Source organism: Aquila chrysaetos, chromosome 11 (genome assembly GCF_900496995.4).
Source record: "Aquila chrysaetos chrysaetos chromosome 11, bAquChr1.4, whole genome shotgun sequence".
NCBI classification, from domain to species: Eukaryota; Metazoa; Chordata; class Aves; order Accipitriformes; family Accipitridae; genus Aquila; species Aquila chrysaetos.
Genome location: NC_044014.1, coordinates 43477861 through 43541716, shown reverse-complemented (window position 1 = coordinate 43541716; position 63856 = coordinate 43477861). Strand labels below are relative to the sequence as shown.

Sequence of the window (63856 nt, the reverse complement as noted above, 5' to 3'; positions counted from 1 at the left end):
GGGTGCCCTGGGGGTCCCGGCTCCTTCCCTCCTGGTTTGGGATGCGGGATGGGATCCTGCTGGGGCGATTTGGGGGGTTCGGTGGGTCCAGCACCCCAGAAGCAGGGTCCCCGCTCCCTGGCGGAGCCAGGTGGGATGCAGTGGTTTCCTTGGATCATCTCTGGTGGTCCCCGGGCACCCGCTCCTCCGGCCTCATCCTGGAATGGCCAGTTTGGGTCCGTCCCTGTCCCAGTCCCTGTCCCTGAGGGGGTGAGGGGCACAGAGGGAACCCCAAGGTGCCCCTGGATGGGATGGGATGGGATTGGGAAGGAGATGGGATGGAGAAAGATGGGGACAAGGAAGCGCTGGGGATGGGGAGAGGGATGGAGACGGAATGGGGACAGGGAGGGGGATGGGAAAAGGATGAGGATGGAGGTGGAACAGATATGGGAATGAGGATGGAGACGGGATTGGGAAGGAGATAGGACGGAGAAAGATGGGATGATGAAGAGATGGGGATGAGGACTAAGATGATGGAGATAGAGATGGGATGGGAATGGGGACAGGGATGGGATGGGAAAAATATGGGGATGGAGATGGGGATGGGAAGGGAAAAGGTTGGGGATGAGGATGGAGATGGGATTGCGAAGGAGATGGGATGGGGACAGATAGGGATGAGGAAGAGATGGGGATGGTATGGGGATGGGGATGGAGATGAGGATGAGGATGGGGATGAGGATGGGGATGAGGATGAGGATGGGATGGCCACAGAGACAGGATGGAGACAGAGAGCAGGAAGAGCTGGAGTCTGGGAAGGAGACAGGGACGAGGACAGTGACCAGCACTGGGGCATCCCCGTGCCCAGGACCACCGCCGGCATCCCCCCGCGCAGAGGGACCCCCAGCCCGGTGCCGCCGTGCCGTGCCATACCATGCCGCACTGTACCATACTATACCATACCGTGCCATACTATACCATACCGTGCCATACCGTGCCGTGCCGCATCGGCCGGCGTGCCCGGCCGACCCCGGGGGCGGCAAGAAGGGGCGTCCCTCTGCTATTCCTGGCAGCCGGCACGCACGGCTCGCCTGCCGGCGCGGGATTTCCTCCCGACCGGGATCTGATCCGGGAGCCGGAGACAAACGTGAATCACTTTTAATGGCCGCAGGTGACTCATCCCCCTCGAAAAAGATTACGGCACATCATAAACGCCGGAGGGGCTGCGATGGGCGGCGCGCGGCACCGCCGCCATCGCCACGACTCGCCGGCGGCGCGAGGTTGGCATCGATTTGATTATTATTATATTTTTTTTCTGAAAAGGAAAGGAATTAAAGCAGGAGGAATTAATTAGGGCGAGGGCTGCAAGAACCCGGGAAAAGCCTCTGGGAGCCGGCGGCGGCCGGCCAGATCCTGGTACTGCCGTGGCGAGCCGGGCTCTGGCCGTCCGCCTCTACCCCAGTGAAATCCCGGCTTGGGATTTCACATTTGTTTTGTTTAATTACACTAATTGCTCCAGGAAGGGAGAAACCCGTGAGCGAGGGTTGAGCCAGTTCCTCCCGGTTGAACCACACCAGTGCCGGCAGTGGGATGGGGATGCCGGGATAAGGGGGTGGGGGTTGCCTGTCTGCCGGGTCTCACCGATGGGGGCTTGATGGGATGCCGCGGCGGGGGGGTCCGGCATCCCGACCCCCAGATTTGGGGGGGGCCCCGGCAGCCCTGGTTTCACCGGGGGGATGCCAGCCCTACCCACGCCCCATCACCCTCCCCAGCCGCTCGCCGCCCGACAGCCGTCTGGTCGGTGGGGGGGGAAACTCCGTCGGGAAAGGAGGAAGAGGAGGAGGAGGGAGGAAATAAAAACCCTGAGTCCTGACCATCTGCTGAGCCTCCTGCGCATAAATTAACTCCCCTAACGAAGCCGGAGGTGCCGCTGCGCCCTCGGCTCTGCCGGAAGGACGCGGCACCCGGCACATGCTGCCGTCGCGGCACAACCACCCGTCGGCGCATTCCCAAGTTGTTTTCCCCAAAAAACTTCCCGACCAGAACGGGCAGAGCCAGTGCCAGATGGACCCCGAGGGGGCGGTTGAGGTTTTCCCCCCCCCTGGTTTGGGGGTGCTGCATCCATCCCCCCACATCGAGCATCTCCCGATCCGGCACATCTCCCAAGTACCGGCATGGCGGCTGGATCCTGGCAGTTCCCAGCCCCGGTGTTGGGATGGGGACCCCCTCCACCGGCACCCGAGGGTCCCGCCGGTGGCCGTGCCATGGCCGGCTCTGCTCACCCCCCCGCCGGGAGCGGGTTCGCCCCGGCAGAGGTGGCCGCGCAAGGGGGTCACCCCGAAACCGCGGCTGCTGGGATGGGGTGCCCTCGGTCAGGTCTTGGGGGGGGGTCCCTGGACACCCCCAAACCCTGCCGGAACCAGCACCCATGGGGTGCCCATGGGCAGGGGGGTCAGAGCCGGGAGCCATGGCTGTGCTGGTGCCGGTGACCCCGTCACCGTCACCGATGCCTGGCGGGGGACCCCTGGGAAGGGTCTGACCAGGCCAGGGGTCCCGAGGGATGCGACCCCCCCCGTGTTGCTGCCGCCCCCCGCTCCCACGGCAGCCCGCAGGCCGGATCCATCCCCGGCACCGGCATGGCCACCGGCTCCCTCCCACCGCCATGGTACCGGCATGAGGATGATGCCGGGGGGGTCCCGCCTTCGGTCCCGGTACCGGGATGATACTGGGGGGGTCCGGGGGGGGGGGGGTCCCCACCGCTGTCACCTACCGCTTGCCGGTGCCGGGGGTCCCGTGGAGGGAAGATGGCCAGGACATGCGGGATTTCCGCAGCCCCGGTCGGTCCCCGGTGTCGACGGCGTCCGCCCGTTCCATGGGCCGGGACCGGTGCCGGTCGGTGTCGGAGAAGCCGCGGTGACGGATGCGGATGGGGGTGCGGGGCTGGCGCCAGAGGTGCTGGGGGGGCTTCAGGGTGCTGGGGCCCTCCCGGGGCACCGGTAACGAGAGCGAGAGGCTTTTTCTGGAGCCCGGCACCGGTTCCATCATCCACGGTACCGGCGGGAACCGGGGATCCTGAGATGCTCCCGGTGCCGGTAAAGGAGCCGGTACCGGTGCCCAGCCTGGTGCCCGCTCCCGGTGTCGGTGCCGGAGCGTTTCCCGGTGCTCGACCCCGCTCCCGGTGCCGGTACCGGAGCCCTTCCCGGTGCTCGACCCCGCTCCCGGTGCCGGTACCGGAGCTCCTCCCGGCCCCGGAGCCGCTCCCGCTGCCGGTCCCGGAGCCGCTCCCGCTGCCGGTGCCCGTCCCGGTGCCGGTGCCGGTGCCGGTGCCGGTGCCGGTCCCTAGCGATGCGCGGCGGCGGGAGCGGCGGCGGCGGCGGCTCTTCCCGGCCCCGGGCTCCGCATGGCCCCGTGCAACCGGTTGGGACGACCCCGGGGGAGGCGCCTGCCGCCGCCGCTGCCGCCGCCGCTGCCGGTACCGCTGCCGGTACCGCTGCCGGTACCGCTGCCGGGGCCGCCTCTGCGCGCCCGGCTCGGCGCCTCCCCCCGCCCCGGGACCTGCCCCCCCCCCCCCCCCTCCTTCTCCTCCTCCTCCCCGGGGGCGGCTCCGCCCCGGGACCCCGTGGACCCCCCCACGCAGGTACAAGGCGGCGCGGACCCCCCCCCCCCCCGGATATTTCCCACGACGGGGATCCCCCCCCCCGGGGATCCCCCTCCTCATGGGGACCCCCCTATGGGGGTATCCCCCCGCCTGTGGCCCCCCCCATCCAGGGATCCCCCCCCCCCCAGCGGGATTCCACTCCCCCCCCCCCCCCGGAGAAATCAGCAGCGCAGAGATCCTGCCCCCCCCCCAGCACCCAGCACCCACGCATGGGGGGCGGGGCAGAGCAGACACAGCAGGGAGCCCCCCCAGAGCAATACCGGCCCCCCCCTCCCCAGGGCAGGCACAGCACAGACCCCACTGCAGATTTGGGGTGGGGGGGCCCCCACTGCACAGTGCTGCAGAGAACCCCCCGGCTGCAATAGGGGTCCCCCCCCACGCACGGCACTGCAGGTACGCCCCCAGGGTCAGGGTGGGTGTCCCCCCCCATGTACGGCGCTGCAGGGACCCCCCCCCCCAGGGTCAGGGGCACTGCACAGGCCCCCTCAAAGGCTGGGGTGGGGGTCCCCACTTGTGCACAGCACTGCACAGCCCCCCCCCCCCAGGGCTGAGCTGGGGGTCCCCCCAAATGCCCGGTGCTCCACAGACCCCCCCAGGACAGTGATGGGGGGTTCCCCCCTCCTGTTCGGCGCTGCACAGCCCCCCAGGACCAGGGTGGGGGTCCCCGGCGAGCACCCCACCCTACCGAGGGGACACCAGGGGGTCCCCACACCTGCCCGGTGCCCCCCGACACCCCCCAACCCCGAACCGCTGAGCTGGTCCCCCTGTCCCCATCACTGGGAGCATCCCCCCACCCCAGCTCCAGCCCTGGCACAAAACAGGGGGGGTCCGATGTGACCCCCCAACTTCCAGCTGCCGGCAGCTCTGGTTTTACCGTGGAACCCGTCGGCATCGGGGGGGGGGGCTGCAGGCAGGCGTGAAGGCAGCTGCCTTCATCCCGCTGAGACCGAACAGATTCCCCCCCCCCCCCCCCGAAATGTCCCCCATTAATGTCACCCACCCAAGAGAGCGGCCAGGGCATGGGGCACTCCAATATCTGGCCCCGCCCCGGGAAAACCGCCGGCAGCCAGGAATTTTGGGGATGCGGGATGGGAAATGGGGAGCCGGGCAGGAACACACCCTGGAAAATTCGGCGGATGATTCATCGCAGCGAGGGAGGGCTGGTGGCACGCCGCAGGCTGCCGGCACCGCCGCCGTACCGGGGACGGATCCGGCCCCCCGGCCAGGTCACCGCGCTCCCACCGCCTCGCCGTGGTCGCCGGCACCGGTTGGCGCTTCACCGCGCTGGGGCCTGGCACCGGAGCTGGCTGGCACGGTGGGATCCGGCAGGCGCAATTAAAGGGTGGGTGGAATTAGAGGGGGGGCTGGTGGCCTTTTTTGGGGGGCTGCTGCTCCCCCCCGCCCCTCCCTGGAGCCCGCGGTGGGGACGCGGTGGCAGCCAGCGGAGCGGGGACGCAGGATCCGGCCACTCTTCACGGCACCGTGTCGGCCAGGGGGTTGGTGCCACAGCTGTGCCGGGCCAGCGCCCGTGTCACCCCCGTGGGCACCGTCCCCATCCCGGACACCGGCCTGGTCCCCAGCAACGTCCCCATCGAGGACAATGTCCCCATCCCGGGCCACGTCCCCATCCCTGGCATCGTCCCCATCCCAGGCCACATCCCCATCCGGGGCACCGGCACCATCCCGGACACTGTCCCTCTCCTGGGCGTTGTCCTGGTCCCAGACAACGTCCCCATCGTGGACAATGTCCCCATCCTGGACACCGTCCCCATCCAAGGCGCCGTCCCAGTCCTGGTCACCGTCCCTGTCCCAGGGAATGTCCCCATCCCAGACACTGTTCCCATCCCGGGCACCGTCCCCATCCCAGACACCGTCCCCATCCCGGACCATGTCCCCATCCCGAACAGTGGCCCCATCCCAGACACCGTCCCTGTCCCAGGCACCGTCCTCATCCCAGAGTGTCCCCATCCCAGGACACAGCCCCATCCCTGCCATCGTCCCCATCCCGGACACTGGCCTGATCCCAGGCCACGTCCCCACCGCGTCCCCGTCCCCACCCCGGGCAGCCCAGCAGGACACCCTGCCCGGGGAGACGTCCCGGCTCTGGCCGGGGGTCCCCGGCATCACCCCCCAGCCGAGGCCAGCACATCCCCCCGGATTAGTGCCCGGAGAGGCGGGGGGGTCCCCAATGCCACCAAGAGCCCCGACGCCGCGGTGACGGGCTCAGCCTCGCGCCACGTGTCGTTCCCCCCCAACCCCGTCCCTACCTGGGGGGCTCGGGGTGGGTGATGGCGATGCGCGGCGGGATGCGGAGGGGTAGCGTGGTGGGGCGCGGGAGGCCGGCGGGCTCCGGCGAGCGCGGCCGCTCCGGGGGCTTCCAGGGGGGCACCTGGAGGCTGGCGGAGAGACGGCGGCGCCCGCGGCGCAGGTCGGCACCCAGCATCCCTGGGGAGGGGGGGGAGCGGCTGCAGCACCCGGGGTCCAGCGTCTCCGGCGGGGGCTGCGAGGAAGGGACGGGGGCGGGTCAGACAGGGTGGTGTGGCACGGCACGGTACGGCATGGCACGGCACGGCATGGCATGGCACAACGTGGCGAGTGAGCCTCACACCGCACGGCATGGCACGGCATGGCACAGCACGGCACGGCACCACACGGCGTTGCATTGTATGGCCAGCCTCACGCACCGCGGCTTGGCACAGCGCTGCATGGCACGGCATGGATTGGCACTGCACGGCACGGCACGGCACCACACGGTGTGGCACGGCACGGCCAGGGAGCTTCATACCACACGGCACGGCACAGCATGGCATGGTATGGATTGGCACAGCACAGAACGTCACAGCATGGCACGGCACGGCATGGCACAGCACGGCATGGTATGGTATGGCACAACACAGCATGGCACGGCACGGCATGGCCGGGGAGCCTCATACCACATGGCACGGCACAGCACGGCATAGCATGGATTGGCACAGCACAGCACGGCACGGCATGGTATGGCGTCAATTAGCACAGCATAGAACATCACAGCATGGCGTGATATGGTATGGTATGGCACAGCCCAGCGTGGCACGGCACGGCACGGCACGGCACGGCCGGGGAGCCTCGCACCACATGGCACGGCACGGATCGGCACAGCACACCACGGCGTGGTATGGCACAGCACAGTACGGCACAGCACGGCGCAGCGTGGCACGGCACCCAAGCGGGAGCCCCTCACCCTCTGCCGCGGGTCCCCGGGGCTGGGCTACGGAGGGGCCCCCCCCTGCCCCCCCATATATGCTCCCGTGGGGACCCCATCCCCGCCCCGGTGCTCCTGGTGCCCCCCCCCCGGTGCCGCCTCACCTGCTCCTCGGACCCGGCCAGGTCGCTCCGGTTCTTCCTCATGTGCCCGCCCGGCGCCGGGGCTCAAGGTGCGGGGGCCATGCGGGGGGACCGGGGGGCCCCCACCACGTCCCGGGGGGCTGCGGCGCCTGTGGGGGAGAGCCGAGGGTGAGGGGGGAGCGAGGAGACCCCCGGCCCCCCCGCCGGGACCCCTCCGGCATCGCAGCCCGTGCCGGAACCGGGGATCCCTGGGGAGCCAGGCTGAGCCCTGACACACTCGTTGCAGCCCCGGCACAACCGGAGCCCACCCCCCCTCCCCGGGTTGGAACGGATCCCCCCGCGCCCCCACGCACCGGTGCCGGGGGGATTCAGGGGGGCTCTGTGCCGGCGGTGGGTGAGCTGCTTCGTGGCAGCTCCCGGCAGCCCCGGCTCCCACCCCGGGGACCCCCGGCTCCTCCTGGCAAAGGTTGCCAAGGAAACCCCGGCATCGCGGCCCGCGGCATCCCATCCTACGGCATCGTTGGCCGCGGCATCGTTGGCCATGGCATCGCCATCGCTTCCCCACGGCATCGCCATCGCTTCCCCCCCCGGCATCGCTTCCCTTGGCACCAACATCCCTTCCCACGGCACCGGCATCGCTCCCGGCACCGGCATCAATTCCCACGGCACCGACATCGCTGCCGGTACCAGCATCATTTCCCACGGCACCGACGTCGCTCCTGGCACCGGCGTCCTTCGGCATCGCCTCCCCCAACACCGGCATCCCTTCCCGCAGTACCGGCATCGCTCCCGGCACCAGCCCTTTCCCCAGCACCGGCATCCCTTCCCGGCACCGGCATCGCTCCTGGCCTCTCCCCGCGTGGGGCAGCCGTGGGGAGCGGGACCCCTAGGGCTGGCCGGGCTGGGCGGGGGGGTGCCGGCAGTGCCAGGCTGCCCGGTGTCCCCCCCGGCAGTGCCAGGCCTAGCGGGGTGCCGGCAGTGCCGGGCTGCCCGTTGCCCCCCCCCAGTCCGGCAGTGCCAGGCCTGGGGGGGGGGGGGGTCCGGGTGGTTAATGCGGGTGGCCAAGGGGGGGGGGGGGGCTGGGGGTCCCCCATTCCCGTGCCGCCGGGCGGTGGGATCCGGGGAATCCCTGGGGACCCCCCCAGTGCCGAGCACCCCGCTGTGGGGTTTTGGGGAACTCCCCCCCTCCCTCGTCCTCCTCAGGGCGGTTGTGGGGGTGGCAGGACCCCCCCTTCCCCCCCCCCCCCCCGCAGCCTGCACCAGATTTGGGAGTTATTTTCTGAATTAATTAATTACTCAGCATCACCGGGAGGGGGGGGGCTGGGACCCCCTTGGGGGGGGCCACAACCTCGTGTCCCACCCCCTAGCGCCCACCGGGGACCCCGCCACCCCGTCCCTGCTGCCGGACCCCCCCTCGCCAGTGGGGGAACGAGAAACCGCGGAGCGTGGGGGGGGGGGTCCCACCGGACCCGGGCGTCCCGTGGGATTCGGGGGTCGGCCTGGGGACCCCCACCCCGGGGGGGGGGGGGGAAGGGGCTTTTGTGGGGTGCTGGGGGGGGGCCACCCATGGGTGCTCGCTGCCGGCTAAACCCGATGGCAGGGCCTTTGCCTCATCCCGGTGGGACCGGGGGAGGGGGGATTTGGGGGGGGGGGTCCGGTGCTACCGGGGGATGCAGCAGCTTCGGGGGGGGGGGGGGTCCTGCCTACCGGGGGTCCGGTGCCGTTACCGGTCCCGCAGCCCCCCCCCCACCTCCCCCCAGCGCTCGCTGCACCCCGACCCGGTGGTGCCCGGTCCCGCAGCCCCCCCCCCCCCCAAAATCCGGTCCCGCAGCCCCCCCCCACACCCCCCCCAAAATCCGGTCCCGCAGCCCCCCCCCCCCCCCCCCCGCGTTGTCCCCGTCCCCCGCCGCTGCAACCGCTGCCCCGCACCGGTCCCGGCGCTGCCCCGGGGGGATGCTCGAGGACCGGGGCAGTACCGGGGGGGGGACACACAACGGGGGGAAGGGGCCGGTGCCGGTGCCGGTGCCGTACCTGGCCGGCTCCCGGTGCCGCGGTGCTCCCCGGCATCCACCCGCCTTTGTTGGCGGCGGCGGCGGCGGCGGCGGGGGGGGGTAACGGAGGGGGGGGGGGGGGGGGGGGAGGCGGCCCCGGGACCGGCCCCGGTGCCGCCGCCGAGAGCGCCCGGTGACAGCGGCGGCGGAAACGCAGCGGGAGCGGCTCCCCCCCCGGCACCGGCCCCACGCGTGTCCCCGTGTGTCGGCACCGGGTACCCCCCCCCGGGGCTCCCACGCACCCCCTGGCCATGTGCCGGTGTCCCCCCCCATGGCCCTGGGTCCCCAAGGCGCCATGTCCCTCCCTGTCCCTGTGCCACTCTGTCCCCCTGTCCCCAAGGCACCATGTCCCCCCGTGTCCCTGTGTCCCCATGTCCCTGTGCCACCACCTCCCTGTCCCCCCAAGGCGCCATGTCCCTCCATGTCCCCCCCCACATCCCTCTGTCCCCATGTCCACCGTGTCCCCGTGTCCCTCTGTCCCCATGTCCCTGTGCCACCACCTCCCTGTCCCCCCAAGGCGCCATGTCCCTCCATGTCCCCCCCCACATCCCTCTGTCCCCATGTCCACCATGTCCCCGTGTCCCTCTGTCCCCATGTCCCTCTGTCCCCATGTCCCTCTGTCCCCATGTCCCTGTGCCACCACCTCCCTGTCCCCCCAAGGCGCCATGTCCCTCCATGTCCACCGTGTCCCTGTGTCACCATGTCCTGGTGTCTCCGTGTCCCTCTGTCCCCAAGGCACCATGTCCCCCCGTGTCCCTCTGTCCCCATGTCCCCATTTCCCCATGTCCCTCTGTCCCCATGTCCCTGTGCCACCATGTCCTGGTGTCCTCACGTCCCTGTGCCACCGTGTCCCTCTGTCCCCAAGGCACCATGTCCCTCTGTCCCCATTTCACTCTGCCACCATGTCCCTGTGCCACCATGTCCCTCTGTCCCCATGGCCCTGAGCCCCCTTAGTCACTGTGTCCCCATGTCCCTGTGCCACCATCTCCCCATCCCCCCAAGGTGCCATGTCCCCCCCCCCCATCCCTCTGTCCCCATGTCCTGGTGTCCCCATGTCCCTGTGCCACCACATCCCTCTGTCCCCAAGGCGCCATGTCCCTCCCTGTCCCTCTGCCTCCACGTCCCCCATGTCCCTGTGCCACCATCTCCCTGTCCCCCCAAGGCGCCATGTCCCTCCATGTCCCCCATGTCCCTGTGCCACCACGTCCCTCTGTCCCCAAGGCGCCATGTCCCTCCCTGTCCCTCTGTCCCCATTCCACTCTGCCACCATGTCCCTGTGCCACCATGTCGCTCTGTCCCCGAGTCCCTACGCCATCGCATCCCTCTGTCCCCAAGGCGCCATGTCCCCCCCCCCGTGTCCCCCAGACACCCCATCCCTCCCTGCCCACCCTCCCCGGCGGCGGGGGCCGGGCAGACCCCAGCGGGAGAAGGGGAGAGGACGGCTCCCCCAGCCCCCCTCAGGCCTTGGGGCGTCGAGCGGGGTGGGGGGGGGTGCCCCCCACCCTCACCCCCTCTTTTTTCGCCGTCCGTGTCTCTTTAAAACCGGCGCCATCTTTAACTTGTGCGCGGAGGGAAGGCGTGGGGGGGGGGGGTAAGGGCGCAACCGGAAGTGCGCCACACGGCGCGTCCGGAAGTGGCGAACGTCGCGGGCGGAAGTAGGCGGGGCGACCGCTGGAGGGTTCCAGAAGCGGCCGGAGGCGGCGGCGGGCCCGGGCCCGGGGGGGGGTGGCGGCGGTCGCGTTATGGTGGACTACAGCGTGTGGGACCACATCGAGGTCTCGGACGATGAGGACGAGACTCATCCCAACATCGACACGGCCAGCCTTTTCCGATGGCGGCACCAGGTGCGGCCCGCGGCCGTAGCTTCCCCCCCCCCCCCCCCGCCGCCAACCTCCGCCCTGGGCCCGGCTCCCCTGGGAACTCCCGTTCTCATGGCGACCGGCCCCGGCATCCCCATGGGGAGGGGGAAAGTGGGGGGGGGGCCTCTCTTGTTGCCATGGGAACCAGCTGCAGGGACCCCCATGGGGGGGGGGGGGTGTCGCCCCGTTCTCATAGTGACCGGCTCTGGGACACCCATGGGCGGGGGGGGGGGGGCTCCCCCTATTGCCATGGCGACCGGCCCCGGGGCCCCCCCTCCATGGGGAGGCCGGGAGGTGCTCCCCTGTTCCCGTGGCGACCAGCTGCAGGCACCCCCATGGTGGGGGGGGACCTCCCACATCCCTCTAGTGCGTTGTTCCCTGTGACACACCCCCCTTCCCCTGGGCCCCCCTGTTTCCATGGCAACCAGCCCCCCCCCCCCGGGTTCCTGCTCCTTCCCCCCCATCCCCACCACGTCCAGGGTCTCCCTGTTCCCTTGGGGAGCAGGCTGGGGGGGCACAGTCCCTCTCCCTCTGCCCCAGGCAGCCCCCTCAGGGGCTGCTGTCAGATGCCGGGGGGGTCCTCGGCCTTTCTGGGGGTTGGGGCAGCTGAGGCCCCCCCCATACCCTCCCCATGTTCCCTCCGGCCTGGGGAGGTGACACCTTCGGGGCTTTGGTCACCCCGGGACCATCCCCTGCCTGGGGCTGGAGGCGGGGGTGTTAGGCTTCAATAACACCCCCCCCCACACACCTTCTCACAGGGGGGGTTTTCCCAGCTCGGAGAATGGGCAGTAAACTGGGCAGGGGGGGGGCTGTGCAGCCCCACGTTCTCTGGGAGCCGGAGCGGACCAAATCCTCGGGGACTCGGAAGCTGTGGTATTCCGGAGCCGGCCCTGATTTGGCAGGGAGAGGGAATGAAGCTGCTGCTCGAGCTGTTCCCTTCCAATTCCAACAGAATACTCCAGAGCTGCATGGAGGGACTTGAGTTTTTCTCTAAACTGGGGTGTTTTGGAGGGGGTTGGTCTCCCCTCATAGCAGCTCCTTGTGCTTCACCCTATTCCACAGGGATAACAGATCCGGGAGAGCGTGTGGGGCTTCCCAGAGCGTGGCTAATGAGGCCGGGAAGGGCCGTGGGAGAGATTTAACGATGCCCCCAACATCTCTCCTGACGTGGTTTCCATCCTGTCGCCTTCAGGCTCGAGTGGAGAGGATGGAGCAATTCCAGAAGGAAAAAGAAGAGCTGGATAAAGGATGCAGGGAATGCAAACGGAAACTCGCCGAGTGCCAGAAGAAAATGAAGGAGTTGGAGGTGACGGATCCGGAGAGCGGGAAGGGGGAGCTGGAGAAGCTCCAGGCTGAAGCCCAGCAGCTGAAGAACGAAGAGAAAAGCTGGGAGAATAAATTGGAGGAGCTGAAGAAGAAGGAGAAGAACATGCCGTGGAACGTCGACACTCTCAGCAAAGACGGCTTCAGCAAGGTGGGTTTGGGGGAGCTCCCCCTCCCCGTGTGTCCATGCCCCCCCCCCCCCCCCGCAAAGTTGCTGGGCCGGCGGCTCACGTCCTTCTGCTCTCCAGAGCGTCTTCAACGTCAAACCGGAGGAGAAGGAGGAAACGGAGGAACAGAAAGAGAAGAAACACAAAACCTTCGTGGAGAGATACGAGAAGCAGATCAAACACTTTGGTGAGTGCCAGGGAGGGTTTCGGGGGGGGCCTGGTACCCCCTTCCTGGGTGGGGGGGTCCCTGCAGCCATTGAGCCAGGGAACCCCCCTGTCCCCCCCTCCCTGCTGCTGGGAGCAGCTGGGAAGTCATTCGTTCTGGTGAACAGTTGACGATTTGACGTGTTTTTCACAAGATTTTTTTTTTTTTTTTTTCTTTTTGCCCGCTTGCCCAGCTGAGGCAAAGCTTCGTGCGCTGCCTTCGTTAATCGCGATTTGGGGGGGGTTTAATTTAAACTTGGGATGAGTCATCTCTCCCCCTGCCCCCCCCCTCCACCTTTTTGCTGATGAGGTTTAGAGGCTGTTCTTTTTTTAACGAGCGAAAAAACCTTCCTCTGCTAACTGGGGCTGCCCTGCTTTGAAGGGATGCTGCGGCGCTGGGACGACAGCCAGAAATATCTCTCCGATAACCCTCACCTCGTTTGCGAGGAGACGGCTAATTACTTAGTCATCTGGTGCATCGATCTGGAGGTGGAAGAGGTGAGAAAGCGGGATGAAACCCATTCCTCCTGCCAGCTTTGTGCCGGGATTGCGTCGTCCCCGCCTCGCTGGCCTTTCTGCCGCGAGCTGATTTGCTTTTCCTGCCAGAAATCGGGGAATCAGGGAATCGTAGAGATGCTGAGGTTGGAAAAGACCTTTAAAATCATCGAGTGCCATCGTTACCCTGGCACTGCCAACTCCACCACTAACCGTGTCCCCAAGCGCCACGTCTACGCGTCTTTTAAATTCCTCTGGGGATGGTGACTCAACCCCTTCCCTGGGCAGCCTGTTCCAGTGTTCGACAACCCTTTGGGTGAAGGAATTGTTCCCAATATCCCATCTAAACCTCCCCAGGCGCAACTTGAGGCCGTTTCCTCTCGTCCTGCCGCTTGGGAGAAGAGCCCGACCCCCACCTCGCCACAACCTCCTTTCAGGTAGCTGTAGAGAGCGAGGAGGTCTCCCCTCGGCCTCCTTTTCTCCAGGCTAAAGCACCCCGGTTCCCTCAGCCCCTTCTCTTGTCCTCCAGACCCTTCACCAGCTTCGTTGCTCTTCTTTGGACGCGCAGTCCCACCTCAGACCCTGCAGAGCCCGTTAGAGCCGGGGCAGGAGATCGTGGAATCCCGGGACGGTTTGGGTGGGAAGGGACGCTTGGAGCTCAGCCCGTCCAACCCCCCCTGCCACGAGCGGGGCCGTCTTCACCGAGGTCAGGGTGCTCAGAGCCCCGGCCAGCCCGGCCCCGAAGGGTCCCAGGGACGGACGGGGCATCGACCCCCTCCCTGGGCAGCCTCTGCCAGGGCCTCACCCCCCTCGGCGGGAAGAATTTCCTCCCTAGAGCCGGGCCGAATCGCCCCTCTTTTAGCCGAAAACCCTTCCCCCTTGTCCCGGCGCTGCCGGCCCGCCGAAAGAGTCTGTCCCCGTCTTTCTGGGCAGCGCCGCGAGGTGCAAGAAGGTCTTCCTGGAGCCTTCTCCCCTCCGGGCTGAACACCCACAACTCTTCCAGCCCTCGGATCAGCTCCGTGGGCTCCTCCGGACCCACTCCCGCAGGTCCCTCTCCTTCCTCTGCTGAGCACCCCAGAGCTGGGAGCAGAATTACGGAATAATTTAGGTTGGAAAAGACTTTTAAGATCATCGAGTCCGACCGTCAACCCAACGCTGCTGAATCCAAACGCAGGACTGCCGGGGGGGGTCTCGCTGGACTCGAGGGGCAGAATCCCCTCCCTCTCCCCCAAGCTGATAGCGTTTTGTGGGGGTTGGGATGACCCAAGTGCAGGATCCTTGTTGATTGTCATCCCGTTGAATCTCAACCCATCGATCCGGCCTGTCCAGATCCCTCCGCAGGGATCTACCGTCGAGCCGATCCACGCTCCCGCCCAGCTGGGCGTCATCTACAAACTTAGGGTGCACTCGATCCCTTCATCCACATCGTTTGCCCATCGGCATCTTCTTTTCCCAAAAAGGGGTTGGGGATCAGCCCCCCCGACCTCCCTGATGTGGGGAATGTGGAGATGGGTGAATTTGTGCGGTCCTCACGTCCGTTTTCTCCCTCCCACCAGAAACACGCCCTGATGGAGCAGGTTGCCCACCAGACTATCGTCATGCAGTTCATCCTGGAGCTGGCCAAGAGCCTGAAGGTCGATCCCAGGGCTTGTTTCAGGCAGTTTTTCACCAAAATTAAGGTGAGAATCACCCCCCCCAGCCCCCCCACCTCCCCAAAGCAGATAATTTTCCAGCTTCCCGGCCCCGCTGCGTGCCGCGATGGCTTTCGGCAGCTTGAGGGTGAAGAGATGCAGCCGGGTGGGACCCCGGGATGGATTGGGGGGGTAGAAACGAGGGTCCAGGAGGACGCAAACACCCCCCTGCCCCCCCCCCCTTACCTCCCCTCTCCTTGCAGACAGCTGACCAGCAGTACATGGAGGGTTTCAACGACGAGCTGGAAGCCTTCAAAGAACGGGTGCGAGGCCGAGCCAAGGTTCGTATCGAGAAGGCGATGAAGGAATACGAGGAAGAGGAGCGACAGAAACGCCTGGGCCCCGGCGGGCTCGACCCCGTGGAGGTGTACGAATCCTTGCCGCCTGTGAGTATCGCCCTGTGCTTTTTTTTGCGGGGGGGGCGGGGGGTAAAACGGCAAAATTTAGTTGCAGTTTAATGCCTGGGGGGTTTCCTCATGTGTCGTTGTGTCCTCCCCCTTCTTGCAGGAGCTGCAGAAATGCTTTGACGTAAAAGACGTCCAGATGTTGCAGGACACAATCAGCAAAATGGATCCCACCGTGAGTATTTTTTTCCTTTCTCCACCCCGGGGGCTTCCAGGGGGGGTCCCTAGTCTGGCAGGGCAGCCAGAACAGGCAGCGGGTACCCCCCCTGAGCCCCCCCCCTCCCTCCATTTACTTTCCAGGAGGCCAAATACCACATGCAGCGCTGCATCGACTCGGGGCTCTGGGTCCCCAACGCCAAGACAGGGGAGGGAGCTGAGAAAGGAGGCGGCGAAAGCGTTTACGAAGAAATTAAGAAGGAAAACGGCGATGAGGAGAAAGGAAGTGTGTGAGCTAGGGGGGGCGGGGGGGTAAAGCATAAAAAAAAAGGCGTAAAGCATAAAAAAAGGCGTAAAGCATAAAAAAGTGTAAAGCATAAAAAAAAAAAGGCGTCAAGGGATTTCTCCCTCCCCCCGTCCCCCTCCCTCTCTTGCCCCCCCTCGCTTTAAAACGCCGTAGAGACTTTTGGTGAACGTCTGTTGAGCTGTTTGTGCCCCCATTTCCCCCCCCCCCCCCTTCCCCAGCCCCGGGGGGGGGGACGTGGGAGGTTTTGGGGGGAGTGGGGGGAGAGATGAAATGGCGGCGGTTAGCGCTGGGCGGGGGGGGCGGTGGCGACGGCGTGTGCCAGCGAGGCTGTTGCGGTGAATAAAGAGATTGAAGAAGCCGGGTGTGGAGTGGGGGGGGGACATGGGGGGGGGGGTTGGGGGACAGTTTGGGGATGGAGGGTGGTGATGGTGATGAGCCGGAGCCCTGGCGGGGGGGAGTAGGGGGCTGCGGGGCCCCCCCCCCGCCAGCTCCTGGCGGTGGAGGGGGGGAGAGTTCAGACACACCCCCCCCCTGCCCAATTTGGGTCTCTATCCACATGTGGCCCCCTCCCTCATCTGGCTTAGATCCAGCTGTGAGCCCTTACAGCTGTGCCCCCCCTCCTGGTTTGGATCCAGCTGTGCCCAGGACTGTCCAGCTGTTCGCTGCATTGGGCTTTGCCCCAATCCAGCCCCGCCCCTGGGTTTGGATCCAGCTGTGTCCCTAAACCAGATGTGCCCCCTGCAGCTCCACCCTGCTGGGTTTGGATCCAGCTGTGCCAGCCCCGCTGCTGGGTTTGGATCCAGCTGTGCTCCCTCCAGCACTGCCCCCGGGTTCTATCTAGCTGTGTCCCTAATCCAGCTGTGCCCAACCCCTGGGTTTGGATCCAGCTGTGCCCCAGATCCAGCTGTGCCTGGCCTAGCCCCGCCCCCTGTTTTGGATCCAGCTGTGCCCGGCCCCGCCCCCGTTTTAATTCCAGCTGCGCCCGCCCCAGCCCCGCCCCCTCTGGTTTGCATCCAGCTGTGGCCCCTACCGCGCTCAGGCTCCGCCCTCTCCCCGCTCCTCAGCCAATAGCCGCTGCCGCCGAGCCTTCGCGGGGCGGGGCAGCGCTCGGCGCCCCGCCCATGGGGCGAAGGCGTGTGGGCGTGGCGGCGTGGCGGCGGAGGGCCAATGGCAGCGCGCGTCTCTCGGGCCCAATGGGAGGCGGCGGCTCTGCGGGGCGGAGGGAGCCGGAGCGGCGGCCGGGCCGGCGGGGAGCGGGGCCCGGTACGAGCCGGGGGGGGCCGGGCCGGACCGGGGGGGGCCGGGAGGGGCGAGGGGCAGGATCTGGGGTGTGTGGGGGGGTCGGGGGCCTGTGGGAGGTGGCCGGGCCTGTGGGGTCAGGGGGCTGTGGGGCGGGCTGGGGGGTGTCAGGCCTGTGCTGTCAGGGGGCGGGGGGGGGGTCCGGGCCTGTGGTGTCAGGGGGCTGGGGGGTGTCAGGCCTGTGCTGTCAGGGGGCTGGGGGGATCAGGATGTGGTGTCAGGGGGCTGGGGGGGTCCGGGTCTGTGGGGTCAGGGGGCTGGGGGGATCAGGATGTGGTGTCAGGGGGCGGGGGGGGGTCCGGGTCTGTGGGGTCAGGGGGCTGGGGGGATCAGGATGTGGTGTCAGGGGGCTGGGGGGGGTCCGGGTCTGTGGGGTCAGGGGGCTGGGGGGATCAGGATGTGGTGTCAGGGGGCTGGGGGGGTCCGGGTCTGTGGGGTCAGGGGGCTGGGGGGATCAGGATGTGGTGTCAGGGGGCTGGGGGGTGTCAGGCCTGTGCTGTCAGGGGGCTGGGGGGATCAGGATGTGGTGTCAGGGGGCTGGGGGGGGTCCGGGGGCTGGGGGTAGGGGTCCGAGCCTGTGGTGTCAGGGGGCTGAGGGGGGTCTGGGGTCTGGGGGGGGTCCAGGCCTGTGGTGTCAGGGGGCTGGGGGGGGGGGGGGCTGTGGTGTCAGGTGGCTGGGGGGGGTCAGGATGTGGTGTCAGTGGGCTGGGGGGGTCAGGATGAGCAGGGTTAAGAGGCTCTGGGGTGGGGGTGTCGGGATATGTGGGGCTAGGAGGCTTAGGGTTGGGGGTTAGGATGTGTGGGACTGGGGGGGGTCAAGATATGTGGGGCTAGGAGGTCAGGATATGTGGCACTAGGAGGCTCAGGGTTGGGGGTCAGGGTGTGTGGGGCTTGGGGGGGGTCAGGGTGTGTGGGGTTAAGAGAGTCTGGGGTGGGGGTCTCGGGATGTGTGGGGCTAGGAGGGTTTAGGCTGAGGGTGTCAGGATATGTGGAGTGGGGGGTCGGAGTTTGTGAGCCTGGGGGGGATGTCAGGGGATGTGGGGTTGGGGGATATGGGGGCTCGGGGGATTTCAGGCTGGGGGCCCCGGCGGTATGGGGCACGTGGGTGTCAGGGCGTGCGTGGCTGTGAGATGGGGGGAAGCTCTGGATACATGGGGCTTGGGGGCTTCAGGGTTGGGGGGGCTGTGTCAGGATGTGTGGGGTGTAACGGGTCAGGATATGTGGGGCTGGGGGATGCAGAGGGTCAGGATGTGTGGGGCTGGGGGCTGTGAGGGTCTGGATAACGGGGGGCTGAAGCGGGGGGGACGGTCGCATGGCGTTAGGCCTCGGCTGCCTGCGGGAAGCGGCACCGGCACCAACCGGCAGCTGCCCGCGTTCCCCCGTCCCGTGCTGCCGTGGGGCGGGTGGTCCCCATGGCCCCGGCGCTTCCGTCTTTCCCAGCCAGCGCTGGACTTTGCACCCCATTTAGGCTGCCCCATGACCAAAGCCTGCTGCCGCTTTTAGCTCCTGGAGGGGGGAGCTCCCTGAGCCTCCCATGCCAGGCAATGCCGGTGGCCAGGCGGTTTTCTGTCCCACCGCCCCAGGAACATGCAGAAAACACGTGTGTACGCCGCTCCCTGCTCAGAAACACGGGATCGGGAGGGGAAAATGGGGACCAGCGGGCGCCATTAGCGGCACGGGGATGTGACCAGAGGCTTGAGGGGCTGCGGCTTGGCTGTGTGTGTGGGAGGGGGGAACCCCCCTCTGAGAGCCTGAAATGGGTCAAAATCCATCCCCGGTGGTGACCCGAGTCTTTGCCGTAGCCGAACGCGTGCCGAATCTCGAGCAGAGAGCGGCAAAATCCTCACCGGCCGCGTCTTTTGGGAGTGCAGCCGCACTGAGGTTGCAAAACGTGGCTCGTAACTCGCTTCCCTCTCCCCCCCCATCCCCAGGCCTGTGCTTGGAGCCTGAGACGCCCAGGTGGAAGAAACCGTGACTGCGGAGGCCGAGATCGGGGTGAAATCGGGAAGGTTTGTGCCCTGCGTTGTCAGCATTTGCCCCCATTATGGATAATAGCAAGGGGAAGGTTGGATCCTGCTGCGCGAGGAACCCTCAGGCTTCTCCAAGCAGGAGGGGCCGGGGCATTTATTTTGTTTGCCAACCTGTTGCTGGGGGAAATCCATATTGCTCTGGATCCCATTTTTCAATCCCAATCCCCATTTCAGCCCTCTCGCTGCGCCCACTGTCAGCAGTGAGCTCGGATGCCAAAAAAAAAAAAAAAAAAAAAAAAAGGTGCCTTTTAAAGGTTATTTATCATTTTTTTGGGGGTGCTGAGCTTCCGCTGACCCGCTTCAGGGTGCTGTGACCAGTTCCGCCAGCTTCCCCTGGTTTTTAGAAATGAGGAAGCCAATGGAGCAGCCGCCTCTTTCGGATTCTGCTCTCCTCCCGAGGAGGGAATTGGGGGAAATCTGCCAAGGTTTGGCTTCGGGATCTTTCCGCGCCTGCGGGCGGAAGCTGAAGTAATGCCGTCACGTGCTTTGCCTTGAGAGGATCTGGAGAGGCGCTTTCCTGAAGGGGGAAGACCCCCACCCTGGCACACAATTCCTGGAAAAAGGGGTTTCTTTTGGTACCTCTCATTTTTTTGTAACCCAGGCAAACGTCGCCCCGCACCCAAAACAGCGGCTTTTTGGGGCGAGACCTGCTTGTTTCACCTCTCTGCTCACTCCCTGGGGTGTGGGATGGAGGGAACCCTCGTGACGGGAACGTGGGGAGCGGAGCACGATGCTCGAAAAGGCTTTTGACCCACCCAAAGTGCCAGGGTTTGCTCTGCAGGTTGGTTTCCTTTGCCATATCACGGCATGGCGGCATGGGGCTAATCCTGTCCCTTAGCAGGAGATAAAAGTCGCCGGGTCCTTCTCTCCATGCCGTGTTCGGCATCGATATGGCACGGTGGAGCTGTTTGGACGGAGGGCGCAGCTTTGGCACGGCTCTCTTGCAGCCTTGGGTTCGTTTAAAAGGCGAAAAGCCCCACTCGGCTGCGCAGCAAGCTTGCTGCGAGCTCGCTAAGCCGAGAGAGCGAAGGCACGTGAGAGTTCTGGCCCTGAGTGAGAGCTCCCTGCGGTGTTTATCGCCGTTGGAGGAAGTCGAGCTGCGGCAGTGAGATCTGCTTGGCCTTTGTCAGCAAAAAAGGAGCTGGGGAATCAGTGCTGGATTTTGCCAGGAGAGACTGGGGAGAAGAACTGGGAGGGTGGGAGCGATGCCAGCGCTGTGGGGTGGGGAGACCCGGAGGGATCCGGCTTTCCCGGTCTCACTGACGGATCACTTCCCCCCCGTCCCAGGTGATAACAGCCACCCTTCCCGCACCGCCTTCAGAGCTCGGCACCGAGTTATGCTTCATCTGACGGCGAGGTGTGTAACCCCAGTGTCGGAGTGGAGGGCGCCCAGTTACCCGACTGGGAGAGACTGGCGATGGGGCGCTCTGCACTTTGCTAACACTTGTTTTTATTTATTTCTCTGTTTCTTTCCAGCTGGGGCGTGTTCGGGGGCTGTCGCCATGTCTCTTTGCCAATGCACGGTGAAGCACAGCGAATCGGACGCCGAAGGCTGTTGCTTCTCGGCGAGCGGCGGCTTGAAGGTTTGCCTGCACTGGAGTGGCGAGGAGGAGCAGGAGCGGTGCCAGACCTACGCCCAGGGCACGCTCAGTGCCGAGGAGATCTGCATCGACCTCGCACGAAGGATCGGTGAGCGCCGGGGAACTCCAGCTCTCGTCTGAGACCGCAATACCCAACCGGCTTGTGTCCCGGGGCTGAGAAATTTCCAGTTTCCCAATCTCTGGGTCCATCTAAGCTGCTTTATCTGAAAAATCTGAGCTCTTGTGTTGTTTTTAAGCAACAGCTTCCCGATAACGGGCTGTTAGCAAATCCTTCTGTCGTAATTTGGGCATCCTCGCTTGCTCCAGAGTTCCTGAGAAGCGGTGTGGCACGGCTCTACCCCAAGGCTCAGGCCAACGGGTCTGGGAGTTATTGGAGCGTGATGAGTTGAAGAGCAATTACTTCACCTCTGACTCATCAGCATCCCCGTTTAATGAGCACTCTGCCTCCCCTCGCCATGGATTTCTCCCGGCGGGCTGCAAAAATCGTGCCGGGCACCTGCGCTTGGGCTTTTCCTGGTCTGAGGGGCCATTTCACAGCTGTGTTGGTTTGAATTAAGGGTAGCTCGTGTCTCTTCTAACCTTTAGACAAAGGTTTTAGCTCTCACCTAAGGTTTGACTGGCAAATCACTCAGTTCACCTTTTCCATGGGTTTTATTAACTTCCCTTCCCCTTGCTGCAGTCTAAGCAGCTCTGCACGGCGGTTTCTTTGGAATAAAAGCTGCTGAGGCTCCCCTGGCCAGCTGGCTTTCCCCGAGCGCGCCAGAAGGACGGCAGACGCGCCGCTCTCTTTTAAATGGCGTTTTTAAAGACTATCCTGCCTCTGACATTTGCGAGCGGGGACGAGGAGGACGTCTCGGTCCCTGGAGGTGGGGTGTCAGTAGCGTGGATGGGTTTGTGCTGCCAGAAGAAGCGAGCGGTTGGGAAGAAAGGGGTGAAGAAAGGGTTGGGGTTTTTTTTTTCTATCGACTGTGAATTTTTGCGGGCTCGACAGCACCTCAGGGGAATCGTGTTTTCTTCGCAGGCATCACGCCGCTGTGCTACAGCCTCTTCGCCCTCTATGACACCCAGAGCCGAGTCTGGCTCCCGCCCAACCACCTCTTCAAAATCAGCAAAGACACCAACCTCAACCTGCTTTTCCGCATGAGGTGAGGACGGTTCCCTCCCCTCCGACCCCTGCTGCAGTGTTTTTTGGAGCCCTGCGGAGCTGCCAAGCTCCTCTTGCTTGCGGAGCAGAGACATGCCAGGCTTTAATAGGGCTGCACTGGAAATAACGTCGCTTGCTTTTCTGCCCCTGGGTTACCTGTTTCCAGATTTGCCTGGAAAATGTTTGCGGAGGTTGGCACAGGGTTGGGGAACCTAGCAAACTCAGCAGGGCTGGTCTAAATCAGACTCGGAAGGATTAAATGAGGAACAGGACGTGTTTGGAGCCCCTGCCTCTCCTTCAGTGTGGAAAAATTCCTTTCCCAGTTCCTCATGTTCCTCTGCCGTTCACCCTCCGTCTCCCTGACTGGTTCAGCCTGTGCTTCCCCCTCTCAGTTCTGTCCCCGAGCGGGACAATGTCCCCTTTGAAGTGTTTTGAGACCAACAGCAAACACCCAAGGGCTCCTCGGAGCAAGCCCTGGGCTGTGGCATTGCCAGCTGGGTTCCCAGGAAGGCGAGAGCTGTTTTTTGTAGATGTCTTTGTGAGATACTCGGGTTCCCTGGAGATGACGGGGACGACGATCTTAGTGTTTCCTCCCAAAACATTGCCACTGGCGATTTTATTAGGAGAGCTTTTTCAGGCTGGTTTGGTTTTGGGGTTTTTGGGTTTGTTTTTTTTCATGGTGTCTGAGTCATAGCGAAGGTAAAAGCGAGGGAGAAACAGAAAACCTGGCTTGGAGATTTATTAGCCTGTTTCAAACGACTTGCAATACCTTCTTCTTCCTGGGGAACCGCGGCGTATCGGGCCGAGGCCTCTCTCCTCAGCCGGCCGTCGCGCCAAACGCAACCTGTGCAGCAGAAAACGGTCTCCGAGGCACCGAGCCGGCTCCTGTGCTTGGCCGGGACATCGTTGCACGCGTAGCTTTACCGTGTTGTCCGAGGAAGATTGAAATGGGAGCCACGCTTCCCAGTGTGCAGGGAGGAAGGCTTTGAGTCCTCGTGGCCAGCACCTCCGCATCCCTCGGCCCCGCAGGAGGAGAGCGCCGTGATCCGTAGCTCTCTGACCGCGGATAAGTTGCAGAGCTCTGACTTTTTGGGCCAGAAAGTCCTTTTCCTTCGGCTCTGGTTTTGATGGCACTTGGCTGGCGCAGGCGCCTGCAGCATGAGCACCGAAATAACCCCGGCGTGTTAACCGCAGGCAGAGATGCGGCTTTGGGGGTTGAGCGGTGGGAACGGAAACTCACTCTGCCCGCAGAGCTCTCTTTGTGCTGATGTTTTTTTAGATGTGGCGTTTTGTGGGGGGGACGCTCCTCGCCCCAGCTGCTCTCATTTTTTTGGGGCCCCTGGGCTGGCAGCATGAAAACTTGGCTGCGAAACGGCATTGTGGGGAGCACTGCTGCTAAAGAGGCGTTTGTGGGTCAGGATTGGTTGCAGCCAGAGTTAATTAGGGTCCCTTTCATGAAGCTCTGCTGATGGGGTCGTATTCGGCGTGCTGTACGGCACAGCTGGTCATAAAATGTAGAGGAAAAAGCTTAAAGGAACCCGTTTTGGTGGCAGGAAGAGGTTGCTTCCCCTTTGCCTCCTGGTGTCTGAATTGTTGCCTTGTGCTCAGGTCACATTTTTTGAGGACGTGGCTGGTTCTCGTGTTGGCAGTGGGATTTCAAGAAGTTTGGCTCTTAAAAAAAAAAAACCCAAACCTAAAACCCACCACTCTGAGCCCAGAGTGCAGCCCCTGGCTGCACTGGGGCAGGACAGAGCTCTCTGCTGCTGGTCTGCTGGTCCTTTCCTCTGTCCCCTTGAGACAGCCGGTGACAAAACCTCTGCAAAACCCTCTTTGGGACCTGGCTCCAGTCCCCCAGCAGCCTCTGGGGAAGGGGCAGGCAGCTGTGCTGGATGGAAGGAGCAGATTTATGGGTAAAATGAGCCTTGAGCAGGTCCAGGGCAGCCACTGGACCCGGGTTTGTCTTTAGAGGCAAAACCAGGACATCTTTTTCGGCCGCTTTCAGCTGCGAGGGAGCATAGGGACAGACCACCGCCCTCCTGTCCCCGCAGCCGAGCACCGCTCTCCTCTCCTTCTCCCCTCCAGGTACTACTTTCGGAATTGGCATGGGATGAACGACAAGGAACCGGCGGTTTATCGCAATGTGCCCCGACAGAGCGATTCCCCTGATGAGAAGCTGCAAGGAGGAGCCTTGCTCGACAAATCGTCCTTCGAGTATCTGTTTGAGCAGGTAACGAACCAGGCTGAAGGGCTGGAGGCTCGGTCGCACCTGGAGTTGTGGAAACCTGGGTGATTTTCTTGATCTGGCTGGATTCGGCTCAGCCCTGTTGTCAAGATCTGTTTTTCCATCTGCGAGGGCTTTGTTTAGAGGACAAACACAGCTGTAGTTTTGCCCTCGGAAAGCTTTTGTCCTGCTTGAAGCCTCCCTGGGAGGCTGGGAGCCGAGCTGAGGGGGATCCCATTAACCTTTAAAATAAAAAAAGACAAGAAAAAGCACTCTGGAAGTCAGTGCAGGGTTTTTTTCTCCCCCTTTATTCAACTTTTTCTCTTTAATAGGGGAAATTTGAATTCATCAATGACATCGCGTCTTTGAAAGACCTCCAGACTGAACAGGAGATCCAGAGGTTCAAGAACGAAAGCTTGGGCATGGCCGTGCTTCACCTCTCGCACATCGCCATCAAAAAAGGCATCTCCCTTGAGGAAGTGGCCAGAAAATACAGGTGATTGCTTGGCTTCGCAGCCTTGGGGCTGGGGAGTTTCTGCTCTGGGGTTGTTTGAAGGGTTTATTCTGGTTTCTCACCCTCTTTCCTCTCTGTCCTCCTCACCAGGAGTGAGTCTGGGGCTGTTTTAGGTGATGGAGAGATCGGCTGTGTGCTTTGCTGTAGGCACCCATGAGGTCTTGCTGACCGGTTGTTCCTTTCCTCCACAGCTTCAAGGACTGCATCCCACGTTCCTTCTACCGCCAGATCCAGCAGAACAACTACCTGACCAAATTCCGCATGAAAAACGTCTTCAAGAAGTTTGTGCAGCGTTTCCAGCGACACACGGTCAGCACCGGCAAGCTGACAGTGCAGGACATCATGTACAAATACCTGGCTACCTTGGAGCACCTCGCACCTCGCTTTGGGAGCGAGCTCTTCCCTGTGCTCTCCTTGGAGACCTCCTCCGAGGGTGAAAAGGTGCAGCTGTACGTTAACGGGGGACATTCGCAGCTGGAGCACGGGCAGGCGCTGCTCCCCAAGGACCGACCTGTCACCCACGAAGTCCTCGTCACCGGCACAACCGGGATCCAGTGGCGGCCCATGCCTGTAGAGGTAGGTTGGTGCTCGCATTCCCCGCTGCTGGGCAGGAAGAGCCTTTTCCATCCAAGTCCCATCCCACGCTGGCTCCTTTTCCTTAGCTCGTGCTCCTGGGCTTTTCCTCGGGCTCTCCTGGCACCCCAAGTTTCTTTTTCAGCTTGTCCCAGTTTGGCCAGTAGCCACTGCGACCTAGTGGTGCCATTTCCCAGCAGCAGGAAGGGTTGGAACTGATGCCCTTCTGTCTCCGCCTCTGCAGAGCATCGAGAACTTCTCCCATCGTGGGTATTTTGGGAGGAAGAGCAGAAACAAAGAGCTGGAGCCCAAGGGGCCGACTCAGCCAGCAGAGCGGAGCGAGCCAAAGTGGGTCCATTTCTGTGATTTCCGGGAGATCACACACATTGTCGTCAAGGACTGTAGGGTCAGCATCAACCGGCAGGACAACAAGTGCCTGGTGAGTGGGACTTGTTCTCTCCCAGCTGCCCCCGCTGACCATCTCGACGTACGTGGGAGCCCGTAGTTGCGCTTCAGAGACTGGAGGAGGCAGCGCTGGAAAGAACAAGGATCTTTTCCAGGGTTAATGCCAACAACCGAGAGTTCTACGCTCTCCTCCTTGGGCTGGCAGAGGGATAGGTGGATTCTGGGCTGCTCACCCTCTAGCTCGGTGGCTTCTCACGCTCGGTCCCCCTCCCTTTTCCCAGGAAGTGGTTCTCCCATCCCCTGAGAGCGCGCTTTCCTTGGTTTCACTGGTGGATGGTTATTTCCGACTCACGGCTGACTCCAGCCACTACCTGTGTCACGAAGTGGCACCGCCGCGACTCGTGATGAGCATCTTGAACGGCATCCACGGGCCCATGCAGTAAGTGCCTTCTTCCTGACGGAGGGCCTGGGGATATCAAGGAGGATGTGCCGTGTCCTTGGGGCTTATCTGAACCTGTTCCCCTTTCTCCTTGCTGCCAGGGAGGAGTTTGTTTTTGCCAAGCTACGACGGGAGGAGCAGGAAGAAGGCCTCTACATCATCCGCTGGAGTGTCCTTGACTTCAACAGAATGATTCTTTCCGTAGTGAAAAGGGGCCACCAGCAGGTAAGATGCAATTCCCAGTGCAGCATTCCTGGGAATGGCGAGGTCCGGGAGGTGCTCGTCTCATTAGGAACGAGCTGGGCTGCGCCCGGTCTGAGCTGCCAGCTTTCTGGGTGACGGGGAGCTGCGACGCCTGTCCTGACGCTGTCTTTCCTAGGCTCCTGGGGTGCAGGGAGCCCTCAAGTACAGGCAATTCCGGATCCAAAAAAAAGGAAACTCCTTTGTGCTGGAAGGGTGGGACCGGGAGTTTTCCACTTTGCGGGAGCTCTTGGATGTACTCAAGGGCTGCACGCTCAAATCTGGCGATGAAAGCTTCACGGTGAAGAGATGCTGTCCGCCCAAACCAGGAGGTATGAGGATGGATGATCTTCCCTCCGTTGGACTCGAGGAACAAGGGCATCCGGTAGTTTCAGGGGCTTTAGCGTATGTCTGTTCCCTCCTCTTGCAGAGATCTCGGACCTGCTGATCACGCGGAAGGTGAAGGATAGCACGAAGCAGATCCTTAACCTGACCCAGCTCAGCTTCCACCAGATCCGCAAGAACGAGATCACTCAGGTTGTGCTCTCTGCCCTCCTGGGCAGCGGGGTTTATGGGGGCCTGTGGGTAAATACGTTGGCCGGAGGAAGCTGCTCCCCTGATCGGGGGGATGCTACCCCTGGTGCAAAGAGGAGAGAGACGTGGAGCAGTTTGGTTTGGCGCTTTATTCCTTCCCTCTTCAATGAGAGGGGGAAGAGAGCTGTTCAGAGGCAGCATGGTTCGGGCAGGAGGCAATTTCTTACCCGCCATCCACAGCGGCGTGCGGAGGTGACACGGAGGGAAGCGGGGAGAGTCGGCTCGCACGTGCGAGGCTGAAAATCCCCCCCTTCCCCATGCACGCTGCCTGGAGGTCTGACACCCGTGTGCCTTCTCCGTCTGCCTGCAGCGAGCCCACCTGGGGCAGGGCACCCGCACAAACATCTACGATGGGGTGCTGAACGTCTGCGGGACCACCGGGGCCGACGACGAAGCCGAGTATTTCTCCACCGAGCAGAATAACAACAGCCGGGAGATGCACGTGGTCCTCAAAGTCCTGGATCCCAGCCACAGAGACATCGCCCTGGTGAGCCCCCACCTGGGCTGGGGAAAGGGGAGCTGGGACAGGGGGGAAAATGGCTCCAAGCCACTCTCGAGATGCTCCGAGAGACCCGCCGCCTTCATGACACTCTCTCTCCTCTCCCCGCAGGCGTTTTTTGAGACGGCCAGCCTGATGAGCCAAGTGTCGCACGTCCATTTGGCTTTCGTGCACGGAGTCTGCGTGCGAGGTTCCGAGAGTAAGCATGGGGCTGTCCCCCAACCCTTTGCCGCAGCCGGCCTCGCCTTGTGCCGGTGCCTTTCCCTTGGCCGCTGCCAGCCGGGCCAATCGGCTCCTGTGCCGTGCCAAGGGCTGGGCTGAGGAAAATATCTTCGTCTTCCGCAGATATCATGGTGGAGGAGTTTGTGGAACATGGACCTCTGGATGTGCTGCTGCGGAAAGAGAAAGGCCGGGTCACCGTGGGCTGGAAAATCACCGTGGCCAAGCAGTTGGCCAGTGCCTTGAGCTACCTGGTAATGGGGCTGGGAGCTGGGGTTTTTCCGGCAGGGAACCGTGCCGGAGATCACCTCCGAGCACCTTTTGCTCCAGCTGCGCCCCTGGGCCTTGCCGGCAGCGTGGCAGGGAGGATCTGCCACGCTTTCCTCTGCCCTCCAAGCAGATAAACAGATTTTTAACATTAACATGCCCTGCCTGCACCTCACAAAACCTGTCCTCGCTCTCTCTTTCCTGGAGGTGAGCGGGTGAGGTAGCGCACGTGAACTTCAAATGCTGAATCCCAGTTCTTGTGGCTTCATTTTGGGGCCGTGCGAGCCAAGAAGAGCCGCCGATGAGGACGCTGCCTTCTCTGCTCGCTGGGCTTCTGGCCAGCAGCTTAGGAAAGCTCACTAGCTGCTTGTGAGGGCATGCACCCCAGCGCTGGGTAATCCTCGCGTTCCTTTTATTCCGCCCCGGGTTTAGCTTTGTGCAAAGGGATAATGAGACAGGGAGGTGACACAGGTAATTAGAGCCAGGAGCCCTGCCTTTTTATTTTCTTGTGTCATCCATAGACTTGACCTTGTGCTGAGGCACCAGCGGGAGTTTCTCACAAGATTCCGTATCCCCTTGTTTTCACAGGAGGACAAAAACCTGGTGCACGGCAACGTGTGTGCAAAAAACATCCTGCTGGCCAGGAAGGGGCTGGAAGATGGATCCGTGCCTTTTGTGAAGCTCAGCGACCCCGGAGTCAGCTTTACGGTGCTCTCTCGAGAAGGTATACACTCATCCCGTGCTCAAACTGAGCGGGGCTGGACCTGAGCTCGATCTGAGCCAAAAATCCAGGTGCTTTTTTTCCCCTCCTGCAGCCCAGGTAGCTAATGAATAGTGTGGATTGTGCCTAAGCTGTTTTGACAAGGTCTTGCCTGCCTGTCAGACCTTAATTTTTGCGATATATGGCATTTTGAATGTGTGGACGTGCAAATTCTGTGACGGTGGCCGGTTTTGGAGACAATCCCATAGCAGCTTCTCGATGGCTGGGATCCTGCAGGGAGCTTTTCCCACCCCCCACCCCCCCCCCGCTGTGTTCATGGGGTCTTTTCAGCTGTATCCTCAGCAACGCCTCACTTTGCCTTCCCTCTCCCAAAGAGCGTGTGGACCGGATCCCCTGGATCGCCCCAGAATGCGTCCGGGATGTGGGAAACCTCAGCACCGCAGCTGACAAATGGAGCTTTGGCACCACGTTGCTGGAAATCTGTTTCGACGCCGATGTCCCGCTCAAGGAGCGCACTCCTTCGGAGGTGACTTGCCTTCTCCTCTCCCTCCATCCCCAGCTATTCCATTCCAGGATGGATCCGGCCCTGTTTGAGACCGGTTTTTCTTTCCTCTCTCTTAGAAAGAACGTTTCTACGAGAAGAGGCATCGCCTGCCCGAGCCGTCCTGCAAGGAGCTGGCCAACCTCATCTGTCAGTGCCTGAACTACACCCCCGTCGAGCGGCCGTCCTTCCGGACCATCCTGCGGGATCTCACCCAGCTCCAGCCACACAGTGAGGCTCCACAGCCGGGGGCATGCTGGTTTCTCGGGGGTGTGGGGTGGGGGGATGGTGTTTATGGCCCCATTGTTCCCTCCGCACCCTGAATCGGTCGGGGCCACAGCAGTGGCGGGGTGGGGGTGGCTGCGGAGACTCTTTTGTCCTGGATGAGGGGGAAAAGGGGGAAAAAAGGGGCAAAAAAGAGAGAAAAAGGTTAAAAAGGGGCAAAAAAGTTAAAAAAAAAGTTTAAAAGAAGGTTGAAAAAGGAAAAAAGGGGGGGGGAAGGGGGAAAAGGCAAAGATAGGCAAAAAGGAAAAAAAAAGGAAAAAGAAAAGGCCAAAAAAGGCAAAAAAAAGGCAAAAGGGGAGGTAAAAAAGGGAAAAGGCAAAAGAAAAGGCCAAAAAAGGCAAAGAGGGAAACAGAAAAAAGTAAAAAAAGGAAAAAAAAAGGAAAAAGAGGGGAAAAACGTAGAAAAGGGAGAAGAAAAGGCACGGAAAGGGGAAAAAAGGGAAAAGAAAAGGTACTCTTTGGGGCGCAGGGGTTGGGAGAGAAAACATGCAAAGCATCTCTGTGGCGGGGCGACCTCCGCTCTCCCCTCAACACCCTTTCATTTCCAGACCTCGTAGACGTCACCTCGGTGAACCCTGACTTCCCGGTGTCGGACCCCACCGTCTTCCAGAAGCGCTACCTGAAAAAGATTCGGGAGCTGGGGGAGGTAAGTGGCATCTCGACACCCACCACCCCCCTCTGGAATTCTGCTCCCAGCTCTGGGGTGCTCAGCAGAGGAAGGAGAGGGACCTGCGGGAGTGGGTCCGGAGGAGCCCGCGGAGCTGATCCGAGGGCTGGAAGAGTTGTGGGTGTTCAGCCCGGAGGGGAGAAGGCTCCGGGAAGACCTTCTTGCACCTCGCGGCGCTGCCCAGAAAGACGGGGACAGACTCTTTCGGCGGGCCGGCAGCGCCGGGACAAGGGGGAAGGGTTTTCGGCTAAAAGAGGGGCGATTCAGCCCGGCTCTAGGGAGGAAATTCTTCCCGCCGAGGGGGGTGAGGCCCTGGCAGAGGCTGCCCAGGGAGGGGGTCGATGCCCCGTCCGTCCCTGGGACCCTTCGGGGCCGGGCTGGCCGGGGCTCTGAGCACCCTGACCTCGGTGAAGACGGCCCCGCTCGTGGCAGGGGGGGTTGGACGGGCTGAGCTCCAAGCGTCCCTTCCCACCCAAACCGTCCCGGGATTCCACGATCTCCTGCCCCGGCTCTAACGGGCTCTGCAGGGTCTGAGGTGGGACTGCGCGTCCAAAGAAGAGCAACGAAGCTGGTGAAGGGTCTGGAGGACAAGAGAAGGGGCTGAGGGAACCGGGGTGCTTTAGCCTGGAGAAAAGGAGGCCGAGGGGAGACCTCCTCGCTCTCTACAGCTACCTGAAAGGAGGTTGTGGCGAGGTGGGGGTCGGGCTCTTCTCCCAAGCGGCAGGACGAGAGGAAACGGCCTCAAGTTGCGCCTGGGGAGGTTTAGATGGGATATTGGGAACAATTCCTTCGCCCAAAGGGTTGTCGAACACTGGAACAGGCTGCCCAGGGAAGGGGTTGAGTCACCATCCCCGAAGGGATTTAAAAGACGCGTAGACATGGCGCTTGGGGACACGGTTAGTGGTGGAGTTGGCAGTGCCAGGGTAACAATGGCACTCGATCATCTTAAGGGTCTTTTCCAACCTAAATGATTCTATGATTCTAAATCCCTGAAGGAACTGATACGATATATCCCCAACGGACCACGGAGCTGATAACGACGAGGGCGACTTAAGACCTTTTGGGTGGGTCGGGGAGCGCGGAGGGGCTCGGAGCTGGTCGGGAGGATGTTTCCCTCGTAGCAGGTTATCACGGTGCCTTGCGCTGCTGCGTGATTCATACGCTCCGGTCACCTCTGGGTGAACCAGCCTCTTTCCGGCCTGATTTCCAAAGAATCTGCATTTGGATGAGGGTCAAAAGTCTTTATATTTTAAATCTGTCTTCAATGAGGACTTCCCCTCTGTCCGAGAAGTTTATTGACCCCTATAGAGGGCTTCCAAAGAGGCTGTTCTTGGTGTGGGGAAGCTGGGAAAGCTTCTCCTGGCAGGATCTCAAATTCTGTGCTTGCTCCTTGCCAGGGTCACTTTGGCAAGGTGAGCCTGTATTGCTATGACCCCACGAACGACGGGACGGGGGAAATGGTGGCCGTCAAATCACTCAAATCCGGCTGCAGCCAGCAGCTGCTGACCAGTTGGAAGAGGGAAATCGAGATCCTCAAGACGCTTTATCATGAAAACATCGTCAAGTACAAGGGTTGCTGCAGCGAGCAGGGTAAGGTGACCGGGAGGATGCGTGGTGACTTCAGTGGCAGCCGCGGGGCAGTCGCTGTCTCTCCCCCGTCCGAGTATTTCCCTTGGCGTCATAGTTGAATGCCAACGGCAGAGCCCAAGCTTGCATTGTCCAACCCCCGGTGCTGGCGCAGAGACGCTCAAAACCCAATTCCTCAAGGATTTTGGTGGCTGGTTGTGGCGGGGGATCCCCTTCCTGGCAGAGGGCTGGGGTTTGGGATGTCTCTGGGTTGTTCCCCTCTCCCCACGAGGTTCACACGCTGCCTTCCTCCTCCTCCTCCTCCTCCAGGAGAGAAGATCGTGCAGCTGATCATGGAGTACGTGCCCCTTGGCAGCCTGCGCGACTACTTGCCCAAGCACAACGTCAGCCTGGCCCACATCCTGCTCTTCGCCCAGCAGATCTGCGAGGTAAAGCCTAAACCTTCCCGGCTTCTCTTGGGGGCTCCTCTGCTTCCCAAAATGGCTCTGACCCCCCCAAAATGGCTCTGACCCCCCTCTTTTCCCCCTTCTGCAGGGCATGGCCTATCTGCACTCCCTCCACTACATCCACAGGGACCTCGCCGCTCGCAACGTGCTGCTGGAGAATGAAAACGTGGTGAAAATCGGGGATTTCGGTTTAGCCAAAGCCATCCCCGAGGGCCACGAGTATTACCGCGTCTGCGAGGACGGGGACAGCCCCGTCTTTTGGTGAGCGCGGCTCCCCTCACCGTGGGGGGGTGGTGGTTTGGGGCGAGCGGAGGACGGCGTCAGAATTGGGTACGGTGAGCAGAGGCGCGTGCCGAGCTGTGCCGGCGCTCACCGGCGGCCTCGACCGCGCAGGTATGCCGTGGAGTGCCTCAAGGAGTGTAAGTTTTACTACGCGTCCGACGTCTGGTCCTTCGGGGTGACTCTCTACGAGCTCCTGACCCGCTGCGACTCCAGCCAGAGCCCTCCCGTGGTGAGTCCCGCGATGCCGGCTTTACCGCAGCAGCGGTTGCCGAGCCAGTGGTTGAGGTTGACTTTTTCCCTCTTTCCCCACAGAAATTCATCGAGATGATCGGGGCGACGCAGGGGCAGATGACGGTGCTGAGGCTGATTGAGCTGCTGGACAGGGGGAAGAGGCTGCCGAGTCCCAAGGACTGTCCTTGCGAGGTGAGGCTCTGCGTCCCGCTGGCTGTCCGTCCGTCCGTCCATCCACTCCGCCGGGCCGCGCCGGCCCATGGGGAAGGGGGAAAATGGGGAAGGGAAGGGGAAAAAGTAGGGAGGGGAAAAGTGGGGGAGGGAAGGGGAAAATGGGGAAGGAGGAAAATGGGGAAGGAGGAAAATGAGGAAGGGGAGAAGATGGGGAAGGGGAAGGGGAGAAGATGGGGAAAGGGAAAAGTGGGGAAGGGGAAGGAGGAAAAAGATGGGGAAGGGGAAAAGATTGGGGAAGGAGGAAAACAGGGGAGGGGAAAAGGGTGGGGAAGGAGGAAAATGGGTAAAGAGGAAAGATGGGAAAGCCTTCATACTGCTGCGGGGAAGAGGAGGGACAGGTGAAGTCAGGGGCCCGAACGCTGCGGGCAGAATTCCGGAAGCGAGGAGCCCCCGCTGCTTATTCCCCATGAAATCCCGGTGGCCGTGCTGCCTCTGGACATTTCTCTGTCTCCCTTCCCTCCCTCCCCTCCCCAGATTTACCGGCTGATGAAGAACTGCTGGGAAGCAGAGGCTTCCTTCCGCCCGGCCTTCCACAACCTCGTCCCCATCCTCAAGAACTTCCACGAGAAATACCGGGCTCAGGCTCCCTCTGTCTTCAGCCTCTGCTGAGCCGGATTGCTGCCAGGATTGGGGTGGGGGGACACCCCCAAAACGCCATGACCGAATGCCAATGCTGCTTTCTGGTTTTCCCGACGGCTTTTCGGCACGGGATGAGGAAACGTCGGGCTGTCGAGGTGAGCGTCTGGCAGAGCAGCACCTGAGGTGGGGGGGGGGAATCCCCCCTTCTCCGTGGGACACCCCCCAGCCACGCCGTGTCCATCCCGCTCCGGATCCCCGGCCATCCTGTGCCTATCCTCGCCGCGCGGCACGGCACGCTGCGGCACGCCTCTCCCGCCGAACACTGTGAATGAGACTGTGGGGAGGGCGGCGGGGGGGCGGATTTACGGCCTTACACCCCCCCCCCCCCTTCCTCGGGGAGCTGCCGAAACCCTGCTGGGGGGGCTGGGGGGGCACCTTTGGGGAGCGTGGGGTGCTGGATCTCCTTCCCGCTGCCGTTTGGGGTGCCCCCCCCGCCAAAGGACGGGGGTTCAGCAAAAGAGTTTGGCACTTTATTGGGGTTTGGGGTCTCTGCTGCGTTTCTGCCCCCCCCTGCCCCGAGTGGGAGTTGGGGGGGGGGGGGGTCCCACCTCACCCTGTTCCCCCCCCCCCTCGCCTTGCTCCGGCTTTCACCCCAGGACTGTTTTTGGGGTGCTGGAGGAGGGGGGGCTGGAGGAAGAAGGGGCTGGGTGCCCCCCCAAACTGTCTGCAGCAGGGGGGGGGCAGTTTCCCCCCCTCTTCCCTGTTATTTATTGCCTGCTGTCTGACCCCCCCAGGGAGCGGGGCGGGGGGGGGATGTGGGGTGGGGGGGGGGCCCTCCTTGCCCCCCGCGGGGGTCATCTCCCAATAAAGGATGTAATGTTCTCCCCCCTCCTCTCTGGCCTGATGGGGGGAGCAGGGCCCTGGGGACCCCCCCTTGGAATGGGGGGGGTCCTGCCGGGGGCGGGGGGGGTCACCTATAGGGGGGACACAGGGGTCCCTATAGGCTATGGGAGGCATGTCTTGGGGTCCCTATAGGGGCTGGGGTGGGGGTCAGGGTTCCCTATAGGGTAGTGGTAGGGGGTGTCTCAGGGTTTCTATAGGGCCAGGAGGGGTCAGGGGTCCCTATAGAGTGGTAGTGGGGGGGTGTCTCGGGGTCCCTATAGAGTGGGGGGGGAGGTCAGGGGTCCCTATAGGGTGTGTGCGGGGGGTGTCTCGGGGTCCCTATAGGGTGTGGGGGGGGGTCAGGGACCCCTATAGGGTGTGTGTGGGGTCTCTCGGGGTCCCTATAGGGTGTGTGGGGGTCAGGGACCCCTATAGGGTGGGTCGGGGGTGTCTCAGGGTCCCTATAGGGTGTGGGGGGGTCAGGGACCCCTATAGGGTGTGTGCGGGGGGTGTCTCAGGGTCCCTATAGGGTGTGTGGGGGTCAGGGACCCCTATAGGGTGGGTCGGGGGGTGTCTCAGGGTCCCTATAGGGTGTGGGGGGGTCAGGGACCCCTATAGGGTGTGTGCGGGGGGTGTCTCAGGGTCCCTATAGGGTGTGGGGGGGTCAGGGACCCCTATAGGGTGTGTGTGGGGTCTCTCGGGGTCCCTATAGGGTGTGTGGGGGTCAGGGACCCCTATAGGGTGGGTCGGGGGTGTCTCAGGGTCCCTATAGGGTGTGGGGGGGTCAGGGACCCCTATAGGGTGTGTGCGGGGGGTGTCTCAGGGTCCCTATAGGGTGTGGGGGGGTCAGGGACCCCTATAGGGTGGGTCGGGGGGTGTCTCAGGGTCCCTATAGGGTGTGTGGGGGTCAGGGACCCCTATAGGGTGGGTCGGGGGGTGTCTTGGGGTCCGTATAGGCCTGGGGGGGGTGAGGGGTCCCTGCAGAGTGAGGGGGGGCCCAAGGGTCGGTTCGGTGAGGGGCGTGGCCCCCGAGAAGCAGCCAGTAGAGTGCGGTAACCGCAGGGCTCGTCCGTTTGTGTCCAATCCGGAGGCGGAGTGCTAATAAGGGGCGTCCCCGCCCAATAGGGAGCGCCGGTGCTACCGGCTTGTTTGTTTCGCCCTGCCCAATAAGCGCCCGGCATGCTCCCGCGTGGGCGCGGCGGCGGGCGAACCAATGACGCGGCGGCTTATTGACGCCGTTCTACCCGCCCGCCCGCCCGCCTCTCGATGGTCCCAGGAGGCGGCGGGTGCCCAAAATGGCGGCGGCGGCGCTTTCGCTGTCGGGCGCCGTAACGTCCCCGAGCCCGGAGCTCCCGGGACCGGGACCGGGCCCGGGCCGGGCCCCCGAGGAGGAGCTGCCGGTGCTGGATCCGGCCGAGGTGCGGAGCCGCCTGGAGCGCAGCGCCCGACAGTTCCGGAACCGGCGGAAGGTGCTGATCCGCGGGCTGCCGCCCGACGTCAGCAACCAGGTACCGGGCACCGGGCGTGAAGCTGAGACCCGGTACCGGCGGTAACGGGCAGCACCGGGCGGGGGCAGCCGGGCCGGGCCGGGCCTGCGATGAGGCTGCTGGAACGGGGAGGGGAGGGGAGGGGGGATCCCGAACTGCGCCGGCTCCTGCCCCCCCCCCCAATCTTCCTGCCCCCAAATCCTTCCTCCTTCCTTCCTGCCCCAAATCCTTCCTCCTTCCTTCCCCCCCCAAATCCTTCCTCCTTCCTTCCCCCCCCAAATCCTTCCTCCTCCTTTCCCCCGCAAATCCTCCTTCCTCCTCCTTTCCCCCCTCCCCAAATGCTTCCTCCTCCTCCTTTCCCCCCTCCCCAAATGCTTCCTCCTCCTCCTTTCCCCCCTCCCCAAATGCTTCCTCCTCCTCCTTTCCCCCCTCCCAAATGCTTCCTCCTCCTCCTTTCCCCCTCCCCAAATGCTTCCTCCTTCTTTCCCCCCCCAAATCCTCCTTCCTCCCTCGTTTCCCCCTCCCCAAATGCTTCCTCCTCCTCCTTTCCCCCCCTCCCCAAATGCTTCCTCCTCCTCCTTTCCCCCCCTCCCCAAATGCTTCCTCCTTCTTTCCCCCCCCAAATCCTCCTTCCTCCTCGTTTCCCCCTCCCCAAATGCTTCCTCCTCCTCCTTTCCCCCCTCCCCAAATGCTTCCTCCTCCTCCTTTCCCCCCTCCCCAAATGCTTCCTCCTCCTCCTTTCCCCCCTCCCCAAATGCTTCCTCCTCCTCCTTTCCCCCCTCTCAATTTCTCTCTCCTTTATCCCCCCCCAAACCATTTCTGCCTTATCACTTTAAGAGCTCCTGGGGGGGGTCACACACACCCCCATCACCCCTCAAACCCAGCTCTGAGGAAGAGTCGGTGCCCCTTAATGAACCCCAACTACCCCCCCCCTCCTCAAAGGACCCCCCCAGCCACTGCATCCCCCCTCTCCCTGCTCTGTTTTTTTTGGTCTTTTCTCAGTTTTGTTTTCTTTTTTTTTGTTTGTTTCGTTTTTTAATTTCCCTTTCCCCTTCCCGGTAAATCCGAGTTAATTATCGCCCGGGGGGGGGGTGTGTTGGGGAGGCCAAAGGTCTGGAAAATCATTTCGGGGAGGGCAAAGTCTTGAGCCGGCGGCAACGCACTGATGTCCCCTGGCGTGACCTTAAGGGGTAAAACACCCTGGGGGGGTGTCAAATTTGGGGGGGACAACAGCGGGGCCGAAGGGGCGGTTTCAGTGCCTGGTCCCTGGCGTCTTCGCTTTTGAATTGAGCCCCTTCCCTTTCCGCTTCCTCCTCTGAGCTCGAGGAGAGGGGAAATATTTGGGGGTGCCGCATGGGGTAGGAATTAGGGGAGAAGCCAGCGCTTTTCCCTAAAAACCTGACTCCCGTTTTTATTTTTTTCTTAAAAATTATTATTTTTATTGAAAATCCCGCTGTTTATCCAGGAAGTCCACGATCTGCTGAGCGACTACGAGCTGAAATACTGCTTTGTGGACAAATACAAAGGGACTGGTGAGTAAGCTGCTCTCGCAGCGCCGGCATCTCCGACGCCGAATCCATTACCGCGGCCGGCCTCGGGTCCCCCCGTCCTCCTTCCCGGTGCTTTTCCGCTGCTGGGTGTTCCGTCCCCAACGCCTTGTTCTGCGTCGATTCTCCACCTGTCCCCCCCCTTCTCCGACCGGTCTCGGCTGCACTCACCGGACTCTTTTTTATGGGGTGATTAGCTATCGGCGGGCAGAAAATTAACAGCTGCAGGGTTTAGGATCAATCCAGCTCCTCCTGGGGGGCTGCGCCTGCCGGTGTTATCCCCCCCCCCCCCCAAAAAAAAACCCAACGAGTTCTCGGTGATGGAGAAATTTGTGGGAGCTGCGTGAGGGTGCTCCTCCGGCCAGGGGGAATCGGTGAGGGTGGCTGGGACCCGGTGGCACTGTCCCTGTCCCCGGCGTCTCCCCGGAGCTCGGGGACGGAGCCGCCTCACACGAGGCTTCACTGAGGACGGTGTGATTTCACCAGCCGGCGCTTGCCGAGACCTTCCCTCCGACGCCTCGCCTCGTCGGGGCTTCGGGCACTAACGGCAGTGGGGGGGGGTGTGAATTTTACCCCTGAGCGCTCGGGAATTAACCCTGCGCCTCACCAGCACCCCTGCCCTGCGCCGCGGCTTCATGTTTTGGTGTGAAACAGGCACCACGGCTTCGCGTTTTGCTGTGAAACGGGCGCCACGTAGCCTCACCCTTCCTTCCCGGCTCTGCTCCTGCAGCGTTTGTCACCTTGCTCAACGGGGAACAGGCAGAATCAGCCATCAAAAAATTCCACCTGAGCAAACTCCGGGAGAAGGAGATTTCGGTGCAGCTGCAGCCCACCGATGCCCTCCTGTGTATCGCCAACCTCCCCCAGCTCTACACCCAACAACAATTTGAGGAGCTGGTCCGACCTTTCGGCAACCTGGAACGGTGTTTCCTGGTCTACAGCGAGAAAACGGGACACTCCAAAGGTTATGGATTTGTGGAATATATGAAAAAGGATTCAGCGGCCAGAGCCAAGTCGGATCTGCTGGGGAAACAGCTGGGCACGCGGACTCTCTACGTCCACTGGACGGACGTCAACCAGTTGACGTTAGACCTTCTCCATTCCAAGTGCTTGTGTGTCGACAAGCTGCCCCACAACTACGCCGACCTCGAGGAGCTGCGGCAGGTCTTCTCCGCCGCCTGTGCCCCGGCTTTTTGCCAGGTGAGGGCGGGGGGGATTTTGGGGGGCACTGGGAGCGCTTTTCCTGGGGTGCGGCATTCTTTGAGCTCACGGGGAGGTCGACGGCCCGAAGAAAGCGGCACCCCCGGGGTGCAGCAACCTCGTATTGGCGCCTGAGGATCTGCCGGCTCTTGCCAGTGCTCCCGTTGCACTCACCGTTTTTTTGGCATCCCTCTCTTCTCCTAGCTGGCCTACGGTCAGGACGGGCAGCTGAAAGGCTTCGCGGTCCTGGAGTACGAGTCAGCGGAGATGGCAGAGATGGTTCAGCAGGCTACGGATGGTTTGCCGCTCGCCGGGAATCACGTCCGAGTCTCCTTCTGTGCTCCTGGCCCTCCCGGCCGCAGCATGTTGGCCGCCCTGATAGCCGCGCAGGCGACGGTGAGGCTTGTGCGTGCGCTGCTTCCTCCTCCTCCTCCTCTTCCCCTCGCAGCTTGCCATCACCGTGACAGGTGCTGCCGGCGTTCCCAAGGTTGGATATCCAGCCTGGAGCAGGCTGTCTTGGAACAGCCGGCACATTTCCGATCGGATCCCCTATGGAGCGGCCGTCTGTTGCCTGTAGCTCCTGCTTCTGGGCATTTCGGGCATGCCGGTGCTCCCAGGCTCCGGTCACACAGCACAGATTCCCCCATTGCTCCCTTGTTCCCGTGTGCGGCTGCAAAATTCGGAGCAGGAACGCTGCTTGTTGCCAAAATCCAGCGGCTGCTCGGTGTGGAGAGTTTTGCCGGGCAGGTGCCACACCGGTAGGATAGCAGACGGCGTAGCTGCCGACAGCAATGGCAAACTGTGCGGCTGCCACTATGCCTTGGCTTTCGTCGGCTGTAGAGATGGGTCGGTTGTTTCTTCCCTGTCCTACAACAAGGCTTTTGGGAACCGGGATCTTGCTGGGAACCGGGATCTTGCTGGTTTGGGGAGCGTAAGGGCAAATTCAGGGTGGCCTGTCATGGGGGAAGCCTCAAAGCCGGTTATCTCACTTTTAACATGGATGTTTTTTGGTTTTATTAAGGCGTTAAATCGTGGGAAAGGGCTCCTACCCGAGCCGAATATCCTCCAAATTCTCAACAGCCTGGGAAATCCTGCGTCCCTCCAGCTGTTGCTCAACCCCCTGCTCCACGGGGCGGTCGGAGGAAAACAAGGTAAGGCCGAACGCAGAGGAGAGGCCGGGACAGGGTGGGGTTTGTCCTCCCTGCGGCAGGCGATTCCTTGGGCTTCTCTTCCTTCCAGGAATCCTCGGCGCCGCTCCCTCCGTGCCGCTGGTGACCAACCCGGCCCTCTCCACGGCTCTCCTCCAACTCGCGCTGCAGAACCAAACCCAAGCGCAGCAGGTACGCAGGAATTTCGCCGACGTCGCCTTCCCTTTGCGCTGCGGACGCCGATGCCGCCGTTGTGCCGGAGCCCTTGCGCTCCTGCTCGCCTCTTTTCCATGAGAAACAAATATGTGTTTAGATCAGGGTCCTGCCGGGGCTGCTGCAGATGGGCAGGGGTCTCCCAAACCCAACGGTGGGCTTGTGCCGCTGCCATTTTGCGTGGCTGCCTTGCCTCGTACCTCCGCTCCAGCTCGTGCACCTCCATGTCTCCCGAAATTCTCGTTGCCGCTCGAGGAGTAGAGAGGAGCAAATTGAGGATTAAAGCTCCCTGCCGCTCTTCTCGCTCTCCCCGTGCCTCTCGAACCACCCCACGCTTGGGGTTTTTTCCTCTTTTTGAGTGTTTTTCTGTCTTTTCTGGTCTTTTTCGCTGTGCTTTCTGCCCCAGAAGGCATTGCTTGGGAACTCCCTGTTACTGCAGAACCAGGTCTGGACACGGCTGCTGCAGAACAAGGAGAACCAAACCCTCTTCCATGTGAGCGGTAGGAGGCAGCCGGCGCAGTGACGTGCTGTGTGTGTGGTGGTGCCGAGCCGTAGCGCCGGGACCCCCCCCCGGCGCCTTCCCCGCGTCCTCCTTCCCGTCCTTAAGACCAGGCAACGACCGCGACAAGGGGTCTGGCGGTGACACCAGTCACACCAGTGACTCCGGTAATGTTGGAGCCACTCTCCTCATGGGGAGAAATGAGCCGTTGCTCTGACTCGGAGCCTGGAGGGCTCGGCCTCCGTGAGCAGCTCCCCTCCAGGGCTCCGGCGAGTTGGCTCATCGGCTCTCTGCCTCTGTGCTGCGTTTGTTGAGCTGGTCCCCGTGCCGAGCTCGGGCTCGCTGAGGCAGGGTGAGAAAAGGGGAGCCCCCATCCCTCCTGGGCTCCTCTTCAATTTACCGGCTCAGCAAACGATTTCTGCGCACGGCCGGGTGGGTTGGCTCCTTCGTTCCAGCGTAAATGGACCGGTTTGAACAAAAATGGGTGCTGAACCGTAGTGGGGAGTGTCTCCCCGATGTTATTTCTGGTATTTGCTGCTTAAGGAGCTGTGAAATTGCAGCCAGCTTGCTCTCGGTGCCTGCGGCGTGTTTCTCTCCGTGCCCGCGCCGAGCTTTTAGCCGACGGCCACGATCCCGGGGGCCCTCGCGCCGCCTCCGCTCCCCTCCATCCCACTAGCGCCAGGGATTCCGCCGCCTCCGGAGCCACGGATCTGCCGCGGATGGGCCGGTTTCGCTCGGCGTTAACCTCCCGCTGTCCTTCGCAGAAGCCGGGGATCCTGGGCGACTCGCCGCTGAGCTCCTTGCCCCACCACGGTGCCCTGGGTTTGGCCAACGCGCCGGCGCAGCCCCCCAGCCAGCTCTTGGGAGAGCTCTCCTCAGGTAACAGCCGGCGTCGCGGCACGCCGCGAACCGGGGCATCGCTTTCCGATGGAAAAGGGACCCCTGCGGAGCTCGCCGTGCTTCGAGGCGCAGCGCCAGTCTCAGGGCATGTCCCCCTGCTCTGTTTTTTAGGGGAGGGGAAGCCACACAGGAGACCCCCCCCTCCACCTCCGGGCAGGTTGGGAGGAGTGGAGGGTGCCGGGGTTGGGTTTTTCTGGTGGGAGACGGATGCTGGGGTGAGGCAGCTTGCGTGGAGCGGAGAGAAGGGCTGAAACCAAGCCGGGGGGGCTGGATGCCGGTGCCATCCCTCTCCTTCTGTCTCCCCAGGTGGCCCCTTGCCCGGTGACATGGCACAGGGACACGTAAAATCACCAATTTTGCCTTCTGGAAACGTACCCCTGGCTTCTTTCCTGGGACCGGTGGGAGTAGATCGGGAAAATTCGGTGTTGGGGACGCAGGTGCCTCAGCTCACCCCTCCCGCCGTCACCCCCCCCAGCTCTTCAGGGTCTCACCACCTCCATTTTGGGATCCGTCATCAGCGGTCTCCAGAAACCAAAGCAGAGCGAGAACGGACCTCCCGCCTCCGGGGTAAGGTCCCCTCGCTCCGGAACGAGCCCGTCCCACCTCGGGGGGCTCCGTGCCGACACCAAACAACCCTCCCAACGTTGTTTTGGGGGCTGGTTTCTGTGCCGGAGCTCCCCCCCCGAGCCCTCCAAGTGCTTTTCCCACAGGTCTCGCTCCTGGGGGAGCCCCCCAAAGATTTCAAGATTCCTCTCAACCCCTACCTGAACCTGCACAGCCTCTTGCCGGCAAACAGCCTCGGAGGTGAGCGTCCTCTGCTCCCCTTTTTCCGCCATCCTGCTTGGGGAACGGAGAAGGAAAATTCCGCCCCCCAACCTCCAGGAAGGAATGGGTGATTTGGGGTGGATTTCTTTCCCCCAAAAAACAACACTCTGCCTTTTCAGGTGCCGCTAACAAAGCGTTTAATCTGAAAGCCGGTGTTTTGGGGAGCGTTTCCAATCCCCGCATCTCCCAGCCCTCCCTGGCCGACCCGCTCCTGCCCTCGCCCGGGCTGGCTGCAGACGGCTACGCCTTCGATTACCAGCCGGTGGGTGCACGGTGGGGGGTTTAGAAGGTTTTTTTTGGGGGGGGGGGGGGTTAGAAGGTTTTTTTGGGGGGGGGGGGGTTAGAAGGTTTTTTGGGGGGGGGGGTTAGAAGGTTTTTTGGGGGGGGTTAGAAGGGTTTTTTTTGGGGGGGTAGAAGGGTTGTTTTGGGGGTTTAGAAGGGTTTTTTGCAGGGGGGTTAGAAGGGTTTTTGCAGGGGGGTTAGAAGGTTTTGGGTGGGGTAGAAGGTATTGGGGGGCTTTAGAAGGGGTTTTTTTGGGGGAGGAAGAGGTGGGACAGCCCCTTTAACCCGTCATCTTTCCGGGGAAGGATTTGGGCTCCCGGATTTACCCCCAGACGAGAGACCACGCTGGACCCATCCTGGGGGGCTTTGGGCACAGCAGACACAAGGTGAAAAAGAAAAAAAGCTCCCCTGGCACCTGGTGGGGGGGGGCACCCTGTTTTGGGGGTCCCCCTGCCCCGTTTTGGGTGTCCTCGATTGTCAGCCGTAGCCCTTCCCCTTCCAGCTCTCCTCGTCCCCGGGGTTCGAGCGAGGGGGTTTGGGGCCCCCCCTGCCCCCCTTTTACTCAGGATCCCCCAGTTCCTACTTCACCAGTGGCCTTCAAGCTGGGCTCAAGCAGAGTCACCTCAACAAGGTGAGTCGTCCCCCCCCGCCCCCCTCACATCCCCAGGGATTGGGGACCCCCCCAGCTTTGCCCGGACCCCCCCCCCTTAATTCCTGTCCCCCCCACACCCCCCCCCAGGCAGTCGGGATGCCTCCAACGGGCTCCGCGGACGCCGTCCTCGCCTTGGGACCCCCCAGTCACTCGCACACCTCCCAGTCAAAGGTAAGAAACCCCCTCCCGCGCCCCCCCCAAACCCTCCCGTGCCCCCCCAAACCCCACATTGACACACACCCCCCCTTTTTTTTTTTTTTTTTTTGTCTCTTTCAGACCCCCGTGGGTGGCCAGAAACGAGCCTTCTCCCACCTCCTGCCCTCCCCGGAGCCCAGCCCCGAGGGCTGCTACGTGGGGCAACACTCCCAGGGCCTGGGGGGCCATTACGCCGACTCCTACCTGAAGCGGAAGAGGATATTTTAGCCCCCCTCACAAATCCTTTCCTCCCCCCCCACCTGTAAATCTTGTACAAATGTGGGTTTTTTTGGTGGGTTTTTTTTTTGGTTTTGTTTTTTTTTTTATGTTTAGTCCTTTTTTGATTATTTTTGGAGGGTTTTAAAGTGATGTGAAAGACTTGACCCTGGCTCGCCGGAGGATGGAGCAGGGCGGCGGGGGGGGGGATATCTTATTGCAGACCCCCCCCCCCGCCCCGGTGCCATGAGGGGGTCCCTGAGAGCCACCCCCCCCTTTCCTGTGCCCCCCCCCCCCCCCGAGCAGTAACTGGGAGTCGCGTGTCCCCCTGTGTTGTGTGGCCCCCCCCCCCCCAAAAAACACGCGCTCCCTGCCTTAACCCGCTGCTTGGTGTGAGGAACTGGGGGGGGGTCCCCATTCCTGGGTGTGGGGGGGGACACATGGTGCCACCCCCCCCAGCCCCATGCTCCCCTCCTGGGGGGGGGGGTCCGGGCTGAGCTGGGCACCTCTCCTCCCCCCCCCCCCCCCCCGCCCCTCTTTCCTCAACATTTCACTCGGGGGGGGGGGTGGGGGGGTGGGTGTGGGGATTTTTTTTTCTAAAGACTGGAGCTGCCGCGATTTTACACTTTTTTTGGGGTAAAAGTTGCCTTTTTACTTTAATGCTCGTTTTTATTGCCTTTTTTTTTAAAAAAAACAACAAAAGGTTCCTCCTTTCCTGGCTGGGGGGGGGGGGGGTGTGCCTTCCCCCCCCCAGGTTTGGTGGGGACACAGCCCCCCTAGCAGGCGCTTTTGGGGGGTCCCTGCCCTCCTTTCTCTTCCCTCCCTCTTTTTTGGGGGGGTTTCCTGGGTTTTGAGTTGTTGCCCTGTTTCTACTGTCGATGCTGTCTGGTTTGCTGTACGGGGGGTGGGGGGGGGGGTGTCTGTGTCTTGTGTGTCCCCCCCCCGCCGGACCCTCCCCCTTCCCAAAGTAAAGCTATATTTATATCGCCTCTCCTCTCCCTGTTTTTTATTATGTTTGTTGTGACATCATTATCCCTAATGAGGCTGCCCCCCCTCCCTTAATTGGGGGGAGATGCTCCCCCCACTTTTCCTGTCGTCCCCCCCCCCCCAACTTGTCCCTCTCTTTCCCCCCTCCTCCACTATGGCCAAGCAAAGTGTGTGTGTGGGGGGTGCCTGGGTGTCATGTCCCCCCCCACCCAGTGCAAGGGCTCCCCTTCTTCGGGGCTGATGTGCTCCCCCCCTTCAGGCGTGGGGTCCCCCCCCCAAATTGGGGGGGGTTCCCTGTGCCCCTCCTCATGCAAGGAGCCCCCCCCCCCCCCCATTATAGGGGTCCCCTGGGTCCCCCCTCCTCCTGCCTGGAGACACCCCTCCCCGCATTAGAGGGGTCCCCCCTTCTCGTGCAACGGCCCCCCCCCCCCCAATGCTTGGGGGCCCCTGTACCCCCCCTCCCCGGGAGGTTTATTGAGGCGGTTTAATTACCGGGGCGGAGTGGGGGGGGGGCGGGCACTGGGACCAGCGCGGCTTTCTCCTGTCCCCGCCCAGGGTGGCGGCGGTCACGTGGCACGGGTCACGTGCAGCCCGTCATGGCGGCCTCCGTGGCGGCGGCGGCGGGGAGCCGCGGCTCCGTGACGCGGCGGCTGCTACGGGGAGCGGCGCGGAGCTTGAGCGGAGGCGGCGGCGGCGGCGGCGGCCGGGCCGCGGCGGAGGAGCCTGAGGCCGCCGTGTGGGTACCGGGGCTGTCCAGGGACGCCGATCCCCCTCCCGGGGTCCCCGGTGCCGGTGTCCCCGGTGCCGGTGTCCCCGGTGCCGGTGTCCCGGTCCTGACTCCTGCCGGTGGCGTGTCCCCCTCCCCAGGGTGAACGTCGTCTTCGTGGACCGGGCTGGGCGTCACGTCCCGGTACGGGGCCGCGTCGGGGACAACGTGCTGCACCTGGCGCAGCGGCACGGGCTGGAGCTGGAGGGTCGGTACCGGCACCGGGGGGCGGGACCGGGACCGGGACGGTGAGGGGGTGTCCCGGTGCTGAACGGGGGGGTCCCGCAGGCGCCTGCGAGGCCTCGCTGGCCTGTTCTACCTGCCACGTCTATGTCAGCGCTCCCCACCTCGACCGGCTCCCGGCCCCCGACGAGCGGTAACGGCCCCCCCCCACCGCCGTGCGACCCCCCCATGTCCCCGTGTCCGAACATCGTCCCCCCCCAGATCCCCGCTGTTCTCTGGGGACCCCCCCAACCCCGCCGCAGCCTCTGGGGATGCCCAGAACCTTCCAGAGACCTGTGATGCACCCCCCGGGAATCCTTGTCCCCCCCCCCCCCCCCACGCAGGACCCAGCAGCCCCCGCCGGGGACCCCTAACCCCCCTCCCCGGACCCCAACAGACCCCCCCCGGACTCCCCAGGGACCCCAGACCCTCCCCAAACCCCCCTCCTTAGTATCCAGCAGCCCCCCCAGGACCCTCCAGACCCCCCCAGGGACCACAGCCCCCCCCCCCCCCCCCAGTCAGCCCCTGATATGTCGCCTGGACCCAACAGACCCCTGAGCCCCCCCCCCCCCCCCCCCCAAGGACCATAGCCCCCCCCAGAGAACCCCTGACACCCCCTCCCCAAGACCCCAACATCCCCACCACAGACCCCTGACCCCCCCCCCCCAGGGACCACCACTCCCCCAGAGAACCCCTGACCCCCCCCCCCCAGCATCCCACCACCACCCCATGACCGTAACCACCTCCTCACTCCCCACCGTGGCCCCCGTGAGCCCCCACTCCCCCTCCCCACAGCCCCGGGGGACCCCCCCACAGCCTCCCTCCCCCTTCCCCGTGTCTGTGTGTGTGTCCCCCCCCCCAGGGAAGACGACCTGCTGGACCAGGCCCCGCTGCTGCAGGAGAATTCCCGCCTGGGCTGCCAGATCCTGCTGACGCCGGAGCTGGAGGGGGCTCACTTCATCCTCCCCAAGGTCACCCGCAACTTCTACGTGGACGGGCACGTCCCCAAACCCCACTGACGGCGGAGGGGGGGGGGGAACCCCCCCCCAGCAGGATGACACACCCCCCCCCAGCAGAATGAATCTACCCCCCAAAGCAGGGCACAGCCCGCCTTGGGATGGTGAAGACCCCCCCACATACACACACTCCCCCCCCCAAAGCAGGAGGAGACGCTGCGGGACGGCAGAGCTGGGGGGGGGGGGGGTGACACACTGATCCCGGGGTGGGGGTGACACCGGGCTCTGCCCTGTGTGCCCCCCCACGCCACCCCCCCACTCTGGGGGCTCTGGATTTGGGATAACGAGCGTTGTGGTTTGTTAATAATAAATCTCGTCTGAGTGGTGCTCAGAGTCCCTTTGTGGGGGGGTCAGGGCCCCCCACACCCCCCCCGAGTGGGGACGGGTCGAGGTGTGGGGTTTGGGGGGGACCCTTTGGGATCAGCCCCTCAGCTGGGTCCGGGGGGGGGGGGGGGCAGCTCTGAGCAGGACTTGGGGGGGGGTTGGGGGAGGCTCAGCATGTGGGGCACGACCCCCCCCCCCCCCCCCCCCAGTGCTGCCCCATCCTGGGGGGGCTCTGTACCCGATAAGGGGGTCCTGCTCTACCCTGGGGGGTCCTGCCCCATTCTGGGGGCTCAGTGTTCTGGGGAGGGGCATTGTGCCCCACCCTGGGGGTCCCTGTCCCATCTGGGGTCCTGCCCCACCCTGGGGGTCCCTGTCCTGCTGGGGGGGGGGTCCCTGCCCCATCTGGGGTCCTGCCCCACCCTGGGGGTCACTGTCCTGTCCTGGGGGGGGGTCCCTGCCCCATCTGGGGTCCTGCCCCACCCTGGGGGTCCCTGTCCTGCTGGGGGGGGTCCCTGCCCCATCTGGGTTCCTGCCCCACCCTGGGGGTCCCTGTCCTGTCCTGGGGGGGGGTCCCTGCCCCATCTGGGGTCCTGCCCCACCCTGGGGGTCCCTGTCCTGCTGGGGGGGGTCCCTGCCCCATCTGGGGTCCTGCCCCACCCTGGGGGTCCCTGTCCTGTCCTGGGGGGGGGTCTCTTCCCCATCCTGAGGGGTCCTTTGCCCCATATGGCATCGTGCCCCGCTGTGTGGGGGGGGGTCCTGCCCCACCGTGGGGGTCCCGGTCCCGCCTACGGGGTCCCTCCCCGCTGCCCCGACACCCCCCCGCCCCCCCGCTGCCCCCGCCCCCGCGCAGCTGGAGCCGGTTTAGGGCCGGGACCGGGGCCGGTGATGATGATGATGGTGGTGGTGGTGGTGGTGATGGCGATGGCGGAGCAGCTCTTCCTGGAGGGGCAGCCCCCGGATTTCTCGCTGCTCCAGCGGCTGCTCTGCCTCGAGTCCGAGCCCTGCCGGCCCCTCCTGCCGCCCCCCAGCCCCGGGGGGGGGCGCGACCGGTGGCCCCCGTGCCCGCAGGTGGGAACCGGGGCTGATCCCACCGGGGGGGAACCGGGAGAACCGGGGGGGAACTGGGGCTGATCCCATCGCAGGGGGGAACTGGGAGAACTGGGGCTGATCCCACCGGGGGGGAACCGTGAGAACGAGGGGGGGAACTGGGAGAACCAGGGGGGAACTGGGAGAACCAGGGGGGAACTGGGGCTGATCCCACCGCAGGGGGGGAACTGGGAGAACCAGGGGGGAACTGGGAGAACCAGGGGGGAACTGGGAGAACCAGGGGGGAACTGGGGCTGATCCCACCGCAGGGGGGAACTGGGAGAACCAGGGGGGAACTGGGGCTGATCCCACCGCAGGGGGGAACTGGGAGAACCAGGGGGGAAACTGGGAGAACCAGGGGGGGAACTGGGGCTGATCCCACCGCAGGGGGGAACTGGGAGAACCAGGGGGAACTGGGGCTGATCCCACCGCAGGGGGGAACTGGGAGAAACCAGGGGGGAACTGGGGCTGATCCCACCGCAGGGGGGAACGGGGAGAACCAGGGGGGGAACTGGGGCTGATCCCATCGCAGGGGGAACTGGGAGAACCAGGGGGGGAACTGGGAAGAACCAGGGGGGAACTGGGGCTGATCCCACCGCAGGGGGGAACGGGGAGAACCAGGGGGGAACTGGGGCTGATCCCATCGCAGGGGGGAACTGGGAGAACCAGGGGGGAACTGGGAGAACCAGGGGGGAACTGGGGCTGATCCCATCGCAGGGGGGAACTGGGAGAACCAGGGGGGAACTGGGAGAACCAGGGGGGAACTGGGGCTGATCCCACCGCAGGGGGGAACTGGGAGAACCAGGGGGGAACTGGGGCTGATCCCATCGCAGGGGGGAACTGGGAGAACCAGGGGGGAACTGGGAGAACCAGGGGGGGAACTGGGCTGATCCCACCGCAGGGGGGAACTGGGAGAACCAGGGGGGAACTGGGGCTGATCCCACCGCAGGGGGGAACTGGGAGAACCAGGGGGGAACTGGGGCTGATCCCACCGCAGGGGGGAACTGGGAGAACCAGGGGGGAACTGGGAGAACCAGGGGGGAACTGGGGCTGATCCCACCGCAGGGGGGAACTGGGAGAACCAGGGGGGAACTGGGGCTGATCCCACCGCAGGGGGGGAACTGGGAGAACCAGGGGGGAACTGGGAGAACCAGGGGGGAACTGGGGCTGATCCCACCGCAGGGGGGAACGGGGAGAACCAGGGGGGAACTGGGGCTGATCCCACCGCAGGGGGGAACTGGGAGAACTGGGGCTGATCCCACCGCAGGGGGGAACTGGGAGAAGCAGGGGGGAACTGGGAGAACGAGGGGGGAAGTGGGGCTGATCCCACCGCAGGAGGGAACTGGGAGAACCGGGGGGAACTGGGAGAACTGGGGCTGATCCCATCGCAGGGGGGAACTGGGAGAGCCAGGGGGGAACTGGGAGAACGAGGGGGGAAGTGGGGCTGATCCCACCGCAGGAGGGAACTGGGAGAACCGGGGGGAACTGGGAGAACTGGGGCTGATCCCCCCGGGGGGGAACTGGGGACACGAGGGGTGATCCCACCGTGGGGGGGGGGAACTGGGGCTGTTCCCACCGCAGGGGAGAACTGGGAGAACCAGGGGGGAACTGGGAGAACTGGGGCTGATCCCACCGGGGGGGAATTGGGGACACGAGGGGTGATCCCACCGTGGGGGGGAACCGGGAGAACTGGGGGTGATTGCCACCCGGGGGGGGGGGGGGTAACTGGGAAAACCGGGGGTGATCCCACTGGGGGGGAAACCGGAGGCACCAGGGGGGAACTGGGGGTGATCCCACCGCGGGGGGGAACCGGGGGCACCCGGGCTGGGGATGGCTCAGCCCGGGGGGAGCGGGGTGGCCCCGTGCAGCCCCTTGGGGTGGTGGTGGGGGGTGTCCCCCCATCCCACCCTCCCGTATCCTAACGGTGGCCCCCGGGCAGGAACGGGGTCCCGGAGCCCCCCCCGGGGCTCTGGAGCCCCCCGGCCCCCCCCGGGGAGGGTCTCACCTTCCTGCAGGAGACTGCGCTGCTGCTGGCCCCCCCTGAGCCCCCCCTGACACCTCCTGCCGCCCCCCCGGAGCACCCCGGGCTCCCCCCGACCCCCGCCGGCAGCCCCGACGCCCTCAGCCTCATCAGCCTCCAGTGCCGGCACCTGGCCGATGGCACCGGTAACGGCACCGGTAACGGCACCGGTACCGGTAACGGCACCGGCAGCGGGCGGCGGCGCAAGCAGGCAGCCCCCCAGCGCGGTGCCGAGCCCCGGGACCCCTCTTTCCGCGGGGTGACCCTCCGCATGCGCCTGGGCCTCCCCGTCGGCAACGCCGAGGGCTGCCGCCTCCTCATCACCGCCCGCGGCAGCAGGTACCGGGGCCCCGGCCTCGCTGTCCGTCTGTCCGGATGCACCCCTGGGCACCCCCAGACTTTTGGCTGCACCGTCCGTCTGTCCGGGTGAAACCCCTGGACCTTGGGCTGCACCGTCCGTCTGTCCGGGTGAAACCCCTGGACCTTGGGCTGCACTGTCCGTCTGTCCGGGTGAAACCCCTGGACCTTGGGCTGCACCGTCCGTCTGTCCGGGTGAAACCCCTGGACCTTGGGCTGCACTGTCCGTCTGTCCGGGTGAAACCCCTGGACCTTGGGCTGCACTGTCCGTCTGTCCGGATGCATCCCTGGGCACCCCCAGACTTTTGGCTGCACCGTCCGTCTGTCCGGGTGAAACCCCTGGACCTTGGGCTGCACCGTCCGTCTGTCCGGATGCATCCCTGGGCTGCGCTGTCTGTCCGTCCGTCTGCACCTCCGGGCATCCCTGGAACTTGGGCTGTATCGTCCGTCTGTCCGGCTGCACCTTCTCTCCCCGCATCCCCTTTCCCACCAGGCCAGACACCCCGTCCCCCCTCCCTGGCCATGGCCCCCGGGGACCTGGCAGCCCCCGAGGGGGGTCCCCATTCCTGGGGGGGGGGTATCCCCATTCCTGGGGGGGGATATCCCCATTCCAGGGGTGTCCCCGCGCTCCCCCTGACCCCCCTTTCCCGCAGGGATCCCAGCCGGAGCCGGGGGAGCAGCCCCCCGGCCAGGCCCCCCGGGGCGGGCAGCAGCTCAGAGGACGACGTTCCCCCCACCCAGGGTAAGACCGGGGAGGGGGGGGGGGATTTGGGGGTGTCTCCACCCCACACGCCCCAACACCGCTGGGATTTGGGGGTGCAGCCGCGTGTCCCCCACAGGGAGCAAGCGCTGTGCCTCCTGCAAGACACGCCGGACCCCTCTCTGGCGGGCAGCCGAAAACGGGACCCCCCTCTGCAACGCCTGCGGCATCAGGTAGGGGACAGGGACACCCCCCCAGTGACACCCCAACTCTGCCGGGACCCCCCCCCCCAAACCCCAGCACCGGCTTCACCGCAGGGATTTCTCCCAGGTACAAGAAATACCGGGTGCGGTGCCGACGGTGCTGGAACATCCCCGGGAAGAGCGGGACCCCCCGTCCCCAGTGTCCCCACTGCGGGGAGCAGTGTCGCCCGGCCGGCGGTGGGAGGAGGTGACGGCGAGGACCCCGGCAGCGGCGAGGGGACGGCGGTGGCGGCGGCGGTGACGGCAGCGGAGAGCTGGGGGTGGCGGTGGCTGGGGGGTGTCGGGGTCCTGGCTGGTCCCTTGGGAGCAATTAAATGTCCTGGTGCTGATGGCAGCTTGGCGTGTGCCGGTGTCACCTGCTCCGGGGGGGGGCACAGGGTGACAATTGCGGCATTGGGGGGGGGGGACGCGACGACTTTTGGGGAACCGGTGCTTGGTCGGGTCTGGATGCCGTCACCGGTGGTTTGGTGGCCCCGGCAGGGAGCTGTGGGGACGAGGATGGGGGGTCCTGGGTGAGGGCTGGGGATGTGGGATGGGGTTTGGGGACAACGAGGTGGTGGATGGGGTGGGGGTCCTTGGCACTGGCTGGGGACGGCGAGGTGGTGGCCAGGCTGGGGGGGGTCCCCATCTGCAGCTGTGGGCTGGGGACATGGGACAGGGCTTGGGGACAGGGGAGCGGGGTCCAGGCTTGGGGAGAGCAGGCAGGAAGGGCGGCCGTACGGGCAGGAAAGCGGGCAGGAAGGCGAGGGCTTTCCAGGGCAGCTCCAGGATTTTCCAGTGGGATCCAGAGCTGAGGCTGGGCTGAGCCCCGGCCCCCACCGGACCCCCCACGGGTGGCAGGGGGACGGGCTCGGGGACACCCCCGCCGGGCTCCTTATTTCTGAGGTGTGGGAAAGGATGGACCCCCCCCCAGGAGCCCGGACACCAGGGAGCCTTAATGCCGTCCCCCGCCCTGCGGCTGGAGTCACCATCTTCCTCCCTCCCGTTAAAACGGAATTATTTATTGGGTGTTGCTTTATCCCCCGGGGAAGAGCCGAGCCAGCGGCCACGGCCCCCCCTGAGCATCCCCCCCCCTGAGTTACAGCTGTGCCGCCCTTGGCACGGCACCGAAAGGGTTAAAAAAACACCCCCCCCCCCCCCCAAAAAAACCCCAACCCCACCCCAAATTGCCCCCAAAACCCCGCTGTGGCTGGGGCGGAGGGTACACGGGGAACCCCCAAACCTCCATCCCCCCCGGGACGGGGATGTTCCCGGTTACGGCTGGGTGAGCTGGATGCCGTAAATCTCGCCGCGGTCGTGCCGTTGCCGGTGCAGGCAGGCGGCTTCGGAGGAGCCCTCGGCATCCCGCACGTTGTATTCCCCCTTCTTACACGCCGTCGACTTCAGGTAATAACCGCCGGCGGCCGCCAAACCCACCGCGGTGACGGCACCCAAGGAGCCCAGCGAGGCCACCAGCGCCAGCCGGCTCTCTGCAAGGCGGGGAAGGCGCCGGTGACGCCGCGGCGGTGGCGGAGAGGTCTGTCCCCCCTCCCCTTTACCAATTCGCCCCATCTCACCGTCCACCCGGACCATCACGCTGCCGGCTCGCCGGCCGTGCCTGTTGGTCGCGGTGCAGGTATAAAGCCCCCGGTTGGCAGCGGCGGCGCCGGCTACGGCTACCGAGCGGTTATCGGCGGCGAAGCGGAGGTTGTTGGCGGGCGGCAGCGCCCACCCGTAGGTGGGGGTGGGCAGCCCCTCGGCGCGGCACTCCACGCTGAAGCTGGCGCCGCGCGAGACGTTGGCGGAGGGCACCACGCGCAGGCTCACCGCCACGGGGCTGTCTGCACCGGGGTGGCACCGTCCGTCAGCCAAAAAAAAAAACACCGCCCCGCGTTTAAAAACGACCCAAAACCCCTTTTTCCGCCCCAAAAAAAGCCCGCTCCCCGCACTCACACTCGACGGCGACGGTGACGTTGCGGAGGGCAGAGCCGTGGGCGTTGGTGGCCCGGCACTGGTAGGTGCCGGCGTGGGCGCGGGTGACGTTGGGGCTCGCCGGGGGGGGGTCCTGGCCGTCCCCCAGCTTGGCGCAGGCGACGCGGGGTGGGGGGTTCCCGCTGGCGGCACAGGCCAGCTCCGCCGGCGTCCCCTCCACCCAGAGCCGCTGCGCCGGGCAGCCCGTCTCGCCGATGCTCGGCTCGTCTGCAAACCGGGAGGGACACGGCGGGAGGGGGGGGGCTGGGTGCCAGGTGCCCAGGTGCCCCCGCCGCCCCGCGATGGGGTGCGGGGACCCACCGCCCACCCCCTGCTCCCCACCCTGCACCGATGAGACCGGCCCAAAGGCAGCCGGGCTCCCCACCGGGCTGGCGCGGACACGGCATCCCCGGCACGGACACGGCATCCCCAGCGTGGTCGTGGCATCCCTGGCATGGCCACGCCGTGCCCAGCGCAGGTACGGCATCCCCAGCCGTGGCATCTCTGGCACAGCTATGGGATCCCTGGCATGGCTATGGCATCCCTGGCACGGACACGGCATCCCCGGCATAGCCACGGCATCCCCGGCACCACCAGATCCTCGTCCTCTCCCCGGCACTCACACTCGACGGTGACGACGACGCTGCGGACGGCCGAGCCGTGCTTGTTGGTGGCTCGGCAGACGTAGCGGCCGGCATCGGCCCGACTGACGGCCCGGCTCCCGCGGGCACGGGCGGCACCGCCGTCACGGGCGCAGCGGGTGCTGGGCGGGGGGTCCCCGTCGGCGCGGCACGCGAGCTCCCGCCGCTCCCCCTCCACCCAGGTGCGGTGTGCCGGGCAGCCCCTCTCCGTCAGGGTGGGCTCGTCTTGGGGGGGGAAAAGAGGGGTCCTGGTTAGCACGGCCGCTGCCGGCGCAGCCGCGGCGGGAGGTGCCGGCACGACTCACACTCCACGCGGACGGTGACCAGCCGGCTCCGTGTCCCCAGGCTGTTGGTGGCATTGCAGAGGTAGGTGCCGGCTCGCGAACGGGTGACCAACTCCAGCTCCCCGGTGCTGACGGCGACGCCGTTCCTGCCGCAGACGACGGTGGGCACGGGGTTGCCGGCGGCACGGCAGGACAGCACTTCCCGCGTCCCCCGCAGCCACGTGCGGTTGCTGGGGCAGTCGCTCGCCGCCATTTCGGGCATGTCTGGAAAAGATGGAGGGATGCACCGGGCATGCCGGGAGCAGCCCGCGCCGGCTGCCACGGGCGCAACCGGGACCCTCCGGTGCGGCGCTCACAGAGCACGGCGAGCCGGGCGTCCGCGTCCTTTGTCACCGCGCCGTCGCCGATGGCCAGGCTGGCCCGGCACCCGAATTGCCGCCCGTCATCCTCCCGCCGCGCCACCAACCGCAGCTCCAGCTGGGACTGCGGCCCCTCGGCCAGGACCCCCCCGTCGGCGTCACGGAGCTGCAGCCGGACGGCGGGGGGTTCGGCGGCGCCGGCACGGCACACCACCATCACCTCGCTGCCCGCCGGCGCCGACGCTGGGCTCAGCTCCAGGACGGGTGCTGGGAAGCCTGCGGGAAGGTGCCGTGGGTTCAACGGGATTTTGGGATGGGGTCCGGTTATCGCCCCGCCGTGCCCGGCACCTTACGGTAGACGTGGAGCTGCCTCCGTGCCATCCGTGCCGCCGTTGCCACTGCCGCGGTGCAGGTCAGCTCCTGCCACCCCGGGGTGCCGGGTGAGAGCGCGGTGACGGCGGTCAGCACATCCCCGGCCGCTGCCACGGAGAAGTTTAGGCTCTGCTCTGCCAGGGTGATGGTGAAGCGGACATCCCCGGCGGGGAAGGCACCGGCGATCCGGCAGCTGGCGTTGGCGGTGGTGCCGGCTTCAACGTGGGCAGGAGCCCGGAGCTGGGGCGGCTCGGGGAGAGCTGCAGGGATGCGGCGTCACCAGGACCATGCCTCATCCCCAGCTGCACCCCAGTGCCGGGTGGAGGATCCCAGCGGCCGGACCCTCACCGGGCTCCGGTGAGGATGCGGAGCTGCCAGGAGGGCGGTGGTGAAGCCCCCATGCCGGGGTGGGACCGGGCATCCCGGCACGGCCCCGGCCACTGGACAAGGCTAGGGAGGGATTCGGCACGGCGCGGTGGGCATCGCGAACGGGATTAGAGTCGCGGTGCTCAGCTAGCCAGTCCCAGAGAGTCTGGGATGGGAACGGGGACTGGGATGGGAATGGGGACTGGGATGGGAATGGGGGTGGGGACAGCAGGGGGATGGGGACTGGGAGTAAGAATGGGATGGGGACGGGGCTGGGATGGAAATGGAATTGAAACTGGGATGGGAATGGGAACGGGACTGGGGGTGGGGACAGGATTGGGGTGGGAATGGGGATGGGGACAGCACGGGGATGGGGACTGGGGACAAGAATGGAATGGAGACCGGACCGGGATGGAAATGGAGATGAGACTGGGATGGGAACGGGGATGGGGACAGGATTGGGATGGCGATCAGATGGGGACTGGGATGAGCTGGGATGGGGATGGGGACAGGGTGGTGCCGAGCTGCTCCCTGGCTCCTTCCCCGCATCCGCACCAACGCCGGAGCCCGGCCGCGCGGCGGGGACTTACCGAATACCGACAGCTTGACGGGGACGGCGGCGCGGGCGAAGAGGGGCCCGTGGGGCCGCAGGGACAGCTCGGCGTGGCAGGTGACGTCCTGCCCGTGGTCCCCGGGGCTGGCGGTCAGCAGGTGGCTGACGGCCACGCTGGCGCTGCCCTCGGCGGCGCCGAAACTTTCCGTCCGCAGAGTTTCGGCACCTCGGCGCAACGTCACCGTCAGGTTCCCCACCGGAGCCACCTCCACCACCCGGCACGTCAGGTTACGGCTGTCACCCACCGCCATGGCCGGCACCGGCTCCAGCACCACCCGCTCCGGCAACCCTGGGAGGTGGCGACCGCCGAACCGTCGACCGTGGCCCCCCACTCCGCCCGGCAGCCCCCCCCCCCCCGACCCCCGGCACTCACGGTAGACGAGGATGCCGGTGCTGGCGTTGACTTGGGTGTCACCGCAGCGCCCGTAGCACGTGGCGGTGCCGGGGCTCCACTGGGAGACGTTGAGGAGCCGAAAGCTTTGCCAGCGGCGCCCGCCGGCCCCCGCGTCCACGGTCAGGGGGGTCTCCAGCCCCAGCGTGGCGTTGCCCCCCGGGCAGGCGCCGCGGCTGCAGTTGATGGCCACCGAGCCCCCGAAGGGCACCACGGCCACCCGCGGCCAGGCCCCCACCGTGAACGTGCCCCCGGCGGCCCCTGCGAGAGCCCCCACCGCGGGCAGCCCCCGCCGGCTTAGCCCTGGCACCCCTCCAGCTGGAGACCACCCCCCCCCACACCCCGATCCCGGCTGCGGGGGGGGCCCCAGTGCCCACCCCGGTGAGCCCTGTGCCGAGAAACCCCCCCCCACGCTCCCAGGGGGGCACCCAGGCAGGTGGGCTCCTGGGGGTCCCCCTGTCCCCCCCCCACCCCCTCTTGGGTCCTTGGGGTCCATCCCCCCCCCCCCCCCCCCAGAAATAAGGGACCCAGGTGGCCGGGCCCCCCAGGGTCCACCCCCCCCCCCCAGTCCCCCCAGCATTAAGGGTCCCTGGTGTTGGGGGTGCCCCCCCCTTCCCACTCTCCATCCTGCTGGATCCCAGGTGTCAGGGCTCTCGGGGGGTCCAGCCCGCCCCCCCCCTCCTCATAATTAAGAGTCCCTGTGGTCTGGGCTCCCCAGGGCTCACCCCCCCCAAATTAAGGGACCCAGGCATCAGGCCTCCTCGGGGTTCACCCCCCCCTCCCCATAATTACAGGTGTCTGGGGGGTTGCCAGGAATGCCCCCTCCCCTCTATAATTAAGGGTCCTTGGTGTCTGGGGTCCCAGGAGACCACCCCCCCCCCTTCCCAGCACGATGGGTCCCAGGTCCCCCCCCCCCGCATCCCAGAGGGACCCAGGCGTCCGTCCATGTCCTCCCCCGAGCCCCCCCATACCTGCGAGCGCCAGGATGAGGGGGGGCAGCAGCCGCGCGGCCGGGCAGGGGGGTCCCATCGGGTCCCGGCTCCGCTGGGGGGGGGGAGATACGGGGAGGAAGAGGAGGCTGGGGAGGAAGAGGAGGATGGAGATGAAAAGGAGGATGGGGATGAAGAGGAGGATGGGGAGGATGAGGCAGATGGGGATGAAGAGGAGGATGGGGATGAAGAGGAGGATGGGGAGGATGGGGAGGATGAGGAGGATGGGGATGAAGAGGAGGATGGGGAGGATGAGGAGGATGGGGATGAAGGCAGCTCCTCCGCTGCCGCGCACGGAGGCGAGGACGGCGCCGGTACCGCGGGGCTGCTCCTCCCCCCGCCCCCGGCTGAGCCCTCCCGAGGCTCCGGCCTCCCCCGCCCGGTGCTCGGCGCTGCACAGGACCCCCCCCGTGCCCGGATCGGGACCACCCCCCCCCACCCCCCCACCCCGTGCTCCATCTTGCCCAGGACCCCCCCCCAAAACCTTGCCGGGATCGGGCCCCCCCGCGCTCAATCTTGCCCAGGACCCCCCCCAAACGTGCCCGGATCGGCCCCCCCCCCCCCCCCCCACCCCGTGCCCCATCCTGCCCAGGCACCCCCCCCCCCCCCCCCCCCCAACTTTGCAGCCCGGAGCCAGCACCCCTGTGCCGCGGGTTTAAGCACCGATCCTGCGTGGGTGCAGCGACAGACGGGGACCAGCTGTGTCGTTCCCCCCCCCCCCCCCACGCGCGGGGTGTCACCCACGCACCCACGGGGGGGGGGGAACGACAGGGTGGGGGACGCGCATGGGCCGTCAGCGGGGCTGGGGGGGTTGGGGCAACCTGTAGCCGCTCGTGGGGTGCTTGGCGTGTGCGTGGCGTGTGCTTGGCGTGTGCTTGGTGTGTGCTTGGCGGCGTGTGCATGGCGTGTGCGTGGCGTGTGCGTGGCGTGTGCATGGCGTGTGCATGGCGGCGTGTGCCGCACATGTGTGCGCAGGCGGGCGCCGCGTACGCGCGCAGGTGGACGCGTCGTGTCCAAGCAGGCGTGCGTTGCATGTGCGTGCCGGTGGGCGTACCGCATGCGCGCAGGCGTGCGCTGCATGTGTGTCGTGCATTGCGTGTGTGTGCCAGTGTATCGTGTGCACGCAGGCGCGCATTGTGTGTGCGTGCGGATACGTGTATCGTGCGCGCAGGCGCGCATTGCACGTGCGTGCCGGGGTGTATCATGTGCGTGCCGGTGTGTGTGTGTGTATGCAGGCGTGCGTTGCGTGTGCATATGCAGATACATGTATCGTGCGCGCAGGCACGCATTGCACGTGCGTGCCGGTGAGTGTGACTATTGTGTGCACGCAGGCATGCATTGCATGTGAATATTGTGTGCATGCATTGCGTGTGCGTGCGGGCGACTGTATCGCGCACGCAGGCATGCACTGTATGTGCGTGCCCGTGTGTCGTGCGTGCATTACGTGTGCGTGTAGGTGCATGCATCGTGCATTGCGCGTTCATGCCGGCGCGTATCACGCGTGTGCGTCGTGCATCACGTGCGCTCACCCGTGCACACCAACGTGCCCCCCCCCTCGCCCCGGCCGCCGAGCACACGCCGAAGCCGCCGCCATGGCAGGTGCCCCCTTCGCCCCCCGTCCCCTCGCCGTGCCGGCGGCGCGGGCGAGGCGCGATTCCTCTGCCTTACCTCGGCCTACGCGCCGCCTGCCCGCACGCCGCCTCTTCGCCTGCACCGGCAGCCGAAGCAGGCCTCGCCGTGCCGTGCCGTGCCGTGCCGTGGCATGGCGTGCCGTGGGCCGGTGTCACGCCGGGGCGTGAGCGACGGTGCCAGCGAGCGACAGGCGCTGCCGCGCTCGCGCTCCCGCCGCGCTCGCTCGGCGCCGGCAGGCTCCGGTTGGGGACGGATGCTCGGGTACCGAATCGGGGGGGGGCAGCAGCCCCCCCCCCCCCCGGCCCCGCTCTGGCTCCCCCAAAGCATCCCCCAGCCCCAGCTTTGTCCCTAGAGCCCCTCCCCTGCTTTGGCTCCCATCCACACCCCCCCCCCCCCAGCCCTTATTCCTGGCTCCAGCCCCCCCTGTACCCCCCCAATTCCCTGCCCGTACCCCCATTCCCCCCTGCCTGTACCCCAATCCCCTGCCTGTACCCCCATCCTGCCCCCCCCCCCCCCAGCAGGGCTGGCAGCCCCCGGGGGGGTCACCGAGGAGATTGGGGGGAACACGTCACCCCCCCCGGCCCCCGGCATCCCCCCGGCAGCACCGCGGGAATCGGCAGCCAGCGGCACCAGGGTGACACTTAATTGCTCCCAAGGGGCCAGCCAGGACCCAGACAACCCCCATTACAGCCCAGTATAGACCAGTACAGCCCCATACACCCCAGTACAGCTTAGTACAGCCCAGTGCAGACCAGTACAGTCTAGTACAGCTTCATATAGCCCAGTACAGCCCAGTGCAGACCAGTACAGTCTAGTACAGCGTCATATAGCCCAGTACAGCCCAATGCAGCTTAGTATAGCCCAATACAGTCCAGTACAGCGTGGTATAGCCCAGTACAGCCCAATGCAGCTTAGTATAGCCCAATACAGTCCAGTACAGCATGGTATAGCCCAGTACAGCCCACTCCCCTTGTGTCACTAGAAGGAGTGACACAGACCAGTTGCCCTGATCCCACAAGGACGATTCAGCCATTAAGAGACATTTTTGCCCCCACCGGCAGGGGAGCCTGAGGCCAGGGTGATGGGCACAGCAGGGAGGTCTCCATCTTTGGGGGCCACCGAGCCCCCCCCCCCCCAGCCCTTGCAGCGGGTACAACCTGGGGCTGCAACCACCACGTCCCCCCTCCCCGCACCACCGCCAACGGGGCTGGATACGTCCCTTGGACCCCAGGAGGGGGTTGGCTTCATGCAGGGTGGGGGGGACGTGGCTTTTGGGGTGGGGGGGGGCTATGGCAGAGCCCCCACATCATTGGGGGGGGGGGCATCCTCCGGCCCCGAGCACTGCGGCTCCATCTCCAGCCGCCTCTGCCGCAGCCGGTAGTGCCGGATTTTCTTCTTGTGGTGGTAGATGCCATGGATCACCGTGATGGTGAGCAGGGTGGCCACCGCCGCCAACCCCACCGGTACCGGGAGCACCACGGCAGGGTCGTGATCTGCCGGAGAGCGGGGATGGATGGTCTGTAGTACCGAGACTTGCACCATCCCCATGGCATCCCCAGGACCCATGGCTGGGGGGGAGGACGCGGCTCAGAGGCACATCGTTGCCCATCCCTTGCCGTGACGGCCACTCTCCATCCTTCCTCTCTGCCCCGGCAGCGCCCTGGCTCCGTCCCAGCCCCACCATCATCGCCACCAACGATGCCGGATGCGAGTGAGCGAATAATGGCAGAAGAAAGGAAGTGGGGTTTGGGTACTGCGGCGCATGCTCGGCACAACCGTGGCCACAGAGGTACCAGAAACATCCCCGGCGTTTGGTTATCCCCATCCCCAACCATAACCACAGCGGACTGCGGCGCTGCTGCCAACAGTGTTTATTGGTGCACCATGTCGTGACAGCACCTTCCAGCCTCTCCGGTGGCTGCAACTCGCTCCATTCCAGCTCCTCGCCCTCCCGCCAGCAATGGTGGCAATGCAGCCCCGGCACCAAAATCCTGGGATTCAGCCCAGATGCTCCCCATGGGGCACCAAGATGCCCAGCCCCGCTGTCACTGGCTTCGGGTCTCCCAAGGGATAAAGTTCAGAGAAAAATGGAGAATCTCCATGATGTTATGTTCCTGTGGCAACAGTGGCAGCCAGCACCATCTCACCGTAGCGTCCACCATCCCGCCGCGGCTCCCACCCTGTCCCCAGTGTCACCGTCACATCACTCGGAGGGAGCCGGCAGCCACGGCGCTCAGCCCTTGCCGGGGCGCTTGCCCGTGGGCAGGGGAGTGGGACGGGCAGGGGGCTGCCGGACCCTCCGCCGCCTCTGCCCGGCTACGGTTGAGCCTCCTGTGCCGAACCGTTGAGCGCGGCCGTCTCCTCTGAGCATCCCGCTGTCCGCCGCTGCTCCATCTCCAGCTGCTTCTGCCGCTCCTGCAGCCGGTACTCCCGGATTTTCTTCTTGTGGTAGTAAATGTGGTAGCCCATCCCGCCGGCGATCAGGGCGGCCAGCACCACCGCTGGCACCAGCACCAGGAGCACCACGTCGGGGTCGTGGTCTGCCGGAGAGCAAGGATGGGTGGTCAGCGATGCCGAGCCCGCGCTGTCCCCCCGGGACCCCCAAAACCCCCAGGACCCCCGTCCCCACTCACAGTCCACCCAGACGGTGACGTTCCGGACGGCTGTACCCAGCGGGTTGGTGGCCCGGCACTGGTAGATGCCGGCGTGGGCACGGGTGACCGGCTGCGGCGTTCCGGTGGGGAAGGGCTCGCCATCCTTGGTGCACTCCACGCTGGGTGAGGGCTTGCCCCGTGCCGAGCAGCGCAGGGTCTCATCCTGCCCCTCCGTCCAGTTCTGGCTGGGGGGGCAGCTCCCATCGTCCATCCGGGGTCCACCTGGAGGTGAGAGCAGGAGAACCTCATTTCTCCCCGGCACGAGCCCTGCCGTTGCCGCCACCCCGGGCCAGCGCTGACGGGGTCCCCACGGCAGCCCGGGGTCCTGCAGCCTGGTACGGGACCCCAGGTCTTGCACCGAGGCTGTGGGGCTTTGCACGGAAGGTGAGAAGTTTTACACCAGGGAGAAGGAGCTTTGCACCAGGGCACGGCGACAGAAGGGTTTTGCGCCGGGTCCAAGGGGTTTTGCATGGGTACGGGAGGGTTTTGCACCAGGGCAGAAGGGTTTTTGCACGGGATCGACGGGCTTTGCATGGGGGCAGAAGGGTTTTGCATGGGGCCAAGGGGCTTTGCACGGGGCAGAAGGGTTTTGCACAGGGGCAGAAGGGTTTTGCACAGGGGCAGAAGGGTTTTGCACGGGGGGCAGAAGGGTTTTTGCACAGGGGCAAAAGGGTTTTGCACAGGGGCAGAAGGGTTTTGCATGGGGCAGAAGGGTTCTGCACGGGGGCAGAAGGGTTTTTGCACAGGGGCAAAAGGGTTTTGCACAGGGGCAGAAGGGTTTTGCACAGGGGCAGAAGGGTTTTGCACAGGGGCAAAAGGGGTTTGCACAGGGGCAGAAGGGGTTTGCATGGGGCAGAAGGGTTCTGCACGGGGGCAGAAGGGTTTTGCACAGGGGCAAAAGGGGTTTGCACGGGGCAGAAGGGGTTTGCACCAGGGCTGGGGGTTTTTCTCATGAGAACAGACGGGGTTTGCACAGGGCTGAGGAGCTTTGCACCACAGCAGAAGGATTTTGCACGGGGTGGAAGAGCTTTGCGTGGGGGCAGGAGGGGTTTGCCCCAGGGCTGAGGGATTTTGCAAAGGCTCAGCAGGGTGTTGCACCGGCGCCGGCACAGCACCGGCTCCCACCGCCCCACTCACACGTGACGTGCAGCGTGGCCGTGGCCGAGCTCTTCTGCAGGGTCTCGTTGCCCACGCCGAGCCGCGCGTCGCAGATGAACTCAGACCCATCGTCGTCTTCACTGACCGTCAGCTCCCAGACCACGGGACCCTCCGTCCAGGGCTGCGGGGCCCAGCGGCCCCCGCGGAGCCGCAGCTTCAGCCCCGGGGGCCAGCTGGGCGCCGAGGAGCACTCGATGGCCACCGGCTCATTGCAGGAGGCGTTGGGTTTGCTGATGACCAGGTGAGGCTGGGGGAAGTCTGCGGTGGGGGGGGGGGAGATGGCACCCAACCTCTCGGCTCGTCCCAAAGCGGATCCCGCCCGAGCTGTGCCAGATCCGGGACCCAGCTCATCCCGACATCTCGCTCCCACCCCACCGAGACCAGCTGCGGCCCCAGCTCCATCCCGGTTTGCCCCATCCCACTGCCCCCCGAGGAGTGGGGGGGCTCCCCAGGTCCAGCGCATCCCTACCCCCTTCCCGCATCCCCCATCCCTGGTCCCCGTCCACCGGGAAAGCCCCGCGGGAAGGACCCGAGCGGCCTCTTACCGTAAGCCAGCACCCTAAAAGTCGCCACCTTCCTTTCTCCAAAGCAGGAGAAGTAGCAGAAAACGTCGGAGAGGGGCTCGGTGATGTTGTAGAGCCGGATGCTGAGCCAGCCCGGCCCCTGGCCCACCCACTCCTTGCTGAGGGAGGTCTCCAGCCCCCCGGCTGCCCCCGCCTCGGGGCAGCTGCTGGAGCAGTTCAGCAGCACCGTCCCACCGTAGCCCACCTCCGAGGAGGTCCCCTCCACCGTCACCTCGAAGGAGTTGGTGGGTGGTCCTGGAAAGGGATGGCAGGGTGCAGGTGGGATGAGCTGGGACACACGGGATGAGCTGGGACACATGGGATGTCCCAGGGGAGGTGGGTCGGGATGCAGGTGGGATGAGCTGGGATGCACGGGATGAGCTGGGAAGGTGGGTCAGGGTGAAGGTGGGATGAGCAGGGACACAAGGGATGAGCTGGGACACGTGGGATGTCCCAGGAGACATGGGTTGGGATGCAGATGGGATGAGCTGGGACACATGGGATGAGCTGGGAAGATGGGTTGGGATGCAGGTGGGATGAGCTGGGATGCACGGGATGAGCTGGGAAGGTGGGTCAGGGTGAAGGTGGGATGAGCAGGGACACAGAATGAGCTGGGAAGGTGGGTCGGGATGCAGGGTGGGATGAGGCGGGACATGGGATGAGCTGGGAAGGTGGGTTGGGGTGAAGGTGGGATGAGCTGGGACGCATGGGACGTCCCCAGCCGGGTCGGGGTACAGGGGAATGAGCCAGGACCCAGGGATGGCACTCACCGCACAAAGCCAGGAGCAGCCCGGCAAGGGACCAGGCAGGGAGGCCGCGCCGGGGCTTTGCCGCGCCGCGGAGCGGGGAGCCGCGGGGACGGGA

The 63856-nt window shown here is 64.7% G+C and overlaps 8 protein-coding genes across 11 annotated transcripts in view; 5 read left to right on the top strand and 3 right to left on the bottom strand.

Annotated features, from left to right (window-relative positions):
• Positions 1–1036: 1036 nt before the first annotated feature.
• PDE4A (phosphodiesterase 4A) lies at positions 1037–3144 on the bottom strand. The gene is made up of 2 exons (XM_041127486.1): positions 2747–3144; positions 1037–1160 (listed from the first exon to the last, which is right to left on the bottom strand). Exons 1-2 carry the CDS (start codon positions 3019–3021, stop codon positions 1037–1039), a joined length of 399 nt encoding a protein of 132 aa, XP_040983420.1. The 5' UTR covers positions 3022–3144.
• A 7516-nt stretch (positions 3145–10660) lies between these two features.
• On the top strand, positions 10661–15971 carry CDC37 (cell division cycle 37, HSP90 cochaperone). The gene is made up of 8 exons (XM_030031041.2): positions 10661–10853; positions 12061–12342; positions 12440–12545; positions 12945–13060; positions 14614–14736; positions 14952–15134; positions 15256–15327; positions 15453–15971. Exons 1-8 carry the CDS (start codon positions 10752–10754, stop codon positions 15600–15602), a joined length of 1134 nt encoding a protein of 377 aa, XP_029886901.1. The 5' UTR covers positions 10661–10751; the 3' UTR covers positions 15603–15971.
• Positions 15972–16830: 859 nt separating this feature from the next.
• TYK2 (tyrosine kinase 2) lies at positions 16831–34105 on the top strand. 2 transcript variants are annotated; one of them, XM_030030666.2, is made up of 26 exons: positions 16831–16878; positions 18846–18923; positions 20232–20301; positions 20421–20633; positions 21567–21690; positions 23772–23916; positions 24243–24406; positions 24616–25000; positions 25242–25436; positions 25684–25841; positions 25943–26066; positions 26221–26413; positions 26512–26618; positions 26986–27162; positions 27286–27373; positions 27520–27647; positions 28249–28384; positions 28756–28907; positions 29003–29153; positions 29756–29853; positions 31272–31464; positions 31771–31889; positions 31996–32168; positions 32301–32418; positions 32502–32612; positions 33129–34105. In XM_030030666.2, exons 4-26 carry the CDS (start codon positions 20447–20449, stop codon positions 33261–33263), a joined length of 3561 nt encoding a protein of 1186 aa, XP_029886526.1. In that variant the 5' UTR covers positions 16831–16878; positions 18846–18923; positions 20232–20301; positions 20421–20446; the 3' UTR covers positions 33264–34105. The 2 variants fall into 2 exon arrangements, with proteins under 2 accessions (XP_029886526.1, XP_029886529.1); XM_030030669.2 differs by lacking the exon at positions 20232–20301.
• Positions 34106–35368: 1263 nt separating this feature from the next.
• RAVER1 (ribonucleoprotein, PTB binding 1) lies at positions 35369–43769 on the top strand. The gene is made up of 14 exons (XM_041127080.1): positions 35369–35623; positions 37068–37134; positions 37880–38349; positions 38554–38745; positions 39371–39500; positions 39589–39689; positions 40974–41088; positions 41416–41681; positions 41820–41913; positions 42054–42196; positions 42522–42602; positions 42704–42847; positions 42956–43039; positions 43145–43769. Exons 1-14 carry the CDS (start codon positions 35411–35413, stop codon positions 43289–43291), a joined length of 2247 nt encoding a protein of 748 aa, XP_040983014.1. The 5' UTR covers positions 35369–35410; the 3' UTR covers positions 43292–43769.
• A 1045-nt stretch (positions 43770–44814) lies between these two features.
• Positions 44815–46596, top strand: FDX2 (ferredoxin 2). Its single transcript, XM_030030562.2, has 4 exons — positions 44815–45002; positions 45134–45240; positions 45321–45408; positions 46117–46596. The coding sequence occupies exons 1-4, from the start codon at positions 44863–44865 to the stop codon at positions 46271–46273; spliced, it is 492 nt and encodes a 163-aa protein (XP_029886422.1). The 5' UTR covers positions 44815–44862; the 3' UTR covers positions 46274–46596.
• Positions 46597–50356: 3760 nt separating this feature from the next.
• Positions 50357–51297, top strand: ZGLP1 (zinc finger GATA like protein 1). Its single transcript, XM_030031103.1, has 3 exons — positions 50357–50799; positions 50897–50990; positions 51088–51297. The coding sequence occupies exons 1-3, from the start codon at positions 50430–50432 to the stop codon at positions 51209–51211; spliced, it is 588 nt and encodes a 195-aa protein (XP_029886963.1). The 5' UTR covers positions 50357–50429; the 3' UTR covers positions 51212–51297.
• A 708-nt stretch (positions 51298–52005) lies between these two features.
• ICAM5 (intercellular adhesion molecule 5) lies at positions 52006–58869 on the bottom strand. 3 transcript variants are annotated; one of them, XM_041127376.1, is made up of 11 exons: positions 58654–58869; positions 56968–57074; positions 55979–56257; positions 55583–55894; positions 54608–54886; positions 54252–54530; positions 53917–54159; positions 53594–53836; positions 52953–53198; positions 52577–52840; positions 52006–52489 (listed from the first exon to the last, which is right to left on the bottom strand). In XM_041127376.1, the coding sequence occupies exons 2-11, from the start codon at positions 57023–57025 to the stop codon at positions 52275–52277; spliced, it is 2418 nt and encodes an 805-aa protein (XP_040983310.1). In that variant the 5' UTR covers positions 57026–57074; positions 58654–58869; the 3' UTR covers positions 52006–52274. The 3 variants fall into 3 exon arrangements, with proteins under 3 accessions (XP_040983310.1, XP_040983311.1, XP_040983312.1); XM_041127377.1 differs by having other exon boundaries at positions 56968–57040; XM_041127378.1 differs by lacking the exons at positions 52006–52489; positions 58654–58869 and having other exon boundaries at positions 52698–52836; positions 56968–57146.
• A 1397-nt stretch (positions 58870–60266) lies between these two features.
• Positions 60267–63856, bottom strand: part of LOC115347946 (intercellular adhesion molecule 5-like) — a 7704-nt gene continuing 4114 nt past the window's right edge. Inside the window, exons 7-11 of the mRNA XM_041127079.1 lie at positions 63763–63856; positions 62975–63247; positions 62409–62687; positions 61251–61493; positions 60267–61157 (exon numbers count right to left, since the gene is read on the bottom strand). The exon at positions 63763–63856 is cut by the window's right edge and continues 331 nt beyond it. Of these exons, the coding sequence (XP_040983013.1) occupies positions 60934–61157; positions 61251–61493; positions 62409–62687; positions 62975–63247; positions 63763–63856 (1113 nt within the window). The 3' untranslated portion in view covers positions 60267–60933. The remainder of the gene's footprint in view (positions 61158–61250; positions 61494–62408; positions 62688–62974; positions 63248–63762) is intronic.

Coding starts and splice junctions, on each gene's coding strand:
- PDE4A (XM_041127486.1), bottom strand. CDS start 3,021: ATGATGGAACCGGTGCCGGGCTCCAGAAAAAGCCTCTCGCTCTCGTTA. Junction 1,161..2,746: donor ACCCCCGGCACCGGCAAGCG/GTAGGTGACAGC, acceptor ATCTTTTTCGAG/GGGGATGAGTCACCTGCGGC.
- CDC37 (XM_030031041.2), top strand. CDS start 10,752: ATGGTGGACTACAGCGTGTGGGACCACATCGAGGTCTCGGACGATGAG. Junction 12,343..12,439: donor GCAAAGACGGCTTCAGCAAG/GTGGGTTTGGGG, acceptor TCTGCTCTCCAG/AGCGTCTTCAACGTCAAACC. Junction 15,135..15,255: donor TGTACGAATCCTTGCCGCCT/GTGAGTATCGCC, acceptor CCCTTCTTGCAG/GAGCTGCAGAAATGCTTTGA.
- TYK2 (XM_030030669.2), top strand. CDS start 20,447: ATGTCTCTTTGCCAATGCACGGTGAAGCACAGCGAATCGGACGCCGAA. Junction 20,634..21,566: donor CGACCTCGCACGAAGGATCG/GTGAGCGCCGGG, acceptor TTTTCTTCGCAG/GCATCACGCCGCTGTGCTAC. Junction 29,154..29,755: donor CACCCAGCTCCAGCCACACA/GTGAGGCTCCAC, acceptor TTTCATTTCCAG/ACCTCGTAGACGTCACCTCG.
- RAVER1 (XM_041127080.1), top strand. CDS start 35,411: ATGGCGGCGGCGGCGCTTTCGCTGTCGGGCGCCGTAACGTCCCCGAGC. Junction 38,746..39,370: donor TGATAGCCGCGCAGGCGACG/GTGAGGCTTGTG, acceptor GGTTTTATTAAG/GCGTTAAATCGTGGGAAAGG. Junction 41,089..41,415: donor CTTGGGAGAGCTCTCCTCAG/GTAACAGCCGGC, acceptor CTGTCTCCCCAG/GTGGCCCCTTGCCCGGTGAC.
- FDX2 (XM_030030562.2), top strand. CDS start 44,863: ATGGCGGCCTCCGTGGCGGCGGCGGCGGGGAGCCGCGGCTCCGTGACG. Junction 45,241..45,320: donor GCACGGGCTGGAGCTGGAGG/GTCGGTACCGGC, acceptor GGGGTCCCGCAG/GCGCCTGCGAGGCCTCGCTG. Junction 45,409..46,116: donor CTCCCGGCCCCCGACGAGCG/GTAACGGCCCCC, acceptor CCCCCCCCCCAG/GGAAGACGACCTGCTGGACC.
- ZGLP1 (XM_030031103.1), top strand. CDS start 50,430: ATGCATCCCTGGGCTGCGCTGTCTGTCCGTCCGTCTGCACCTCCGGGC. Junction 50,800..50,896: donor CGACGTTCCCCCCACCCAGG/GTAAGACCGGGG, acceptor TGTCCCCCACAG/GGAGCAAGCGCTGTGCCTCC. Junction 50,991..51,087: donor TGCAACGCCTGCGGCATCAG/GTAGGGGACAGG, acceptor GATTTCTCCCAG/GTACAAGAAATACCGGGTGC.
- ICAM5 (XM_041127376.1), bottom strand. CDS start 57,025: ATGGGACCCCCCTGCCCGGCCGCGCGGCTGCTGCCCCCCCTCATCCTG. Junction 54,887..55,582: donor CGTCAAGCTGTCGGTATTCG/GTAAGTCCCCGC, acceptor GCATCCCTGCAG/CTCTCCCCGAGCCGCCCCAG. Junction 54,531..54,607: donor GAGGCAGCTCCACGTCTACC/GTAAGGTGCCGG, acceptor ACCTTCCCGCAG/GCTTCCCAGCACCCGTCCTG.